The 53,624-nt window shown below is 42.3% G+C and overlaps 4 protein-coding genes across 4 annotated transcripts; 1 reads left to right on the top strand and 3 right to left on the bottom strand.

Annotated features, from left to right (window-relative positions):
• The first annotated feature begins 2,295 nt into the window (after window positions 1-2,295).
• Window positions 2,296-4,328, top strand: LOC147333565 (ladderlectin-like). Its single transcript, XM_086286413.1, has 7 exons — window positions 2,296-2,412; window positions 2,504-2,581; window positions 2,679-2,729; window positions 2,963-3,072; window positions 3,177-3,311; window positions 3,591-3,702; window positions 3,994-4,328. Exons 2-7 carry the CDS (start codon window positions 2,506-2,508, stop codon window positions 4,062-4,064), a joined length of 555 nt encoding a protein of 184 aa, XP_086142539.1. The 5' UTR covers window positions 2,296-2,412; window positions 2,504-2,505; the 3' UTR covers window positions 4,065-4,328.
• A 6,320-nt stretch (window positions 4,329-10,648) lies between these two features.
• LOC147333564 (uncharacterized) lies at window positions 10,649-25,094 on the bottom strand. Its single transcript, XM_086286433.1, has 7 exons — window positions 25,023-25,094; window positions 17,688-17,852; window positions 17,383-17,424; window positions 13,002-13,256; window positions 12,678-12,914; window positions 12,382-12,594; window positions 10,649-12,304 (listed from the first exon to the last, which is right to left on the bottom strand). Exons 2-7 carry the CDS (start codon window positions 17,770-17,772, stop codon window positions 12,228-12,230), a joined length of 909 nt encoding a protein of 302 aa, XP_086142559.1. The 5' UTR covers window positions 17,773-17,852; window positions 25,023-25,094; the 3' UTR covers window positions 10,649-12,227.
• Window positions 25,095-28,762: 3,668 nt separating this feature from the next.
• LOC147333563 (uncharacterized) lies at window positions 28,763-33,573 on the bottom strand. Its single transcript, XM_086285808.1, has 7 exons — window positions 33,543-33,573; window positions 30,580-30,621; window positions 30,158-30,427; window positions 29,729-29,971; window positions 29,451-29,645; window positions 28,922-29,007; window positions 28,763-28,804 (listed from the first exon to the last, which is right to left on the bottom strand). Exons 1-7 carry the CDS (start codon window positions 33,571-33,573, stop codon window positions 28,763-28,765), a joined length of 909 nt encoding a protein of 302 aa, XP_086141934.1.
• Window positions 33,574-44,433: 10,860 nt separating this feature from the next.
• Window positions 44,434-53,298, bottom strand: LOC147333562 (uncharacterized). The gene is made up of 9 exons (XM_086286386.1): window positions 52,986-53,298; window positions 47,812-47,853; window positions 47,416-47,682; window positions 47,108-47,341; window positions 46,791-47,012; window positions 46,394-46,462; window positions 46,208-46,237; window positions 46,083-46,124; window positions 44,434-45,218 (listed from the first exon to the last, which is right to left on the bottom strand). The coding sequence occupies exons 1-9, from the start codon at window positions 53,038-53,040 to the stop codon at window positions 44,992-44,994; spliced, it is 1,188 nt and encodes a 395-aa protein (XP_086142512.1). The 5' UTR covers window positions 53,041-53,298; the 3' UTR covers window positions 44,434-44,991.
• Window positions 53,299-53,624: the final 326 nt, after the last annotated feature.

Raw genomic sequence — 53,624 nt, 5'->3', positions numbered from 1 at the left:
ATTCAGTCATCTTTTCACAGGTGGGGATGAGGTGAGAGAAACAAAGAGCTTTTAGAAATAACAGTCAACAAACACATTATTGGGATGAAGTCCTTTCAGCCTCTGTGCGACACACAGACAACCTCCCACAGACACAGACACACACAGACAACCTCCCACAGGCACACACAGACAACCTCCCACAGGCACAGACACACACAGACAACCTCCCACAGGCACAGACACACACAGACAGACTGTAGACAGATGAAACGAACATATATTGATGAACTCAGGATGACCTACTAGCCTTGTGTACATGTGAGAGCTTCAGGTATATAGAATTACTGAAGGCTGTTGTTGAGTGTTAGTAAAAGGCGTACATGTGACAGGCGTGTACTCTCTGACGTGAAATGTTTCTGAGGCCAAGGTAAGGCCAAGCTGGGCAGCCAAGACCAAGAAATGGACCAAACACACCAGAATTGTTATATGTAGCAACGAGCAGCACTTTGCATGTTGAAGGACACGTGTATCAGCAGGGGTGGCTTACCCAAGAACACGAGCCACTCTTCTGTGGTCCTCCTGTGGTTCTGGGCACACCGCTCCTCCTGGCTGCCTGACCCACGTCTTCTCCTTTCACCTTGAATCATGTTCGCTGAAGCCAGAACTTTTCTATGTCTCACAAAAAAACAAGTCACCTGTTCAACAGCCTTTATGTTTATCAGTAGGCTGGCTTTATTGTGCTCATTAATGCTGCAATAAGGACATAGTTAAAGCCTTGTATTCTTACTTGTATTGTTCCAACAGTTGTGCTGGGTCAGGGGTGTCAAACTCAATCGCACAGGGGGCCAAAGGTCAAGGCCCGCTTTAGGTCTCGGGCCACACAAGATAAACATTTATTGAACACTAAAACAATGTTTTTAAACATATATATGAATTTAAAAAAGACAGGAATATTATTAAATAAACTTAAAAAAATAAACTTTAAATATTTTGCTCTCCATAAAAATATATCCTGTCAAAATTACACAAGTTAGAAATATGAACATGCTGCCAGAAACCCAGAAAAATAAATGAGAGCAAACACAAGGTTGGAGCCGCATGTAGACGAGCTGGGCGCTGCTGCAGGAGTGCAGCTAATAAACTGTGTGGGACGTTCAGTGTCTTTCCCTGAGTGCATCATTACACTGCAGCTGCATCTGCATCTGCACAGGTGTAGCTCAGCAAAGTGCGCTGATTTGGTTCAACATTACTGCAACAGGGAAAGTGAGGCAGGCTGCACTAGTGCATTAGTGACAGCTTCACTGCGTCACACCATGATGGGATAGATGGTCTCAGAGGGTCAGAAAAGTTGGATTTGATGGGCTTTCGCCTGCAGTCTGAACGTAGCCTAAGACTACTAAATGAAAACACGTGGCTCAGTAGCACAAAAGACCACTAAAGCTAGGAAACAGTTATTTCAAAAGCTTGTGCTTTACTAACTATAAGAAGCTAACATTTTTAATAGCTCACCTGAGAGCCTGCATCATGCACAGTGGCTGTGTCTTCAACACTGTAGCCCACACCGTTTACTGCATGTCACTGACTGGTAATCTGAAAGTGTGTGTGTTGTCCAACTGAACCATATCCTTTTGGTTTTTTATTTGGCAATATTGAGTTTGAAAATCATCAAGATGACATTTGTCATAATCTGGAGGTACTTAATGAACCGCAGACGCACAAAGATGCTTCTGTCGCTGTTTTACAGAGGTTTTTGGTTTCCAAGCAGTTTTCAGCCGAGTCCTCTGGGCTGCTGTTAAAGCTCCATGCTTGAGTTAGGACTTGGGTTTTGTGTTCTTCTACAAAAAGGTTTGAGAGACCATTTTATTTCCTTTTCTTTTCTTTCTTTGCACACTTGAAATGTATATAGTTGGTGTACTAATAGATCATCTAATGACTTTTATTTTACATGGAAGTCATTCTAAACTGTCCTTTTCTGTCTCATTTTCCAATTGGCTGTTCACCAAATCACTGTTCAGGTTGCTCCCCAATTTCAGGGGTGTCCCCAGTCATTACTGGGAAGAACAAAGGAACACACTGTTGGCATGTTTTATTTCATCTAGTGTGGATAATGATGAGTAAAAGACAGCTACCTTCACCATGCAAAACAACAGTGTGACACAAAGATGAGGTTATGTATCTCTGTGTTGACCATCAGTCAATATGACAAATTAAACAGCAGTGACATTTTATCTGGGTGGAGGTAAAAACCATTGTTATAAAGCGAAATGCCAGCAAGCATGGAGCTAAAATAAATAACAGTGTATTTTAGTCTGTTTGTTCTTGGTTTTGAGTGAAGGTACAGAAACAGTATATAAGTGCTGGTGTTCGGTTCAGCACCTGCACACTTGAAGGCTGAAGTTACAAGCTGACACTGATAACAGGGAAGATAAGGTATTATATCAAATGCTTGCTGGGAAGTGTCAGATTATTGTCTATCTTTTCTTTTATAAACGACCTACTTTGAATTTTCTGATTTGTACAGAGATGCTAAACATCACCATGAAGCTGCTGACTGTGTCTACACTTCTCTGCGCAATGGTGGCTGTGGGCACTGCTGCTGGTGAGTATTCCAGTATACTGAGCATCATCTATACATCTTATGCATGAATATATTAAACTGAAAATTATAATGAAAATCAACATTTGCTGTTGTCTAGCACTTCCAGATGAAGTGGCCAGTAATGGGACAGAGGCATCAATTTCAGCAGGTCAGTGGACTTTTCAGGTTTGAAACCAAAACTAATCACATTTTTATCATCAGTACATCAGCTTTCCTACGTCAGCTTTCATAAATTTGTTTTCATGTGTGATGGACAAGTACATTTATAGCTTAAAAAAGTTCATCTTTAACACTCAGATAAAAACACATTTTTCATGAATTTTTATTTTAAAAACTTTTCCGACACAGTAAAGTAGCTCAATATTCTTTGATTGTCTTCAGGAGAACATCATGTTGAGAAGAGAGCAGCATCTTGTCCAAGCGGCTGGACTCAGTATGGGAATCGATGCTTTCTCTACGATAACCGTCAAATGACTTGGGCTCAGGCGCAGGTAAAAGCACTGATGTGAATTTATCATTTATCCTTTGTGCAATCTTAACTCTTTCTGTTTACGTTGTCATTTCTATGAACTCAGTCTGTTGATTTCCATTGTAGCGAATCTGCCAGTCCTTGAATGCAAACCTGGCATCTGTAAACAGCAACGACGAGTACCAGTTCATTCGAGCCGTCATATCTAGTGCCTCTCGTGAAAGTGGACTAACATGGGTTGGTGGCTCAGATGGTCAACAGGTATATCACTTATCATTATTCAGAGGACCCTCCCCCATTAGCAAGCACGTGGTGACAGTGGGGAAGAAAAACAATTTTTAACAGGAAGAAACCTGAGGCAGAACCAGGCTCAGGGATTAGTTCCCACCTGCAGTAGATATGGAGGTCTTTAAGATGGGATCTGATTATTCAAGACTTTAAAATTCCTTCTTCATATTATTGTATCTACATGCACATTTAGAACTTGGAACTGTAGCTTATTTGTGAACATATTCTTGCCTACGTTTTTCTGTTTTCTAGGAGAATTACTGGTTTTGGATTGATGGAACCTATTTCACATTTACGCAGTGGTGTCACGGAGAACCTAACAACGTTGGGGGAAACGAGCATTGCTTAATGGTGAATTCTTCAGGTAAACCTAAAAGCACAATGTAAGAGCACTATAAATGTTAAAGAAAAAAGGAAACAATACCCAGAATCCCCCAAATAATCTTTATGCATTTAATGTGACAAACAGTGATGAGTGAAAAAATGTCAGCAGTACATTTTTCCATCATATTAATTATTTACATAGTGTTTTGATGCAATACTAAACACATGTATGTGTCAGGTGCTGTTGTTATACAGAACAACATATTTAGATCAGTGATCATTTCTCCATGTGATTGTGATTTCAGTTCATGCTGATTTTGTGTACTTACAGGAAGCAAGTGTTGGAATGATGGGAGATGTGACAGCCAATACCCATTTATTTGTGTCAGGGCCATCTGCTGATTCCTGGGCTCTCGTGAAGGCGTGGCCTACCTGACGACAGAGCAAATCCTCTAATATATCACAATAAGAATCTGGTTCTGATTTGATTTACTTCTTTTCTTTTACTGTAGTGCTGCATAAGGAATGAAGCGACAAGTGACATAAACTGGAGTTGCTCTTTTAACAGGAGCAGACTGCATGTGTACTTGAAAGAATGCTTTTAGCAAAACGTTGTTTCCCAGAATGAATTGTTGTTTCTCATCTTCTTCATCATTAAAATCTTAAGCATTGAATCAAAATGGTCTGTGCATTTAAATGCTTCATGCTTATCAGTGTGCTCTTAAATATCACATACATCCTCACTGTAAAATCTAACTAGTTCTCTGAGCTTAAAAAACGTATGCAAACGCATTGCCTAGAAAACAAAGAGACACTAACAACGCCTGATGACTAAATTAGGACGACTTAATCATTGTGAGTACAAAGTACTACAGATGACTTCATTTTTTCTGAGTGAGCAATACTAATGGTTTATCCACTGAAAAAGATTTGAAATCTAACAAAATAAAAATATATATAAATTTTGTGTTAGCTTACTATTTTAAATTTTGCTAATGTTTTATCATCCTTGAACTTGAGATTTATAGTAGAACACTTAAAGACTATAATTATGGCTAAAAAATAACTATCAGCATTTCTTCTAATGCAGTTAAACTCAGTCCAACGGTGATTTTCAAATGCAAGAAAGTATATCAGTAAACATCTTGGACACTGTTCTGCTAAATATCAAACAAGCATATTCCTACTATTGTGTCTTGTGCTGTTTAATAATTCTTAAACAATTATTAAATTGGTATTTGTATATTTTTTTGTTACACAATTTAAAACTTTTAAAAACGTATAATAAAGTATTTCTCAACCTCATGCACTAGCTCACGCTGCCTATACACTGCAGAATGCTAAAGAAAAAAAACTTGTATGAACAGCACACAAGAGTGAAAACAGATATAAGATGCCTAGAAAAATCATATAAATGAAACATGTATGTTTTGGATACTTATGTGAAAGTAATGAGAAAGTGGCCACTTTCATGAGTAAATCATGTAAGCCTGATATGATTCACTATATGAAGCAGGCCACATCTTATGCAGGTCTTTTATAAGTTTTTCCTATTTCTTTTCCATATGGGCAGAAACACAGTCAGCCCAATATTTATGTACTAAAACCAACTATGGTCAGTTGACAGCTTAAGTTATAATTATTTAATTTTTCCACAGAGCCATATCCACCCCTGCTTGTGCCACTCAAGAATGCGAGTTTGATTGATGACCCTAGCCTTGACCTTACCGGAAGTACTCCGGAAGTGACTAATCGATTCCAGGGCTGTGCCCCAATTAAGAGACCGCACGCTTGAAGTACGCGCACTACGCGTACTATGTACGGTGCGTACTATAAGTACGAGAAGTGCGGAAGTGAGAGGCGTGCTGTTCAGGTGGCCTAGCAACCATGATACTAACTGCGAGAAACGTTAACCTCTTCGACATGTGAACAAAGAGAAACTTGTAAATAACTCATTAAAGAATAAAGTTACGTTGAAACCAAGCACACCATTGTTGTTCTTGTGACATTACCAATAAGTTTGATGTGTCACATGGCCCTCTTCCTATTGAAAAAACAAAAGTTGTATCCAAGATGGCCGACTTCTAAACGGCTACCATGGTCACCACCCATCTTGAGGAGTTTGCCCCCTCACATATACTAATGTGCCATAAACAGGACTTTAATATCACCAACCATTCCCATGTTATTACAGTGTATCCATATAAATGGCCCACCCTGTATATTGTGTTCAGTACACGTCACTACAGTGGGATTTCGGAAATATAAATATACAGACAACAGGCTCTTCCGCGGCAATCTCTTGTCGTCAATAAGCAACGTTTAGGGAGCTCTATAGTATTCAATGAGAGGACCCTGCACGTCAGTTCTCGACGCGAGGGGTACCCTGCGCGTCGATAAGTGAAGCAGAGGGAGCCTGACCATGCGTCACACGTTTGACGAGTTGGGAGTGAGAACGTGTTGCTCTGGCACAGCTACAAGCCATGTGAGCTCGTAGCCCCTCCCACTAGGATGTACTACCACAGTCGACCGTCGTAAAGCAGCCGCAAATCAATAGCAATACAAAAACCCTCAAAATCATTGAAGAACATTTTTTAACCGAACACCCAATACAGATATATACATATATACTGAATATCACACAATATCAGATCACCAAATTAACACTGGGTTACATTAACATTTTACCACAACTTCACCAGATGTAGCTAAAAAAAACTAGCCATTGAAAGAGGTGAAGAGAGAAAGATGACAGCTTGGTCAGCACTAGTTGCCTCTATAATGTATGCAAATACATGCAGGTCGGAATCTCCGCCCCTTAAGCGCACCCCCGGACAGTGCCAGCAGATTGAAACTGAAAAACAAAAAATGTGATACAAAAAATGTAGTTTCAATTGATTGTTTTTTCACTATCATTTTTTTTTAACTTTCAATACAAGAATACATTTATTTCAGTTACAATATTGTTTTTCAGTTTCATTTTAAGGTGGCATCGTTCTAACCCCATACGGATTCTGACTGAGAGACACTGTGTTCGGCCACCATGTGCTGAGATCAGTGAGCACATACTACACATACAGTTAGTTTTAGTTTGTTTTCCACTTTATTGTTGAGTAACTGAATTTCTCTAAATTGTTTTGATTTATAATTGTCACATTTGCAATAACTTTACTTTGTTGGATTGTAAGTTTTAATGTTTTCATATATTATTTGGAAAAGTGTTTTACAATACGTTGCATTAATGCATAGTTTGTATGAGAGAGATGTTTTATTTTTTGTCATTTATGTCAAATATGACGTCATCAAACTTCTAAGTTGTGAATTACAGCTAGAACAGCATAATTAATATTTGAGTTGCTGACCCTGTCTGTTGACAGGTCTGGTTTATTGTACACTGGATTGTTCCTGAGGTGCGAGCCTTCCCACCTGGACTTTGAAAGACTGAGATTCGCTTCTTTCTTGATGATCTGCTGCACTTTGCGTTGTGGTAGGACTGTATCACTCACACTTTCACACACAGCTGGTTATAACACCACTGACTGACATTCTCTCACCCCTATTTTCTTTCACACCCTGGGAGTTTTTGGACTTTACCCCTTGGACATGTTTTATTTGGGACTTTAAATGATAAGCTGTTGTGTAGAACATTCTCCACATGTGAAAGGTGTGTGAGATTTTCATCTGAATGAACACTGAATTTGTGTAATCTGCTTTCTATAACAGTTAAGGAGTCAGGTTACTAGGGTGTCCCAACATTGAGATCAAAAGTTACTATTTTTATGTGTTTTCCTTTGCTTTCATTTGTTGTTCTTTTCTACAATTGTAAATCGCCTTTAACCTGTGGTTGTCAAACTCATGCTTTATTTCACTAAAGCCGATTTGTTCTTTTGAGTTACATTCTTGTCTCTGTGTCTCATTAAAACACACCCCTGTGCTTCTATAGTCGAACCTATTGGCCCATTAATATATTCTTTAATTAATAATAATTAATATTGTTTTTTCCTGTTACTGTGTTACACAACCATGTCCAGGTACAGTACACAATGTTCCTGCTTAAACGGAGCTGAACCGGTGCTTAAAGAATGGAGAACACAAAATTGGTCCAAAAACCTCTCATGTTCAGCTGTTTTTTGTAAAAAGATAACAATGTTAGCCTTTTCTGCAGCTATGGGGCATATATGATATCACTCTTGGCTGGAAGCAGTGCTTAACCAATGGAAAAAACACCAACTTTGTCCAAAAACCTCTCATGTTCAGCTGTTTTCCACTTCTTTCCACACTTCTTTGGTCATTTTAGCCTTTTTGGCCAGGGTGAAGGGAGCATCTGCCATCAAACAAGAAGACAGCCGCATGTAGCTATGATGGTGTTTGCTAGTTCACCTTACATGCATTAATGTAATAACGTGGTTAGCCTACTCAACGTAAATTACACACGAACAACATTAAGCTACTCACGCAGAGAAGAACGGCTGCTGCTGCATCATCATCCTCATCATTTCTGCTACACTGGCAGGGCTAGGGGCCAGGACTCTCCTCTTCGGGTTTTTGGGGGATGTTGCTCCGGGTCAGATAACAGGCACCACACCCGCAGTAGATGTGCTCGGTGTGAGGTCTCACAGCAAGCTATCAAATACGGCGCAATTCTCGGCTTTTAAAAAAACGCTATGCGTCGCCAGGTGTTTCATCGGATTCGAGGTGTTACCTCCTTTGACAGTATCACAGTATCAGCTTAAAGCACTTGTTGATGCTGAGTTTGCATCTTTTGCTGTGAAGTACAGCCAGACTTTGACCACTTCGCCTTTTTAATCTGTAGCTCTGCTCTAAAAGAACGTACGTACCTGGGCCCGCCTACTATCCTTGGAAAGGTAAAATGATTGGCTAGAATCCAAAGTGTATCACATCTCAGGAAAAAAAAGCACCGAAATGTGCGCTGCTTTTCGGTCTGGTTACTACCGTTTATGTCACCGGATACCGTTACCCATCCCTACATATAACAGACAATCAACACAGGACGACATAAAGTGCAATGTGCAAAGACAGAATAAAATGATATTGTGTGTGTGTGTGTGTGTGTGTGTGTGTGTGTGTGTGTGTGTGTGTGTGTGTGTGTGTGTGTGAGAGAGATCACAGCAGCAGGTTCATGGCCTCACAGGCAGCTCACGGGCAGGATGGAAGCAGTTTGTGCATGAGAAGCAGAAGTCCCAGTTCGTCACTTCAGGTTTGACTGAGCTGTTTCCAGAAGAGCTAAAATAGACGTCCAGCTGCTGAGATCAGTTCCACTCTGTTGAGTTTCTTTGTGACTGTTTCCTGCCGGTATCATTACAGGTCATTTTAGAGTTTTTGGAGTGAAGCAGCTGCAGCGTCCTGATGGTTCCTCCTTTTATCGTTGCTGTTAAAGCAGAAATAACCAGATTATAAAGGAATCTCACTCATGTTTCTGCACTCTCATCCAAAGACGGTTCGGTGCTTGGACCATGTTTGTTTATTTATTACAGGTTAATGTTCAGTCTCATGTCTCTGAGGTGTATCTTCTTTGCTGATGACACAACTTTATTGTAGTCAGGAACATTTACAGCAGCTTCTGGATCCCATGGAACGTGAACTGGTGACTGTTAGTAAACTGCTTTGATTGTAACACATGCTATTCACCTCTCTCTTCACTTAGGAAAAAATGTTTAATATTAGGAAATCACTCATTAAATAGTCACCAAAAAATATAATAAATGAAGTTTCACAGCAATATTTGTGACCCGAGACAAACATCAGCTGGATCATTTTACGTTGAAAAACTTGAAAAAACATGATAAAGTTGCTGTAGTTTTAGGACACTGACATAGTCGTGTCGTCAGACTCCTGAACACTCAGAGACTGGGCTGACACACACACACAGACACACACACACACACACACACACACACACACACACACACACACACACACACACACCAAGTTACTTTTCAAAATACTTAGCATTTTGCACATTTCCATTGCACTGTGTTGTCTTGTTTATTTGCAATTTTTGCACATTGCACTTTACGTAGTCGTGTGTTTGTCTGTTATATGTCATGTGTAGCACCAGGGTCTCAGAGGAAAGCTGTCTCATTTTACTCTGTACTGTACCACTGCACATGGTTGAAATCACAATAAAGCCACTTGACTTGTATATCTGTACATTGTCCGTACTACATCTGTATATTTGCTTTTTGTATAGCAATATAAACATCTGTATACTTAGCTTATTTGTACATACTCTGTTCATAACCGTTCCCACCTTTCACACTATCCTTATCTGCATATAATCTGCTCTTATTGCACTTACTGTTCTTGCACATCTGATTAGATGCAAACAATATTTCAGTCTCTGTTTATACATTTGTAATGACAATAAAGTTGAATCCTAATCCTAAAGTCAACAAATTCATCATTTATTCAATTCAATGCAATGAAATTTAAGGATTTATTAGATGATAATATTAAAAGACATAGAAGACAGTTACCAGGTAACATCCAGAAGCTGTTTGAAACGAGGGATAAAGGAGGGCTCGAGTGACCCGACAGAGATAAGCAGAGGAGAATGGATGGATTTAGTGTTTGAAGCAGAGGTTTTGTTGGTTTGGTCTCTTTCTAACGTGTTTATTGGGAAGACAAACAGATGCCTGACTGACATGTGCACTGTGAGTGTATTAATAAAAACTCACAGAAGGCTGAAGTCACCACACAGAGCAGACTGTGTGAAACAAATCAACAGTGTCCAAATAAAGTGAATGATTAAACTCTGAATGGAACATTTAAATGAAAAAAAAAAACTTTACAAAAGAGGAAGTGATGTCACAGACGTCACAGAGCAGTGTGATGTTGACTCATGTCATTACATGCTGACCTTTGATGACTTTTGTTTAGCTCCTGTGCCGTTAAAACCATTAACTATGAAATAATCACCAGAAAAAAAAGTTTTTTTATTGAATGTTTATTGAACCTTCTGACGAAACATAAAAAACAGAACTTAAAAAATGTAACATTCATTTGCATATGTGAGTTTTAATTTGTATCACATTTACTACATCCAGCAGGTTATTATGTAAAATGTAAAATGACGATGTAGAAGTGTGAAAAACTCACGCATCAAATATGAGACACTTGGAGTTAAAGTTATTATTTTGCTTTTCTTCAATCTGCTATTTGCTGACATGTTCAAATAATTTGTTGGTTAGTAAAGAAACAAGTTGATAAATAATGAAGTGAGATTAGGACACAGTTTGGTGCTTTCTGTCATCAAACAGGACTGAGGAGGAAAACCAGCTCAGAGAGTTTGAAGGTTCTTCAATGACACAGTAGAAGAAGAGCTGTGAGGCCACAGTAAAGTTTCAGAACTGAACTAACTCTGTCAGAGCTTCCACAAACACTGATCAACACACTTATTAAACCTCCTGTCATCTAACCCTCGTTTTTGCTGAGTTCTCCCTGTTTTACCTTTTGGAACCTGAATCTGTTTTTTATAAATCCAAATTTGAGCCGACACACTGGACATCTCAACAAAACTCAAAAACACAAAGTTCCTCTTCAGGGATGAAAGTAAAAAACTGTCATTTGGAATCTTAATGGAATACAATCTGGTTTAATTTTATCGTTTTATCCATGGAACTGAAAATTCATGGATCTGAGCGTTGAAATATCATTTTTTTAAAGAGGTCGTGCACACTGCTGGATTGACTGTATTTAGTCAGCCGTGGCAGAAACCTGGGATTGGTAATAAATATGATAATCTCCTAAAACTACATGGCTTTTTTCTCCTGCTGATTAAAATAAAACCTTAACAAAGCTGAAGAACTCAAAGTGCATCAACCGTTTCTTTCACCATCATTCTGTAAAACGCCGGCGAACGCTCCCAGTGTTTGATACCATATATCCCAGTGTTTCCCTACCACTGTGGCGCAGCACATAGGTGTGCCCTGAGAAATGATCAGGTGTGCCGTGGACGATTATCTGGTTCCACCTGATTAGTCCTCGAAGTAATCGAGTAACGGGTGGAACAATTACATTCTCTTCCACTAGAGGGCAGTACAACTACCAGCTCTATTTAAATGAGTTGCCAACTGGCAGTAAAACAATCGGACCTGGTTCTGGAGAAAACTCAGATGCAGATGAAGGTCCTAGCAGGAGTAGTGGTCAGAAGAAAGTACAACAGGTACACTGGGGACAAACCGAGCCAATACCACTGTACCTGGTGTGCAGGGAAAAACTATCAATATACTTTCTGTGATATTTTTGTTTGGTGGTGTGATTTTTCCAATGTGAAATATGTGCCGTGGCTCCCAAAGGTTGGGAACCAGTGGTAAATAAATGAAATGCAGTAAATAACTTGAGAGAGGTGCACAGAGATTTCAATGTTTGAAGATGCTAACAATGTCAAACAAAGCTTTCATCCAATAATTCAGTAATTCATCAGTAGTTTGAGCGTTATTGATCGATCAGTGAACAGATCAGGTTCTGATTGAGAAACTCAGAGTGAGGACTTCAGAGTTTTCAGCTTTAGAAACATTTAATTCTATCAGAGGATCCATCCGCTCAAACATAATGCTCAGTGGTGTCATCATGCTCGTCAACATCCAATGGCATCTCCATGGAGACATCATGTTTGTTACCTGTGGGCAGAGTGGAGAAATCAGGACAGTGCTGACGTGATCAAAGTGTTTCTGTGAGTATCTGCCTGAGTTTGTACCTGAGCTCCTGCTGCAGCAGATGGACAGGAGCAGGATGGTGCAGATGCAGGACGGGCAGAAGGCCAACAGGTGGCAGATGACTCTGATCCAAGACACAGAGGGAGAAGAAGGGGAGGAAGAGTTGGTGAGAGGAGGAAGAGTGGACAGAGAAGAACTGGCCTCAGAAACTGGAGGTGGAGGGACGGACTTTCTGAGAGTATTTATAGGAGACCCTGCAGGAGACATGATGAAACAGGTTAATGAGTCAGCTCAGCAGGTCAGGTCTTTAAACACGGAGTTATGTCAGTGTTCTGACCTCGGACCCTCAGAAAGCTCTGAGGAGATGATCCAAATGTGTTAGAAGCGCACCAGTAGAGACCTTCATCAGAGTGCCTGACATTAGGGATAACGTGTTCTGCTTTAGACCCAAGGAGACGTCCATTCATGAAGAAAAAAGATGGAACTGTTTCACCACTCTTCTTCTTGCATTGCAGAGTAACATCACTTCCTGGTCTCACAGGAAGTGCAGGGATCTCCAGGATCACACCTTTTTCTGATTAGCAGGTAAACAGAGACAGACTTCCACCATCAGATTGGAGTCACACAGAGACAGAGACACAGCTGGAACATCTCACTGTACCTGAAACACTGATGGACACTTCATCGCTCTGCTGTCCAGATGAGCTTTCACACCAGAAGGTTCCACCGTAGGACGAGTTACGATCCAAAACGCACAAACTTCCACTCATCTCAGCTGCTCCACAGTCCTCAGTGGGTCCTCCGCTGGTCATCTTCACTGTCCATCCATCAGCTGTCTGTCCATCATCAACACACCTCAGAGACACTGAAGATCCACTGAAGACCTGCTGAAGGTTTGGACTGACAGACAGAGACACTGGAGGACAGACAGACAGATAATCACCACCAAAGAGGAGAGGACCAGTGTCACGATGATCATCAAACTTCACACCGACCTGCATCAAAACCAGAATCCAAATGTGCAGCCAGCTCACATGGGCATGGTTGCCATGGTAATTTGAATTTGACAGGATGCAGACCAATTAACTCTTTACTTGGCATGACTGACTACAACTGATAGGTGGGGGATGGCAACTATGGAGATGCCAGGGGAAAAAGAAGAAACCCAAAGAGTAGGTTCATGGATGTCTTGAAGGAGGACGTGCAGAGGGTTGGTGTGACCGAGGAGGATGTTGTGATAGGATGAGATGGAGGCAGATGACCTCCTGTGGAACCAGCTAAAGCAGCAGCCAATAGAAGACGAAGAGGACGACACATGAAGAAGACTGCCACTTATTTCAAAGTTCTCATCCAGAAATTTGGCTTGCCCTCTAAGGAACATCCTTGAAACCTGGGAGACCTACAAAACGTTTACCCTGAATTTCAGGGAGAGGTGGACCACCATCATATCCCTTTATAAATAAGGATAACAAAGAATCCACTTAAGGAAAAACTTTTATTTCTATCTTCTTTGTCTATTTAGTTGGCAAAACTGAATTTCTGTTGAGGTGATGTTGTTTTCACATACTGCTGTTTAGTATTTGGTTTGTTCTGAATAAATATCCATGTAGCTGCCATCACCAGTGTGTGAATGTAATGGGTGGATGACTGGATATGTAAAGCGCTTTGGGGTCCTTAGGGACTAGTAAAGCGCTATATAAATACAGGCCATTTACCATCCATTTATTTCACAGTGAACCAATGAGGATGCTTACACCAGCTGTCAGTGATCAAAAAACCAGGGCACATCATGGACAGGTTGGCAGTCCATAACAGAGACATCACTGTCAGTTAATCTAACAAGACTCAAACTCTTGACCTTCGTGGTGTTTGGTGATGATGCCAAACCTCCACCACCATGCCAACTGTCAGAATACCATTCTGCTTAGTGTGTGTATTAGTTAGAGTGTGTATTAGTTAGTGTGTGTATTAGTTAGTGCTGTATAAGGCAGGGTGCTGGAAAGGAGAGTCCGTCCACTAGTCGACCCATTGCTATGGATCATTAGATCCTCATAAAACCGTTACAAGACCTTGGTCCTCATAGCTGGCAATAAGTGGAACTCGTTCCCAGTGGGTGTTGGACTCTGCCAGGGCTGCCCTTTGTCACAGATTCTGTTGGTTTGGGAATCTGACCAGGATGCCTCCAGAGCATCTCCTGGGTGTTCCTGGCATGTCCACATCTCACCCAGGAACACTTTACTACTGTTTCCATTGTTTCTCCTGCCACTTGGTGTGATTTTCTGAAAACATGAAATTTCATTTCATCTATATGCTGATGATTGCCAGCTTTATCTACCTTTCAATCACTCTGATAGCTCATCGATTGGACTCCTGCTTGATTGTCTTAGCAAAGTTAAATCATGGATTTAAATGTTTTACATTTTTATGAACAAACAGTGGAAGCAATTTTATTCAGTCCCAATCGTTCTTCTGGTATCCCAAATGTTCACTTTGCTGCTCTGAGCCCTCGCTTGAAGAGCTCTGTTACTAATCTTGGGGTAAAAATCGACACTGCACTTAGTTTTGATGGCCACATAAATGGGGCGGTGAAATCTTCATTCTATCACATCAGATCGAAGCTAAAGCCCTTTCTGTCCAGGCATGAACTTGGAAACTGTGATCCATGCTTTGTCACCTCACGCTTCGAATACTCCAACTCCCTTTTAATGGGGGTTGGCCAAGCCACTCTGTCACGCCTGCAACTGGTGCAGCACGGTTTTTACCTCATTTAGTTCAAAATATAGTGAGAAATGTACCAACACACATACAGTATGGCTCAGTTAACCAGAGATGGAACTAAAGTGTGTCAATAAAAATAACCTCTGTGGCCATTAATGTTTCGACAGTTAGTATTAAAGACTATAAATCTTTAAATCATCAATTATAACTGTCAAAAATGTGTATGTGTCATCAGCATAAGAGTGGAAGAGCTTTGTTTAAGAACTTTTAAAGACCATTAAAAATCAGTACAATCAGTACGTAGTTTTGAGGCACAGGCAGATTTTAAAGGACCACACATGCCTCTGACACATCGTCAGATATTCGTATTCTGAGTTTGAGTCAAAGCTAAATGTAAATAAAATAACTTAATTTTTTCTTTTGCAATTATTGTGCAAATGTATTCTAAATCAGCAAAGAATCAGTCTGCAGGAAATTGTTCTCTGACAGCCACACCTTGGAGAAAACTCATTTCCGTCGTTTGCATCCACAATCTTATTCTTTCGGTCAAAGTCAGAGTTTGTGAGAATGGGTGAGGGTAGGGATGCAGATCGACTGATAAATCAACGGCTCTCTCTTCACCATGACGGACCGGCATCTGTCAGCATCTGCATCACTGCAGTCGCACTAATTCATGCAGGAAAGTTTCTTTATTTTTGTGTCTGAGAATTTTATGTTTAATGTACAGTACGATTCAGTCACTATGTGTCTTTTGCAATGTGATATTTTTATTAAGTATCTTGAAAAGTATTTGATATATGAAGTTAAAAATCCTTATTTAAGGTCCGTGTTATGTGACAGGGAATGACTGACCGTGCCTGCGTAAACTTATTAACAAAATGTTTGCTTATTTTAATCATCTCTGTCTTAACACTGTTGATATTTATAAATTTGGACTTTTTCCTACAAACCATTTATTATACGTACGTCATAATACAAAAAGTAAAAGCCAGGATGTTTTATGCTTAACGCTTATTACCAAAAATATCAGATTATATTGTGAATAAGGCTGGATGTGTTGTTCTTTAATGCATCTGTGAACCATCCTGATACGTGGAAACAAGGGTGATGACAGACGGATATTTACTCTGGTAAATTATCCACAAAATCTACAACTTACTGTAAGTCTGTGACTACAGGGTCAATGAGGGACCTCTTCAAAGGGCTTTCCTTAAGATTAAGACTGGCGAACAGTTTATTTTAAAGACTTTAAGCAGTAAAAATGTATTAATGGAAAAAGTACAGCTGGTGGAGAACATTATGCATAAGGCCATTCACAACCAATGAAAAAGGCCATATTTAAAAAGATTTATAACTTATATGAAGAATTAGAATTTTACGGCACTTCCAAAAGAATGAATAACTCCGTAAAAATGAGTAATGTTGGAAACATGTAACTGCTCTGTATTACATGTAACTGCTCTGTATTACATGTAACTGTTGTGATATTTTGATACCACGGTAGCATTTACAGGATATTGTTTTATTGTGATATTATACAGAAAAGAGTTACTCAATAAGGCCCATTTACTAGTTGTTTTTCTCTTTCTCTCTGACCCAAGAATTGATGTGTAAGACTCACAAGCTGGTACCCCAAGGTCGAAAACACCACAGAGACGAGACCACTTCCTTACTCCCATCCTCCCTTCTTTATCTCTTAGAAAAAGGCTCGTTAAAGGCCAGGTGGTTTGTTTCAGAATTCACTAATGAAAGAACTCTGTATTCTATGTCTAGGAGTGTATTTTGCTGGGATGATCATAAATTGTAGCTGAACTGATAAACTACACAAAGGATACTTCTTTGCTCACAAGGCAGGAAGACGTTTCCTTATTTGGTCTGTACCGGTTTGAACTGAGAACCTGCTGACACACGAACCTTTTTTTCCTCTATATAAGCTGTTATGTACTAAATAAACCTTTGAGTCGATTGGGAAGGCAACCTAAAGCAGTCTCTGTTTTCTTGTTCTCCCAAGCTGCTCCCGAGCTCGTACTAACACGCTGAATGGCATACCTGAGTGTTACTTTAAATAATTAGGAATCTTAGAAGGAAAGGACAGAACTCTGCTTATCGCTCGTGCCTTGGAGGGAAAACCGGGATGGACATTTTTTCCTTCAGTAACTGCTCTGTATTACATGTAACTGAGTGGGATTACTGCTGTTAGACAAACATTTAGTATTGGCTCAGTTTATATGAAACGCACTCTGTTCTGTCACAGAGATCTGAATACTGGGAATGACTGCAGACTGTCTCCTGAAATCATAAATATAAACTTAGAAAAGACTCACCTGCAGAAACAGTCGGTGCAGACAGCAGCAGCACACACACACCTGCAACAGGAGGGCAGAGGTCACTGAGGGTCAGAGGTCAATGAAAGCTCAGTTCAGAAATGATGCTGTTTTAGGATTTTTATGTTCCTCGACTGAAGGAAAACCAGAACCAAGAACCTCATCCCGACTCTGAGCAGAACAGGTACTGAGCTCATGTGCCTGCAGATACTCAGGTGATACATCAGTGGAAGTGTCCCTGATGCACTCATGCAGACGTGCTGTCTGAGCGCGTGTTGGATGAAGCTGTAAGGATGTTCACTCACCCCGGAGCAGACAGACGGACGCAGTCTTCATGTCTGAGTGACTGAGAGTCTGAAGCCTGAGCAGCAGAGATGCTTTCAGCTTCATCACTTCCCTGTTACACACTCAACACTTCCCTCTGCTCCACGCTTTCACTACTCGTCTGACTGAGCTCAGTCAGAACGCACCTGCACAAAATCAGGCATCAAGTGAAGAATCCCTCTGTTACACCAACATCACAAGTTCATTATTAAATGATCTTTTTTCCATGTAATCCTGCATCTTAATCATAACAAGTGACCTCCTCCTGGTGTGTGAGTACAGATCCTGTCTGCCAAACAGAGACATTATTCAACGTTATTGACACAGGACCAAATCACAACAACAGTCGCCTCAAGGTGCTTTATATTGTAAGGTAGCTCCTACAGTAATACATACAGAGAAAACCCAACAATCATATGACCCCCTATGAGCAGCACTTTGGTGACAGTGGGAACAAAAAACTCCATTTTAACAGGAAGAAACCTCCAGCAGAACCAGGTTCGGGGAGGGGCGGCCACGACCGGTTGGGGTGAGATCACACTTTAAAGTGTCACTAGTCCATCATAAATCATGCTGACAGCGTCACAGATCTGAAGAGAAACCTACAAAACAGCAGCATGTGGCCTCACCTGTGCTTCATCATAGTCACAGTCAGAGACAGGATCACTGAATCAGCAGAAATGTCTGGAAACTCACCTTAATCCTGAACCTTTCCACCTTTAACGCCACCATCGCCCTGAACTGGGCTGGAATATTAACGGGGATAAAATAAAAACCTACAATAACCTGGTTGCATTCAGGTGAAGGTGTTTCTCAAACTCTGTAGAAGCACCTTCAGATTTTTGCCCATGTTGTTTGCAGGAACATTGCAGCTCTATGAGCGCCCTCGCCTCTGTCAGTGCGCCCCAGGGCAGCTGTGGCTACAATGTAGCTGCCATCGCCAGTGTGTGAATGTGTGTGTGAATGGGTGGATGACTGAATGTAGTGTAAAGCGCTTCGGGGTCCTATGGACTAGACAAGCGCTATACAAATGCAGGCCATTTACCATTTACCTCATCAGGTCACCCCACAGGTTTCAGATGGATCATCTAAAACTTTCACCTTCTTCTGGTGTTTCCTGCTTTTGTTTATGTGGATGTCTGCTCTGGGTCACTGTTGGACTGACAGGTTAGCTGAAGGTGTTCAGATATTCATTGTGGATTTAAATATATGCCCATTTGCTCTGCAGCGTCAGATTTTGGTCCTGCTCAGTGCTGCGACTCTCAGCTTGTATTTTTATCCTGCACGTCTCTACATGATGCTCCTGAAACTGTTTCTGTTTCTTTTCCTGCTTCATCTTTTTCCTTAAAAGGTGTCGGGATGGCGAGCTGTGACTGATGATGGGAAGTGATGAACTTTCAGTCTGTGTTGGTCGGGTCTGATTTAGAGGCGGGTGGATTGATCCAGATATAAATTGTAGTCGATCAATGCTTTGTTTCTGTGTTCAATATGTAGCCCACAGAATTGTGTTGCTTTTGTTTGTGATGGGGGGAACATGAAGTATGTAAAATGTGAGTGTTTGTGTGCTGAGTCTCTTTTGTTTACAGCCTGTAACACATTTAGGCAGGAAGCTGGTATGTTTGACTGTGTTACTCATTACTGTGGAAAGTCACAGTCACAGTGGGTTAGTGGTCATTAAATGTTTCACACCGATTTAAACCCAGTGGGGGTATCCCCCCCCCCCCCCCCCTCAAAGAGGTACAAAAGGACCCCCTGATGGTCCTTTTGTCTTAACTTAATCATCACATCGGCTCCTCTGACGACCTGTTTGCTGCTGCCTGCTGCTGAAAGGCAGTGGGGAGAGGGGACACTCGGGCAGGGCATTTATCGCAGCATATAATGTGTTTCCTGGATACTCTGCTGCTTTTTCAGCATTCAAAGATTGATGGCACCGTGTCAGAGCTGGCTATGAATTTCAGACGGATCAGGCCTTAACAGAAAAGTTATCAATCGTTCTTTTAATCTTTTCTCATTACCCACAGCTACATCCACTCTCTCAGGCCTAGGCTGCTCACTAGGGCTGGGTATCATCACTGATTTCTATAATCCACAGCTGTGTGCAGATCAACAATGGATCATATATCGAGTGCAGGAGAGAGTATGAGCGTGCAGCGTTTAAAGCGTGGAAGTACTGACCTTACTTTGAGTTTGATTCCATAAAAAGTGACAAAAACATTAGTGTCCGCTGTGCGTGGGAAGAAAACTTCTTTTTACAGCGAAAAAACCCCTAAACTTCCGAGCAAGCACCGAGTACAGTGGGGCAAAAAAGTATTTAGTCAGCCACCGATTGTGCAAGTTCCCCCACTTAAAATGATGACAGAGGTCAGTAATTTGCACCAGAGGTACACTTCAACTGTGAGAGACAGAATGTGAAAAAAAAATCCATGAATCCACATGGTAGGATTTGTAAAGAATTTATTGGTAAATCAGGGTGGAAAATAAGTATTTGGTCACCTCAAACAAGGAAAATCTCTGGCTCTCACAGACCTGTAACGTCTTCTGTAAGACGCTTTTCTGTCCCCCACTCGTTACCTGTATGAATGGCACCTGTTTGAACTCATCATCTGTATAAAAGACACCTGTCCACAGCCTCAAACAGTCAGACTCCAAACTCCGCCATGGCCAAGACCAAAGAGCTTTCGAAGGACACCAGGAAAAGTATTGTAGACCTGCACCAGACTGGGAAGAGTGAATCTACAATAGGCAAGCAGCTTGGTGTGAAAAAATCAACTGTGGGAGCAATCATCAGAAAATGGAAGACATACAAGACCACTGATAATCTCCCTCGATCTGGGGCTCCACGCAAGATCTCATCCCGTGGGGTCAAAATGATCATGAGAACGGTGAGCAAAGATCCCAGAACCACACGGGGGGACCTGGTGAATGACCTGCAGAGAGCTGGGACCAAAGTAACAAAGGTCACCATCAGTAACACACTACAACGGCAGGGAATCAAATCCCGCAGTGCCAGACGTGTTCCGCTGCTGAAGCCAGTGCATGTCCAGGCCCGTCTGAAGTTTGCCAGAGAGCACATGGATGATACAGCAGAGGATTGGGAGAATGTCATGTGGTCAGATGAAACCAAAGTAGAACTTTTTGGTATAAACTCAACTCGTCGTGTTTGGAGGAAGAAGAATACTGAGTTGCATCCCAAGAACACCATACCTACTGTGAAGCATGGGGGTGGAAACATCATGCTATGGGGCTGTTTTTCTGCCAAGGGGACAGGACGACTGATCCGTGTTAAGGACAGAATGAATGGGGCCATGTATCGTGAGATTTTGAGCCAAAACCTCCTTCCATCAGTGAGAACTTTGAAGATGAAACGAGGCTGGGTCTTCCAACATGACAATGATCCAAAACACACCGCCCGGGCAACAAAGGAGTGGCTCCGTAAGAAGCATTTGAAAGTCCTGGAGTGGCCTAGCCAGTCTCCAGACGTCAACCCCATAGAAAATCTGTGGCGGGAGTTGAAAGTCCGTGTTGCTCGGCGACAGCCCCAAAACATCACTGCTCTCGAGAAGATCTGCATGGAGGAATGGGCCAAAATACCAGCTACTGTGTGTGCAAACCTGGTAAAGACCTATAGTAAACGTTTGACCTCTGTTATTGCCAACAAAGGTTATGTTACAAAGCATTGAGTTGTATTTTTGTTATTGACCAAATACTTATTTTCCACCCTGATTTACGAATAAATTCTTTACAAATCCTACCATGTGGATTCATGGATTTTTTTTTCACATTCTGTCTCTCACAGTTGAAGTGTACCTCTGGTGCAAATTACTGACCTCTGTCATCATTTTAGGTGGGGGAACTTGCACAATCGGTGGCTGACTAAATACTTTTTTGCCCCACTGTAGCTACGACGTAATGGGAAACTCACAGAGAAACTCGCGGATTCTTCCACTGACCGCGGCACACCTGCACCAGGGTAAACCTCCGCCTACCCAACTCCTGCTTTACAGGTGAAAATAGAGCAACAGGACCGCTGAGTCTTTGACTTTATTTATTTTCTGCTGTGTTTTACTTGCATCTATTTGAAAGACTGAGTGTAAACACAAAAAATATTTTATTTTATGTGCTGGAATGTGCAGAAAATAGGTTTAAATGTTAAACTAATTTCTTCCAGTCAGAGAATGTTGCATATAATTTTATTTTTGCTTGATGCATAAAGTTAAAAGATTAAAACTAATAAAACAAGTTAAAAAGAGACTTTTCCATTTGATTACATTTTGTATGATGGATTATGCAGAAAAAGTAGAATTGGGCTGAAAGATCTATTTATCACCTGTTCAGGTTGTAAATTGTGTTTTTAAAAAGTAACTAAGTAACTAAGTAATTAATTACTTTCGAAAATAAGTAATCAGTAAAGTAACTTTTTTGGGGAAGTGATCAGTAATTAGTTACTGATTACTTTTTTCAAGTAACTTGACCAACACTGGTAATAAGTGAATGAATAATGCAGAAAACAAAGTTTTGAGACTGGAAACATTTGACCTTAGAACTGAAGAAGCTTCTTGGATGAGAGGTGAAACGTCTTCAAGCGACTTAAAGAAGTCCAGACGCTTTTCTTTCCAAGCTCCTTAGACTACGATGACCTGGATGACTGAGAACCTTCACAGACACATGGTTTGTTTTGGTTCCTAGCGAGTGCTGATCAGGTATTACAGGCGGCAGCATGGTGTAATGGTTTTTTGTTTAACTCCAGCTGAGGGATATAAATTGCTGATCGTTTCACCTGTGCACATTGTTTTAATCAGTTTTAAACTTGTGTTTTTCTCCTTATGGTCACTTCAGGCCTCCACACAGAAATAGATTCTGGTTTTGATGTCAGGACTAATTTAGTGGTGTATCATGACATCTGACCAACAGTTTAAGTCATTTAAGTTTAAATTAGTTTGACCACAGATTGTCATTTGATGCTTTTTAGGGCCCAGAACTGTTCTTTGACTTTTTTTCTAAAATTATTTTAGCACAAATTGTGATTAGAAAACGTTTCAGGTTAGTTTGTGTATTCATCCAAAGAACTGCTGTGTGAACTTTAATAGCTGTTTAAAAGTCAAACACAGCAACAGGCGGTGATGACATTACAACTACAACATAAGTCCAAAGACACAGAAGTTACAAAGCTACACAAACAGAATTAGTGTAACAGTCAGAGAGCCGATCGCTTAATGTGGGCGTTTCATTAAAGACAAAACAGCAGATGATCTGAAGGACAAAGAGTTCCTGAGAAGGACACAAACAGCAGAGCTGATCTTATCACGACTCCCACGTACAGCTCAGTCCTACCAAGGTGGAAAATGCTTTCACGTTTTCTGTTTGACTGCACACGACAAGTTATTTTTAATCCTGCTTCAGCCTCAGCAGCTCTGAGAGGTGAGCGCAGAGACAAACAGACAGACACTTTGTGTTTGTACGCACAAACATGACCACAGCTGTGAGATCGCCAGACTGTCAACATTTACTGACACAGTGAGATGCTTCAGCTGAGGCTTTGTGGTCTGCTGAAATCGGCTCTCGCGAGGACGTGCATCCAGGCCAGAGGTGCCTCAGCATCCGCCACCTGAAAGAGCCACTTCCGTAAACAAAGCCAAACCTTATAAACAGTACCTTTGCACAAAGACTGAAACTAACACCACTGAAGGAGCAACGGGCTGTGAGGCCAGTTTATGATCATTAATATGCAAACTGTCTCGACCAATGATTAAAGACCAGCTAAGACTGAAGAAGTCACTTGGATGAGTGATGAAACGTTTCTCCCACTGTGTCCACATGAACAGAATCAACCTGTTTGGATACATACAGAAGGCAATTACATCTCCCAAAAACCTAAGTCTGGGTAAAATCTCCTTTTTAATGCTGCTGATATATTTGAGGCTCTGCTGCAGAATGACGTCAGAGTCTGTTTCAGTGAGTCACCATGAACCAGTCAGGCATAAGTTTATGACTACTGACACCTAACACTGATTATCTCTACATCATGGGACCTGTTAGTGTCATGGTCGGACGGCCCCCGCCAGCAGCGTGTCCCCCTGTTACTTCCTGTCCTTCAGCTCCACAGTCTGGGATGATCAACTCACCTGTGGGTAACTGCATGATCAGCTGCTCTCTACTTAAGTTGGAGGAGGACACTAGTTGGACGCCTGATTGTAAACAGGAAACAGTTGGTGGAAAAACCTTTTCTCCATCTGTGATTTGTGTGGACTCATTATTTTTCCTTTACATTAATAAGATGACTTTAGCTTTAGCTTTGTTCGGTTTAGTCTTGACTTTAGTTCTTTCCAGTGTCTCTTGAGTTTATCTGTGTTTCTAGTACTTGGTGTGTTGTTTGATGTAAGGTCTCTCTCTGTGTCTGTGACACTTTTATTTAACTGTGTTCATCGTAGACTGAACTTTATGCTGCTGTAACACAAACATTTCCCCTGTGTTATCAATAAAGTATCTGTCTCTGATAAGCTTTCAAATTGAGGAGATCAAGTATAAAAATATGACCTACCCACCTGTCAGGTACCTGCCACATGTTAATCAGCCATGATGGTTCTGTTTAAACAGGTGCTGACTGGGTAACGTGTCACACACTGAGCCAGCACACAGGAACAAGGAGGCTGTGATGGTGCTTTTCTGATTAAGTTCATCTGTCTCTTTATAATTCTGTGACGCAGACACGATCTCACTCAGGTCCCTGAGATCTGATCATGTGTTCATCACAGCTCCACCTGTCACTGCACAATCACCTCCATCACTGATGTCTGTGCTCACACTCTGCTGCCACCTAGTGTCTGTGTGTGGGTGTTACAGCCGCCTGTCCTCACAGCTGGCTGTAACAATAATAATAAAAGCCTTTAAACATGTAATGAATGATCTAATTATAACCCCTCAAACTATTCTAATCATAGATCGGTCTGTGACCTCCGTGCTGTCCTTCAAACACATGAAACTTTATTAACACAGCAGCTGTTTCCTCTCGCACTCACTCTGCTGCTTTATCTGCCTCACATTCACTCTGCGCTCTGTAATACTGCTGCTATATGAGTTTAATTATATGCTGTATTGTGTTGATGCTCTCATTTTGTGTTGTAATTTAATTCTGTTCGTTTTATATTTATTTGTATTATTTTATTTACACTTTATTGTGTTGCTATTTCCAGCATATCAGGTTGCAGTTTTTAAATAAAGTTTTATAAATAAGAAAACTTTATAAATAGAGTTTGCTGTGACTTTTGGCTAACAGTACTTTATTAGTATTAATGTAGGTGTGATTGGATGATGCTCACCAGCTGTGACGACCAGCCTCCTCTGACACCACACCTAAGCTGCTACTCCACCCCTCCCATTCTGCAGAGCCACAAACCACACCCCACCACAAACAGGTGACCATAAAGTGTGACGTTGTTAAGGAGTGTTGCCATGGTCACCAGTGGACTGCTGCCCCCTTTTGGAACTTTGCTTTAAACTCCCCCCGTGTGTCTGATTTAAGGTATCGTCTGTGACACATTTGTACTGCCGGTGTCACAGTAGGGTCTTTCATGCACACTCAGCAGCTGTGTTTATGTTTATTAGCACTTGTAGGAGCAGAGCTATAGATGCAGACTTCATGTTGATGATTAGACGTCAGTCTGATCAGCAGAGACGCCCTCAGAGTCACGCTAACATCCCTGTTACCATATCCAACCATCAAGAAGACTCTGTACAACGAGGTCTTAGTGGTCCCGTGAAGGCCACACATCTCGTCATGGTCTCATCAAGTCCACACCTCCTTTTAGTCTTCTTTCTATTGGTTGGTGTTTTGGGGGCTTTGTACTCACTGGTCACTGGTCTGTGATTGTTTCCACCAGGTCCTCAGCTGGTCTCATTAGCAGTGAGTTCATATTAATCAGTTTTCTTGGAGATTGTTCCTGATAAGCAGCATGTGCTCTGTCGTACAGTAGTTTGTTTCTTCAGGATTGAGCCTGTGTCGTCTGTTCTGGGACAAAATGTGCTCTTTGTTCATCATGAGCTGAATCCAAACATGACAGTTAAAACAGTTCATTGGTTGAATGACCTTTTACACGTGTGCACATGGTTTGGATGAGGTTTATTCATAGATTGCAAATTTCTGTTTTCTCAGTCTATTTGATTTAATTCTGTTTTATTTAAAAATCCCAAAATCATAACAACACTTGGCTAAAAATGCTAAAATTACAGGTGATAATATTTCACATCAAATATTACAATGGCAGGTCGAGCAGGGTTGTTCCAGCTCAGCTCACACAAAAATATCATCTTTTACCTGGAAAATGATGTCATGTACAGCTTATAGTATCATCACTTTCATGTCAATGAATAAAATGTGTTTCATTTCTTAAAAGAACAAAAGATTATCAGATGTGATGAACAGTTTGGGAAGTGTAAACTTATAAGTATTCGCTCTTCCTTCTTTTCTTTGGTTTGGTCACAGAGCTCTGTCAGTGTCCATCTTTGGGTTTCTTCTACTGGACTTCTCGGTGTTGTTGTTTGAGTAGGTCTGGTTTTGAGCTTGTTAGAGGTGTTTCTGGGCTGTGTCTACACACTGAATGTTATTTTGTTGTTTCTGGGCTGTGTCTACACACTGAATGTTATTTTGTTGTTTCTGGGCTGTGTCTACACACTGAATGTTATTTTGTTGTTTCTGGGCTGTGTCTACACACTGAATGTTATTTTGTTGTTTCTGGGCTGTGTCTACACACTGAATGTTATTTTGTTGTTTCTGGGCTGTGTCTACGCGCTGGAGTAAAGGTTTTTGTGTTGCTTCGCTGCAGTCTTGTGTCTACTCGTTGCTACTCTGCTACAGTCCACGTCCACAGTTTTCAACATATAATGTTCAAATTTTCTGTCATGGTACAGGTCAAAGGTCATAGCAAATATAAAAAATCAGTAGAAACTTTGTATATTTATCTTCAAACTTCACAACAATACACCAGGGCTTTGTCAAACGCTAGCTTGGCTAAACATTTGACCTTGACCTTCAAGGTCAAAGTTGACCTTGTAAAATGTGTTAATAAACCATATTGAGTAGTCTATCATGAAGGCCATGGAGAGAACTGAATCACAGATTTCGGGGAATCACAGTCCATGAGCTCCAGACTGAGTCACTGACTGCATGTGATTTTCATTAGCATTAAAAATAATCCTCATATTTTAAATGATCTTAGTTTGTCCCGTGACCTTTGACCCTCTGCCTGTGTAAACCGTGTGTTTCTGTGTAGTTGGAGCTGGACACACTGATGTGTGAATGTGTTTAGAAGCTTCAGAGCTGTGATGTTCAGTCGTGATGAACTCTGATGGATTTAGATGATCAGCATCTGCAGTTGGTGATTATCTGATATTCATCGTATTTTACAGCCATATCTGTAAATCCAAACAGTCTTTGAATCCACTTCATGAGGAGATGATGGTTTGTTTGTTTTGTTGATGTTGTCAGTGCTGACATCAGCTCAATCATAAAACTGTGGACTCCTTCATGATCATCTGGTTGACCCATGATCCTCACATTCTCCTCCTGCAGGAGTTAAAGTTTATTATTAACTCCTCACTGAGGTTGTGTGAGGCAGGAGTCCAACATGCATCAGCACTGCCAAAATGATCATCATAATTATTATGATCACAATTTGGGAAGGATGAAGGTCCATCAGGGCCAGGGTGTCCTCAGCTTCCTGTTCAGAGACAAACATGATGTCAGCTCCTCACAGCAGCCCGTCTGATCTTAATGACCTTACAGTACCATAAGTAAAATGTGTTCACAGTAGATCACACACTCACAGTTAAAAATCACAAACTGCTCCTCAATAAAACCAGAAGTATCAATAAAATAATAATATGCAACCATGAATTAATTAAAAGCTTGTCTGTACAGAAATGCCTTCAGCTGCTTTTTAAAGACACTCAGTGGATTCAGCGTAAACACAGCGGGGGAGACGACCTTGGTGCCGCTGCCTGAAAAGCACAATCCACTGGTGTTTTGAACCGAGTACTGCAGCAGCAGCAAGACCTCTCTGCATCATATCTGTTATTAACCTCTGTCTCTCTTCCACAGCATGTCTTTATCCTGTCTTCCTTCTCTCACCCCAACCAATCACAGCAGATGGCCCCGCCCCTCCCTGAGCCTGGTTCTGCTGGAGGTTTCTTCCTGTTAAAAGGGAGTTTTTCCTTCCCACTGTCGCCAAAGTGCTGCTCATAGGGGGTCATATGATTGTTGGGTTTTCCTCTGTACGTATTATTCTAGGGTCCACCTTACAGTATGAAGCACCTTGAGCTGATTGTTGTTGTGTTTTATTGTATAAATAAAATTGAATTGAAAACTTTACATTTGTGTGTAAATGTTACCTGCTCTCAGTGATGAATACACAACACCTGGATCAGCTGACTGCTCTGCAACACACACAGAAGGTGAAGTTTCCTGCAGTGAAACAGATCAAGCCTCTTTTCTCTTCTTCCACATCAGTTACTTAGCAAGTGATTAACTCATAGCTCTGTGGCCTTTCCCCACAGCAACCTGACACCAGAGCAGAAATCACCTTCAGCCTCTCAGACTCTTGAACCCCTCCCACCCCAGATGTGAACTGTTTGTGACACCACCCTGACATAAGCGCCATCAGAACAGTTTCTTTCTCCCAGTCGTCGTAACCCTTAAGTCTCTCATCGATCCTCATTCTGTGATGTTAAACCTGTTAAACTGTGACTCGCCTCTTGCCAACAGTCCACTTTCTCATACCGACCCCCTTCAGGTCTTGGCTCAGCTGCTGGACTCCCATCCAGATGTTTGTGTTCTATGTACAGTGTCTTGAAAAAGTATTTATACCCCTTCATCCTGTAAAGTGTGGTGTGAATCTGTGTTCAGCCCCATTAATCTGACTACATTTTGTATTTCCTACCTTCTTCCCTGATCTGCTCTGTTTTTCTCTCCGCTGTGCTGCACATTTATTGTTATGAAAAAAAAACCTGATCTAACAAAATTAACAAAATTCATTTTCTTCATTGGTACCTGCAGTGAGAATCCTCACGTCAGAGTAGACAACATGTGTATCAGCTTGATGTGTATCTGGAAAATACAAACACACACACTCAGGTCATGTTACAACTACAAGCAGAGGAAACACAAACAGATGATGTTTCAAATCTGTAATCGGCTGCAGTCTGCACAGAACCTCAAACATACTGACTCATGCTGAGCCACACTGACGGATTCTGGTTCACCTGTAACGAAGTAGATGTTCTGGCAGTTTGGTGGTCTGGAGCGTTCAGCTGTGTGTTAACACAATACCAACAATAAAGACAGCAGTGATTTTAGAGATACATTTGTTAACATTGTGGGAAGGTTCTTGAAGCCATTTCCAGACAAAGGTAACTGACCCCGAGGTCAACGCAGACAGCCTTCAGAGGAAACAACAGAAACCCTCAACCTCAAGCCTCTTTCCATCATTTCAGTCAGATGTTTCCAAACCTCAGTGTGATCACACTTCAGAAATATGACTGCATAGGAAATAAGTCTGGTCGCTCAGCTAGCCTGCCTGTAGTCCAGCTGTTTCACCCACTGAAACATCTGAAGCTTTATCAAACCAAAAGTTCTCTTAAAGGAGCAGCTGAGAGCAACCAACATAGAAACATCTGGCCTCAGACTGCAGCAGCTGGGCTCCTTGTTGTGATAAAAAATAAAACATATGAAGTCAATGTGACAGAGTTCGTACCATTTGCTTCATTTTGCTTTTTGCAGTGGAAAAGAAGTGGAACTAGAACCAAGAGCAGAACCAGAAGAACCACAGGAACCAGGCCTGCTATGAGTGCAGTGAGAAAGGAGGTGAGACCCTGAGGAGGTGATGAAGCAGTGTCAGCAGAAGAGTTCACAGGAGGAGTGGAGTCTGAGCTCCTGTGCTGAGGAGGATCTGCAGGAGAGATGATGCAGACGGTTCAATCATTTTATCAGCAGGTCATGTCTGTAAACAGGAAGTGATGTCACTGTTCTGACCTCTGACCCTCAGAAAGCTCTGAGGAGACGGTCCAAATGCTTCAGTAGCACAAGAGTAGAGACCTTCATCAGACTGTTTGACCCTTCTGATGACGAGCTCTGCTGCTGTTCCAGGTCCAACATGACGTCCATTAAAGGAGAAATAAGCAGCAGCTGTGTCACCGCTCCTCTCTCTGCAACGCAGAGTGACATCACTTCCTGTCCACACAGGAAGTGCAGGAATCTCCAGGATCACAACTTTATCTGACAACAGAAACACAAACAGAGCAGAGTCAAGAGCTCCTCTCAGACGAGCTGCTTCCTGTCTGAATGACCACCTCGCTGTCTTCCACAGTGACAGTCTTACACTCTCAGCTCACTGACAGACATGTATCCAACATCTGGAAACATCTGCACAGAGACACAGCTGCAACATCTCTCTGTCTGTACCTGAAACACTGATGGACACTTCATCGCTCTGCTGTCCAGATGAGTTCTCACAGAAGTAACTTCCATCAGAGGAGACGGAGTGATCCAGAACACAGGAGGAACCATGAACCCTCCCAAAGCCTGCAGCTGCTCCACAGTCCTCAGTGAGTCCTCCTCTGGTCCTCTTCACTGTCCATCCATCAGCTGTCTGTCCATCATCAACACAACTCAGAGACACTGAAGAAGATCCTCTGAAGACCTGCTGAAGGTTTGGACTGACAGACAGAGACACTGGAGGACACACACACACACACACACACACACACACACACACACACACACACACACACACACACACACACACACACACACACACACACACAGTAAGTGTATTTGTGTTCTTGTTGGAGTCTCACTGATTGTTTTCACTTCCATCAACTCACCTGCAGAAACAGTCGGTGCAGACAGCAGCAGCACACACACACCTGTAACAGGAGGTCAGAGGTCACTGAGGGTCAGAGGTCACTAAAGGTCAGAGGTCATTGGTTATTAGGGACAAGTTACCCCTGGAAGGGTCTTCCAAGGGAATTTGGTATTTGCATGAGCCGTTCTTCTTTCAGGCTCAGAAATGTTGGATGTGAGCTTTTTGTGCAGTTTCTATTTTTATATCAAGAGAATAATTTAGCTTTCAAACTACAGCAGTTAGTCTTCTCACTTCCCAAAGAAAAAAAAAACTTATTCTGATGACACTTCTGTGAACAGTGTCTGTGCTGATGTTAAGAGGATGTTTGGAGCTCCGCCTTTCACCTGACCTTTCACACCATGTGCCTTGGGACTCGATGACTATCTTCTGTAACTGTAGATACCGGTCTGATACTTCCTGGCTGAGCTGCTGTAATTACTAAATGTTTAAACTGTGAAATAATTTCACTTCCCACATAGCACACAGGTCTGGGCCAGATCTGGTGTCAAGCTGGCACTGCTGGCTGACGTCTGGCATGGTAAGTCATCCAGATATGGGCCAGGCCTGACATAGATGGCACTGTTTATGACACTGCCAGAGGCATGCCGCATCTAGCTCGATTATGGTTTGGTTTATGTGACCCAGGCTCATAGAAAACAGGTCTGGCCCAGATCCGGCATCAAGCTGGCACTTCTGAATGACTGGTGTCATGGCAGGGTGTATGTCAACCAGATGTGGGCCAGGTCTGACAATGATGGCACTGTTTATGTACCTATTTTCCTATTTTAGTTAGAAGACCCTAGAGTTGGATGTTTCAGACCACTTTTGGTCTCGTCTTGGTCTTGACAGACTTTGGTCTTGGTCTTGCTGTCTCGGTCTTGCTTTCTCAGATCGACATAGTGTTCGGGAGATTTGGAGTCAACCATCGGTGGAGCAGGGGGGTGGGGCAGAAGCCCGGGGTCTTTTGGAGTGTAATTTGTTTCATGGTTAGATGCCTGACTGACAACTGTATAAAACAAAAACTACACACAATATTCGAAGCATATAGTGTACAGTTGTAAATTCCCCCTTATTTTGGTATGATCCGAGCTCAGGCACTAGGCGACTGAGAGCGAGGGGGGAGAAGCTGTTGCCTGCGAGTTTGCTGCAGAGAGAGGAGAGCTTAAGTTTGACCAGGTATCAAAGCAAATCATTCGTACTGAACTAATAATGTAAATATGACGGTGTATCACGAATATTGATATCAAACTGATCACTTGGTTGCGTTACTTGCTCTTCGGGTGAATCAACAAATGGATAAATAAAAAGCCGAACAGCAACGCTGATTTTTTTGAGTCTTAGCTTACATTTCATATTTTCAGTTGTTTCCCTCCACGGCTAAACAAACTCTCTAAATCGGTTTCAGTCATGTACTGATGAACACAACAATGGACATAAGGAGCTTCTTTCAAAGAAAAAACTCAGGTAGATGTTATTTTATATATTATGCTTTGGATGTTGTTCAGTATATTTCTATGCAAAACCAGAGGAATTTCAACACACAGCAGTATATTCACAGTTTAAACCAGATATTTACACTTTATGGAGAAAACATAAAAACTTTTTTTTTACTTTTAAACATCAATTTAGATTAAACTTTTGTTTTAGATAAATAAATGTTGAAATATCTTTCGAATTAGTTAAATGCCAGAATAAAGAGAGACAGAGCTGTCTATCACTTTGATCAAATGTAGGAGTACATGTACACTAAGTTTATTGTTAATTAATAAGAAACTCCAGATGATTCCATTCTGAGCTGAAGAAGCTTCTGATTGGTTAGTAGAGTCCATGTGAGTAAACTGGTGGCACAGCTGTGGATGCATATAAGGCAAAACACAGAGCCTGTTTCTGTGACATGGGAACATCAAGAGATGTCAACCAAAACACCAGGAAGAGAACTGTGGAGCTCCATAAGTGTGGCTCAAGTTTGAATACAATTTGGTGCCATTTGCAATTAAGAAATACAGACAGTTTCTCTCTTTACTCTTAAAGTTAACAAATGTGTTTTTATATTTATCAATCTAAAAAATAAACATTTAGTCTGATTTGATGTTTGACAATTAAAAAAAGTGTTTTTATCTGAAGAGTGTGTAAATATCTGGTTTCAACTGTATATTTGATGATGTTGGTGTTTGGCTTGATTGTCAGCACACTTGGCCACCAGTGTGTCTGCAACTGGCCTTGTGCTGGCCCATGTGTGGGCCACCTCTGGCAAACCTGATCTGGGCCACCAAATTCGTTGTGGTATGTGGGCCATGTGTTAACTGACCACAGGAAATCACATGATAGGGTGGGGCTAGGTTTCACAATGAGCTCACCTGAAACCTTGGCTGATTGTGACCTACACCCGTTTTCACACCTTGGCTCATGTGATTAGGATCAATAGGGGGTCCATGTCCCTCTTGGGGATACAGTCCCATAGGGCTTAAATCTGGCACTCTCCACCATTTGACCCAAGAACTGAAGAAGCTGCTTGGATGAAACACCTTAAAGGAACTTAAAGAAGTCCAGACGCTCTTTCCAAGCTCCTTAGACAACATTTAGAATAAAAAAATTCACAAACCAACGTGTTTCAACAGTATGACCCTGTTACAGTACTAGCCTCGTGTTCACTGAGCTCTTTAGAAAGGTCCATTCTTTCATTGATGTTTCTAAAAGCAGTCTGCATGGGAACTGCTGGATTTTATACACCTGTGGTCATAAGATTAAAAACACCTGATTTCAGTTATTATTAGCTCTGGCCCAATCATTGGTATTTTCTAATGAATACCATCTCTAATTGATGCAGTTAAGTCTGATGATAGTCTGGTGTCCTCTATTTCTAATGTAAATGTGTTTTTTCCTCTGCGAGTGTGTGTTGAAGCTCAGATCGTGAATCAATGAGTAGATAAACATTTGACTCACCAAGGAGCAGAGAGGCAGACGGGGTCTTCATGGTGACTGAATGCTTTAAGTCTGAGCAGCGTAGACGTCTTCGGCTTCACAACTTCCCTGTTAACACTTTCACTGCCTGAGAAAACGCTCCACTGATGAGAAGCACACCCACACAGCGCCTGGTTAAGTTTCGATAACTTTTTGCCTTAATAAATGAAATTCTCATTTTAAAAATTGCATTGGTTATTTACTCAGGTTGTATTTGTCTAATATGATATTTGTGCCTTGGTTATGAGGGTGCTGATGATAGCAGTTACTCTAATCCTGGAGACGATGCTTCAGAAAGACGTGTCTGATGTGTCTGTGTCTCTGTAGAGCCTGAAACATGCTCATTGCTCAGGTTCATTCCAGCACTTTCAGCAATCTCCCTCCAGGATTCTGCCATCTGTGAGTCTTTATACTGTGATTATTATTCCTCATCCTTGAAGTTATTCTCTCACTCATCCATTAAAACAGAGTCGGCTGTATGGAACAGACCAATCACAAAACTTGAAGATTGTGTCAACACAACGACGTAGGTTTACCTCAAGTTACAGCGCAGAAAACAGGACGTCTCTTAGAGAACTGTGTGGTTAGCATGTAGCTGTGCTATAGAGAAGAAGCAGAGGTAGAACTCCAATGAGTCTTTGCAGATCGAAGGAGAGCCATTAGTTTTTATTATTTAACTTTTGATGCCACAGGTAGTCCTGCTGAGACTCAGTGTCTCATTTTTAAAACAGACCTGGTTCAGCTGAACGCTGGTGTTGTAGTTTGAGTGCAGCTGTTTAGCATCTCTCGTTGGCTCGTGACCACAGGGTGAGGTGGAGATACAGACTGACTGGCAGAGTGATAATGTTGCTTTCACTCTGTCATTACTTAAGTTTAATACGACAATTTTAAAAAAGCTCATTATCTGCTGTTTCCAAACGTTTTCTACATTTTACACCTAAAAACATGGCTTAGAAGATCTTTAATCATAAATTCTAATCTTATGCCTTCTCACCCACCTCTAGTCACTTCATACCCCCAGAGCCCACATTTGACCTTTTATGGGCCCAGAATAATTGTTTGACTTTTATGAAATATTTCTAGTAGGAATTGTGATTAATGGGATTCAGGTTGGTTGATGTGTTCAACCAAAGCACCAGTGTCAGAAGTTTCATAGCTTTTCTTTGAAGGTCATCAGGCCGTGCAACAATGCGTTTGCAGGATGTGATCGATGGTTCAGTTCAGTTTAACGTGGGCGTTTCATTAAAGACAAAAACAACAGAAGATGATTTGAAGGGCAAACAGAGAAGAACAAAGACAGCAGCACAGAGCTGAGCTGATCTTATCAAGACTGTCACGTACTGTGTGACAACAGCTCATCCCACCGAGGCGTGTACCTGCTTTCATAACGTACGCTTAAACATGCATGTTGATGATGCTTTAGCCTCAGCAGAAGTGACCGCAGAGACAGAGACTGAGATCTCTGACTCTGTGTACTGGAAACATGAACCACAGCGAATACTGACAGACTGAAAGATTTAGCTCAGAGCGCTGTGGTCTGCTAACATTATCACAGCACACTGAGATAATTCAACCACTGTTAGCTCTTCTTATTAAAGTCTGTAAAGAAACAAGTTTATCAGGTCTGAACTTCAAACAGTTGATTATTCATTATCTTCAACCATGCACATGTCTTTGAGGATGTGCTCCATGAGTCACTGATGAGCTCCTTTATTTTCTTTGCTTTAAAGTCACAGGGCCCCCCCCATCTCCCAGAAGGGGGCTAACAGAGCCAGTAGACACCTGAGCACCCAGCCCCAAACACCAAGAACCACCAATCTAAGTTGTGCAATAATCCAACTGAAGGGGGGGTTGGAAGGTTACATTTTAGACACTATGGCTGTACCGGTGTCTTCATCCTTCGCAGTCTACGTGGGCCATGTCCTTGGAAGACCGAGAAGGTCGGAAGTGCAAGGCTTGTGAAAGGGGTGGGTGTGAACATTAAACTTGTTGCTGCCTTTCATAGTGTGTAACTTGAAGGCCCTGAGTACTTTCTCCCACACTGGAAACACTGGGATGATCACATTATTTGAACATTACCTAATAAGACTGATTCAGCACAGACAGTTATGTTAAACTTTCCTAGCAGTCCTTCACAAACAGGGAACAGTCTGTCTATTCTCTCCATCTGTCAGCTGCTGCTGGCTCTTCCTCCTCCTCTTCCTCACACACTGCTGAGTTTGTCCTGGTGGATCATCAGGGCTGCAAAGCCTCACAGATGATGTGCAGCAGTGGCTCCCTCAGTCTGTCCTCACTCTGGACACTTGCAGTCGTCACACATGGAAATCAAATGTGTGATAAGCTGCAGGATTCAGACACAAGTGTAACTTATAAACACATGTTCATACTTTTATTCCACAATCAGAGAGAAAGAAACAGAGAGAGAGTGCAGGACAGACAGACAGGTGACAGTCTCAGGTGTACACACTGCTACAAAACAGCACAGAGAAGCAGGATTTAGTGTTTGTGTTATTACGAGTGTAAACAAGAAGAGTTCCAGATGGTGCAGTGGACACATGTGTGACTGCTGTGATTAAAGCATCTTTCTTTCAGCTTAACGAGTGAACCGTCAGCTCGTTCAAACACACGTTAAAGTCCGTTTGGCTCGACACCACCGAACAGAGGCAGCAATATAACATAGCTCACATTAACAGTGCAGTGAATCCTGTTTGTGCCGTGATATTCAGGACTGCAAACCGAGCAGCATCACTGACTTTCAGCTTGTTGTGTTTGTGGATATATGACTGACTTTAATTATCCACAGAATCATCACATCTCTGTAAGATTAAGGTCGACTATTATTAAAACAAAGTAACCGCTGAAAGTACAAACATCACTAATGTCACATCACATGTGGCCAACAGTAATGTTTTAATGTTCTTCATTATTAAACATTCGCACATAAATAAGTGACATAATATTCAGTACTTACTTTTCCAAGTTTACTCTTTGGCCGCCCTCATCCGCCGTTTTTTTTTTTTCTTCGACAAAATTATCCACACCCATCGCCGCGCTATGCATTCTGGGATATGTTGGGCCACGAAGTCTACACCGCCACATCCTTAAAATTCAGGGAAATGAAGGACACATTTGAGGGCCGCATTTCGAGCAGCCTTTGAATTGGGACAGCCTTTTTCGCGTTGCAGTGACGTAATCGGCCTTAAAATGCGGCCTTTAAGGCTGCAGACCCTGAATTGGGATACAACCCATGATGCCACTGGGAAAAGTAAAACTCAGCCCACTGAACATGGAAAAACCAGACTCTTCAAAATAAAATAAAACAAAATAAAACAGGAAACATGGAAAGACGTTGACGTAATAACACAAGCTTGACAATAGGATGTGGAACACAGACATGAAGCACATGACAGGCTGAGGAGATTAAAGCACGGGCGTAACCAAACAGAGGACAAGACAGACTTACACAGAAGACAGGAAAGACTAATAAACCAGGAGACATAGAAGAAAACAGACTAAAACAACTTTGTCATTGTCTGGGTGAGTCTGGGGTTTTTCCACTCTGCTGGGCTCCACCTTCGGGTGGAGACTCCAATCAGCCTTCACACTTGACTGCAATCAAGTCACCGGCATTTAAGACCAGCACTGACGACAACCGTCTGTCAGACAATCCACACCAGTTGGTGGTGGTAATGCACCATGTTGGTGTTTGCCAGTAAAACAATATGAAGAAGAAGAAGCCTTCTGTCAGATCTTCAGCTAACTGTGCCAGGCTGCTGGTTTTCTGCTAGCAGGTTATACTCTCTTCATCGTGGCACGTAGTGATGGGTAGATGAGGCCTCGTGAAGCGTTTCAGCACATTCCCCAAACTGTATCGACACTGTGTCGACAGTGTTGCTCCATACTGACACCTGCTGGACCTTAAATACCATTGCAGGCAACTTACTTCTCACAACAGACACTGATTCAATGACCTACTCATACTTGTATACACTGTAAGGTATTGTACTTTCTGTGGAATCATTTTATATCTTTTACATTTCAAATATTAGGGACATCTTTAAAACATATTGTGAACGACATTAAGTGAAAATTAAAATGAAAGTATTGTGAATGTAATATCATTAACATGCACGTTATACTTATTTCGTGCCCACGAAGTAGTATTTTGTGGCCACAATTTATTTATTTTTTGGACCATGTCATCAGAGGGGCTCCGTAGGCTTTCACCTGGTGTCTGTGACTAAACTGTTGACTTTCTTCTAACGAGCTGGTCTGTGTTACGTTATTTGAGGTTATGAATGTTATCTGACTGGAGGGATAACTCACAGACTTACACATACTAATGTTACTGGAGAAATGAGAAACACATTATTACATTATGAACACATGTGAATTCAGTCATCTCCATTTTCTGAACACTTTGTAGAATACATTTAATGAAGCAGTTCATAAACAACCCCTAATTTTTATAAAGTGCCATGTGTTTAAAGAACCAAGATTCATACGAGCTTTTATTTGCAACGTTTAAAAAAACGAGCATTACATTCAAACCAGGGCAGATTCAAAAACCAGAAAGCTGGGAAGAGTTGTTATTTCTCCCTCTGTCGTGGTCTCTCATTTGTTAATGTAGACGTATTAATGACATCATCGTTTATTGTTGGGAAACGCCGCCTGTCAGTGTTTCCTGTCCAACAGGGAGGAGACTGCAGGCGCCTCCTTCAGCAGAGTAACGGAGCTGTGTGGGAGCTGTCGGTGGCAGCAGGTAGTAACTCATACTGTGCATCTGTTTCACTCTCAGCTGTTAATCTCAGACAGCGTTTCCATATGAAACACATCTGTTTGTGTTTCATGTACAACTTGTGTGTCTCCCAGGAGCTGCTGTGCATGTTCGTTTATAGTGAACTAAACTGATCACAGTCAGAGTTTAAACACGTGGAGTCACACAGACATGATATAAACTCATATAGTCACATGATCACAGGAACTCACCTGCCCGTGCAGGTATGAATGTATGAACCTGGTTTTATTCTTGGCTCTGATCCTCATCCTAGTTCCAGCTGATCGATCACAGATCAGAGAACCGATCAGTCTGTTTGTAGGATATTGATCAGCTGGCACAGCTGGGACAGACTCCAGCATCAAACCCACCGACCCATGTGAGTGTCTGACTGCCCTCTGTGTCCTCAGGGGCACAGGAACCTCTGACTGCTGAAGAAACAGTCTGAGGAGGAGGAGCTGGTGATGAAGAGCAGCCTGTGTATATACAGTATCTGTTGTTATTCAGCCCTGAGGAAGATGAAGATGCAGCCTTGGTTTGGCCTTCCTCTGCTAACAGCTAACAGCTAACTAACCTCAGCCAGATGTTCTGCAGCTGTTTGTCTAACATTAGAAGTTTATAATGATGATGATCGTGTTTCTGCTGTTTCTGCTGATGTAGTGAAAATGCTTCATTTGAGTTAAAGTTCAAAGCTGCTGACTATCAGGAAGCATCAGAGAAGATCAGACAAACATCATGAAACACCCCTCTGACCTCAGAGCTCCAATCAGAGCAGGAAGGACCCGTGATGAACTAACTTAGATAAACATGGACTATGAATGCAGAGCTGGTTTGGAGCTGTGGAGACTTACTGAGGAGTAAAGTGGACATGAAGGAGTCACAGAGGGAGGAGGAGGTGAACAGTGATGTTTGTTAGACAGGATCAGACTGAAGAGGGAACATAAGAAGAGTTTCATGCTGGATTTGAACAGGACAGGAAGATAAGCTCCGCCCAGCAGCTGAGTCCTCTCTGCTCACACTGGTGTTGGACTGCAACATCAGGGAGTCTGCTTCCACATCTGGTTTCCACAGCTGGAGGAAGCTGTCCCACGAGCACGCCTACGCCCCTCTGTCATTACTGAAGTAGTGATGGTGTTTAATCAGTGTGAGACTGTTTCACTGGTCCAAGCAGAGATTTACATAAATGAGCTTTTATGAGTTCTTATATTATCTGATCAGGCCGTTTGCTCCTGTTAAAGAGAAATGTGCATCGAACGTTGTGGGTATTCATGAGTCTAACAGTTTAAACCTGTGTGTGACGTTGTGTCCTTGAACGGCCCTGACAGACGGCTGTAGTCCATAATATTAATGTTTCCTGCTGACTGAAATAAGCAGCTGAGCTCTGTGAGGGCAGAGCTGCTGCTAACAGGTGAGTCTGTTACCTGGACTGGACTGAGTGAGCTGCTGTGTCACAGCTTTATCAGTGACACACTCAGCATGTGTGTGTGTGATATGTCACAGTGCTTGAAACACACATGAAAATATATTAAAAGTTGATTCTTTGTTCTTTTGGTTTGTGGAACAAAAATCAGCAACGAAGAAACGCGAGCGTAAAACTTGGTGTAGAAGTGCAACAAACGTAAGCCGGCTCATCTGATGGTGTGACGCTTGAAAAGGATTTGCGCACCTACATCATTATTTACGGTTTAAATTGTGCTGCCTTCAGGTGCACCTGGTAAATTCAGGAATCTCTACTCCAAACCACAGCAGGTTGTTTTAGAGGCTTTTCTGGGTTAATGTTGGTTTGTTGGCAGAAACATGTCTGTGATCGCTGTGTTGTTCTTTTTGATGCAGGATTTCATGTAACTCGGTGCTAAAATCATAACAATGAAGTTGAACAGTTCTAGTGCTCATGCGGCAGCTAGCATGCGGCAGCTAGCATGCAGCAGCTAGCATGCAGCAGCTAGCATGCAGCAGCTAGCATGCAGCCTGTTTCAGTTGCTCCTGCTTTTACTCTTTACTCTAATTTTTTCTTACTTCTTTCTTTGTCCTTTACTGAGTGTGTCCATCTGTTTAAAAGCTTTCTTTTCAAACATGTGGATGGAGAGAGTTTTTGTTCTGCTGTTGCTTTCACTGAGGAATGGGAGCGCAGCACAGCAGCTACACACCAGAGATCAGCTGAGCCGCCTGATGCTGGTGTTACAGATTAACTGGTGTCTCAGATTAACTGGAGACGGTCAAACAGATGTGTGACAGACTTTAAGGAGCTGCTGCCAACAAACCAGCAAATAAACACTGAATATTTCATGTGTGACATTTGTGAGGTGGCCTTAAACACAGTCCGTCAGTCTTTTTGCTCTTGAACAGTGAAATATTAAAAACTGTCTGGAGTTTATTTGGTGATGTTCTCGTGCACGAGGCGAAAACAGCAAACAAACGTCACAGTAAATCTTTCCAGCTGATGTTAGGCATCCTCCACCTGCTGAATCCACTTCAGCCTCTTCCTGCTCATGTTCCTGTTTAGAGGCACAGTCGGCCTGTAAATGGAGAAAACTGAACACAGGAATATTTGGATTTGCTTCTTTTTCTCTGTTCATGTTCAACTTGTCTGATTCAAGCTGGGAATATTTATTAGAAACAAAGTGAATAATATTATTTTATTATCACGTTGATGCAGCACATGGTTCAGTTAGCTTTGTATAAACACGTGTTAGAAATGTTCTTCAATCACCTCTTTTTACTCTCATTTCACAGCCAGTACTTTTTACTTTTACTTGAGTAAAATGTTGAATTAGTACTTGGAGTATTTTTAACAGTAGTACTTCTACTTAAGTACAGAATGAAGTTCTCAGTCTGCTGTGCATCTTTAGTCACTGAGTAAATGGTAAATGGCCTGTATATTCACACTTCACACTCTTTTAAGTAAAAGAATAAACTATTTAAGTTGGGTTTCACTTGGCTTTGGAATATAAAACAAAACTGCTTGTACATAGATGTGGTGGATGAAACAGCAAACAAACATCCAGTTGCCCATCAGCACGTTGATGCTGATAGAACAGACCTGAAAGCTATACAGTGGGGTTTAGCAAAGGTGGAAGTTGAAGAAAGTGTGACTCCAGTACCTTAGAGTTTTCAGTTTACAACTAAATATTTCTAGGCCAGTGGAACACAGCTCCACTCCTGCAGTTAGATAGAGACTGGTCTCAATCAACATACAGCTTTCAGTCTGCAATTTAAAATGAGGTCATTAAAAAATACTTTAGTAGATATTGGTTATAATTATCCATCACAACATTTAGAATTTAAATTTTAACCATTTTTAGGGTATAACTGGCTGTTTTTGACTACTTTTGATTTTACCTCCACGTCTCACCTTTAAAAGTGTTTATCTCGCCTTGTTTGGTCTCATTATTCTCAGCACAACCTCACATGTTTGAATTTACTGTTATCTTTTCCATTTTAACATACTGATCTAAATTCAGACAAAAACATAAAATCAGAGGAGAGAAAAGTTCTTTTTGTCACTGTAAAAACGAATCAGTTTTATAGCTTGAAATGCAAACATAAATTGTAAATGAAATTTTAAAAACCTATGCACAAGTTGTGCAAAGAACAACGTTACATGCAGATATTTACCTGAAATTGCAGCAAATGTGTTTTTTTAAATAACCATTTCAAACTATTTACAGAACAATACAGGTGTTCTGCATTAAATAAGAAGGCACACAAATGATTTGTACCATTAAAATTGATTCCTGTCCACTATAAGACAGAGGAGAGCAGGACACCTCCTGCAGGTCTGACAGCAGGAGGTGTATCACTCCTCCCGTTTCCCAGCTGGAGACGGCGTTCACTGTAATCTGCATTTGTGACGTTCATTAGTGCCCTCACTGACACACAACATACAACAACGAATACACTACACACTAATTACACAAGACAACACAACACACTAACACTCCACACTAAACATCACAAATCTCTCTGTCTCTCTCTTGCTCACTCTGTCTCGCTGCCCTCACTCCCGAAACGTTCCCCTCGCCCTACACAAACAAATGCGTGTGTTGCCATTTTTTAAAAAATTGGTCGAGATGTCTTGATGCATTCTCAATCATCCAGGAAAGTAAATCTCCAAAAGTTGATTCTGTTCATCTGGACGTAGCATTTTGTGGGAGAAACGTTTCGTCATCATCCAGGTGACTTCTTCAGCCTCAGCTGACTGCAGGTTTCAATCTTTTAACCAGTGCATTTGTATAATGACTGAAACCAGCCCACTGAGGGAACAATGGGCTGGGAGGTCAGTTCATCATTAATATGCATTTCTCATGACCACTGACCAAAACCCTCTGATCAAAGCCCACCTGTAGGTGTGAACAGACTGCAGAGTCCTGGCCTGACGAGGTGGCTCTTCTGTGTTGTGCTATCCTCTTAGCCAGAGGTTGTTCGATTTCCCCGATGTATAAATCCTGGCAATCCTCCTGCACTTAGCAGCGTACACTATGTTACTCTGTTTGTGTCGGGGACCCGATCCTTGGGGTGGAGCAGTTTTTGGCGCAGCGTGTTTTGGGGTTTAAAAGCCACAGAGACGCAGTGTTTAGAAAAGGTGTGTCTCAACTGCTCCGATACTCCTGACACGTACGGGATCACTCCAGGTTTTTGCTTAGGCAGAGGTTGTCCTTCTCTCCTGGATCGGCTGGAGCTTTCTTTAGGAGCCTTTCCAGCTTTGACATTTGAATCTGATGTGTCGGTCCACCGAGTTAATGTGAAATGTGGAACATCCTGAGATTTGATTTTCACCCAGGTGTCATCCACATACCTGAACCAATGACTTGGTGGTGTTCATGAATGAGCACAATGAACACACATGAACATAACAGCTTGTTTTTAACCAGAGCTGAGCTTATCTTTCCTGAAGACGTTCATTTCCACATAAACCGACGAATTAGAAAGACTCCTCAGTCCCAGCACTGTCTGATCAAACCGATCCTCTGTTGAGGAGACAACGCTGTTCCTCCATTGTGGTCACATCTGGAGGTCAAAGGTCAAAGCAGCTCTGCTGAAGGTCAAAGGTTAACTGAACCCTGAGTCTCCTGATGAGATCATGTTCTGTAGATGATGAGATGTTCACAGTGAGGAACATGTCTGTCTGCCTGCCTCTCTAACATGCTCTTTCTATGTCAGCCAATTAAAAAGGAGCTCATTTTATTAACGTGGTTCATTTTCTCAGTTTTAACAGTCGACGTTTTCTCTCTTCTAGTGTGAGTTAAATATGCTCAGTAGTTATTTACATATTTCAGCGTCCAGCACAGTTGGGTGGAGTCAGTCCTGCTGCTCTCTGGCTCAGGTCCTGCAGCCGTCGTTGTCTCTGGACAAACCTGGATCTGAGTGATGCATCTGACCTGTGAACTCTGACCCTTGTATGAAGAAGGAGGAAGCACAAATACAGTTAACCTCAATTAAATCTGAAGTTATTGCTCAGGATATCCCTCTGAGAGCTCCACAGCAGCTGGATCCACAGCAGCTGGATCCACAGCAGCTGGGTCCACAGCAGCTGGGTCCACAGCAGCTGGGTCCACAGGTTTAATCTGGTAGTTTTCCTGACCCGGCCCACCCAGGATCTGTGACTCCTCCCAGTCTCAGTGGTCAGGTGGATGCTGTGTAAACAGCACTGCACACTGACATGAACAGAGGAAGTGTTTGTATCTGTATCTGCTGAATACACTCAGTGATGGAGCCTCAGAGGTCACACAGGTCAGATCTACGGTCAACCTTTAGGGATCTCCTTACCTGGATCACTGAGCGTGCATCAGGACATTTTTCATGGAAACATGTATGATTTTGTGTTTATTTAGCAGTGACCATGCTATTGGGTAAGAGAATATCCTGAAGTATCAGTGGGAGGGTTTATAGGGGTGTGTTCATCGTCCAGACCTCAGTAACAAATTTAAAGACGATGAAGTTAGTTTTTCACCTCGTATGCTGAGGTAAACTTACTGACTTACACATCAGAGCTCCACGGCGTCACAATCGGCAACAACACATCATGTGGAGAGAAGAGGAGGAGCCAAATGTAGACAACTGAGGCGAGAGTGAGGTTGAACGAAGGAGAGTCATTTATTGAGGCTGGAAATGTTGACATACATAAAATGTGAAACCAGGACTGGACTCACTGACTAAACTGGGGAAAATAAAGCAAAAAACAAGGAAAACTGGAACATGAGACCAGGATGAACTAGACCATGACGTGAGAGACACAGGAAACAGGCAACCTGACAGAGGAAAACAGACACAACATAAGCACACAAGGGTCATTAGGGAGGGTGGACCTGACGACACACAGGAAGCAAAGCTACACACACTGAACACAGGACGTGGCACTGTCAAAGTAAAACAGGAAACACTAATTCACACAATATGACACAGGAGACGGGAGGGAAGAACTAGACGAACTTGGAAGACAACGGGAGGAGACGCACATGATGCACTGGGAGAATGTACAGAGGACACATGACTTAAGAGACATGCACAGAGGACAGACTTACACAGGAAACAGGGATGAAGCGATAAACTCAAACCTAACTAAGACATACTGACAGCAAACACTAGAACTTTTCTCCAACACAGCAAAAGAGGAACCAAGATACAGAAATACTGCAGATGCTGTCAGTCTGCAGCTCAGAAGGCATGCTCAGTGGTGACATCAGCAGTGACATCATCACCATCTTCAGCCAGTCCCTGACCTCCTCCATCACACTGGCTCATCTCCATGGAGACGGCTGGTTTGTTCGGTGTCTTCCTGCTGCAGCACATGGACAGCAGCAGACCAGTGGAGATGCAGTACGGACAGAAGACCACTAGATGGCAGACGAGTCTGAGCACAGACTCACAGGGAGGAGGAGGAGCTGAAAGAGGAGGACACAGAGAGGGGAGTCAGGAGGAGGACACAGAGGAGGTCAGGGTAGCCTGTTTTGTCTGATTTTAAGTCGTCTGTGCTCTGAGGATGTTGAGTGATGCTCAGTCATGTTGGAGGATCTGAGCTGAACCGTCTTCACCAAACTTTCAGAAGTCTCCTTTTTTCTTCCACCCTCAGGAGGTGGAAGTGTCCTCCTGCAGACAAGAAGTTTCCTTCCAGCCTCCTTAGACGTGTTAGCTAACCCTGAGTCTGATTTAGTTTTATAACTTCCTGTCGTCTGCAGTCCTCTGTGCTTGTTTCTCATGTTTGTAGCTGGTCTCAGAACCTCATACTGCAGTTTCAGACCCTGCTGCTAGAAACACATGACTCGTCATCATGGACAAATTTGCAGCCTGTGACTCTTGAAGATCCCACAAACTGCTGCAAAAAGTCCAGGCTCAAGAAAAAGAAGAGCGGCTGTGACTCCAGAAGCTGATGGAGCCTTTTAATGCGTTCAGAATCAGAACCAACATCCCAGTCAGACCCTGAACAAAGGAGCAGACCAGCTTTGTGCCATAACACACATCGTTTTCTCTAAAAAGGTCTCTCAGAAGTTCAGAATGACGTGGTGTCAAAAAGTCACAACGTTTAAAAGTTGTTCAAACAGCAGTGAAACATTAAAAACAGCAGCTCTTACTGTTAGCATGAAAACCTGAACAGAGAAGCTGAAGCTTTATTTATCAGCTGTCAACATTAAGTCAGATAAAGGAGAGAAGAAGAAGAAGAGGCTGACCGAGGATTGTTAGACATGATGATGGAGCAGCCACCACAGAGCACCTACATCACCTCAGAGTTCCTGTTACCTTCAACTCACCTGTAGAAACGGTCAGAGCAGACAGCAGCAGCACACACACACCTGCAACAGGACAGAGGTCACTAAAGGTCACCAAAGGTCAGAGGTCATGATGAGGACAGACAGGTGTAGGAACATCAGCTCACCTGCAGCAGTCAGCAGAAACAGGCCTGAAACTGAAGAACGCACTGATCAGAGATCAAATGGTCACATGACCAAAGAGAAGCATTCAGCCTGCAGTGATTGGCTGTTCCCACACATCAATAACCCACAGCGCCCTCCAGTGGTGGAAACACAGATAATACATGTGGAGAAGCATGAAGGAGACTCACAGCAGAGGCAGACGCTCCGTCTCAGACAGCCGTCACCTCCACAGCTCCACAGCTCTGCTCCCCGACCTCCTGCATCACACAGAGCAACATCAGCACAGGAGGAGTAATGGTGCACATCGAACTCATGTGATGGTTCGTGCTGACAGCGTGATGGTGTTTGTCAGACAGTAGGAAGTGCTGTGAACTTGTTGTTCCTGCAGACACATGAGTGGAAGGAAACCTGGGACCAGCTGAATGTGTGATGTGTAAACACAACTCCTCTGTTTTCAGACGCACAAACATTGTTGTTCCAACTCGTCCTGCAGCAGGTTTTAAAAGAGTTGACGGGAGCGCGGCTGCTCTCGTCAGCTTTAAGCGATAAAGGAACAAGACTTTTACTTCTGTGCAGGTTTATCACCTTTTAGTTTACTGCAGAGGAACAGGACTCCACCCAGAACCAGAACCAGGAGAACCACGGAGACCAGACCTGCTACAACTGGGACCAGGAGAGAGGGAGGAGGAGGAGGAGAAGTACAGGGAGGACATGTAAGAGCAGTTTTTACAGGAGGAGCAACGTTTGTGGAGGTGCTTGGAGGAGGAGGACAGTGAGGAGGGGGAGGATGGATGATTTTGGGAGGATCTGGAGGAGAGATGATGAAGATGGTTCAGTCAGTTTATTATCAGGTCACATTGTTACATCATTTTGTAGACAGGAAGTGATGTCAGTGTTCTGACCTCTGACCCTCAGAGAGCTCTGAGGAGACTTTGCACCCTGATCAGTAGAACAGTAGAGACCTTCATCAGCCTGCGTGATGTTAGTGATGTTGTGCTCTCGTTTATGACCAACAGAACTTCCTTTGGTGAAGAAATAAGCTGCGACTGTGGCACCAGTCCTCTGTCTGCAGCGCAGAGTGACATCACTTCCTGTCCTCACAGGAAGTGCAGGGATCTCCAGGATGACAGCTTTATCTGACCATCAGAGACAAACAGAGTTAATGAGAGCAGAGTCACACAGAGACAGAGACACAGCTGGAACATCTCACCTTTAGTGTCTGATTGGACACTGAGGGAGACGTTGTCACTCTGCTGTCCAGAGGAGTCCTCACACCAGAAGGTTTCACTGGGAGGACAAACAGCCACAACAGAGTAGGAACCAAGAAGCCTCCCAAAGTCTCCACAGTCCTCAGTGGGTCCTCCTCTGGTCCTCTTCACTGTCCATCCATCAGCTGTCTGTCCATCATCAACACAACTCAGAGACACTAAAGATCCTCTGAAGACCTGCTGAAGGTTTGGACTGACAGACAGAGACACTGGAGGACACACACACACACACACACACACACACACACACGCACACACACACACACACACACACACACACTAAGTGTATTTGTGTTCTTGTTGGAGTCTCACTGATTGTTTAACTTCCATCTCCTCACCTGCAGAAACAGTCGGTGCAGACAGCAGCAGCACACACACACCTGCAACAGGAGGTCAGAGGTCACTAAAGGTCAGAGGTCACAAGCAGGCAGAGTTTCCCAGCTTTGACTCTGAGCATCGTCACCATGTTTGGCTCCACACACTAAAGCACTTTTCTCCACACTCAACATGATCACAGCTAAATGTGGTTCCCAGCTCATCAGTGAGCTCCTCCACATGTGTGTGAGGCTCAGAGTCAGCCAGGGTTAAAATCCTGGCAGCACAAGCTAGAGCTCAGTTTACTCACAGAGCAGAGACGTGCAAAAGCACAGGAGAGTGGAAACTGTGGTTGAGATGTATTACCAGTATAACTGAGACACAGTCAGTGTGTGAAACAGAAAAGAGGACGTTCAAGTTCTTTCTCTTTTTATTTATCTCCCTTTGAACATGCATCACATTGTGTTATGTTGAAATGGAGCATCATGCATAAGAACAGTCTTACATGTGTGTTTACTGCTATGTTGCATCTACATCTACATCTGTGTATTTATGTTGATCCTCTGGACTTCAAGACATCGTCTCTGACACGACCTCTTTAAACTATAGTTTAATACACCTGGTTTACATGATCATTACACATACACGCACGCACGCACACACACACACACACACACACACCTATCCTTGTCTTTGGTACATCGTAGGGACACCTGACCAGAACATGTATCGTGGGAATCATCCTTCCTGGTGGTTATACAGCACTGAGAAAAATAAATAAACCAGGCTTTATGTCAGAAAGGACGTAAACCATGTTGTTACGTCAAATGATCAGACAGAGTTCCCACAGTAGGAACAGCATTTTGGGTTTGTTTCAAATTGTGCTCATAAATATTTTAAATCAGACTGCCTAGTAGTGAACTCAGTTTTAACCCTGTAAACCAAAATATCTGAAAACTCTGTTTGTGCATCCATAGATGAGAATGTGTGTAAAAATATGTACACAAGTTACAATGTTTTAATTAAGGTCAGATTACAGATAAAAAGCAAAAACTACGTGTAAAACTCTTCACTCAAGTTCCCTCGCTTGTTTTTCTTCCTTTCAGCTCATTGGTCAATGTCATGTCAATCACAAATTTAACAATCAGAGAACAGATGGGTTTCTATCTCTATTGTGTGTATGGCTCACACACACACACACACACACACACACACACACACACACACACACACACATACACACACACATACACACACACATACACACACACACACACACACGCACATACACACACACAGACACACACACACACACACACACACACACACACGCACATACACACACACATACACACACACACACACACACGCACATACACACACACACACACACACGCACATACACACACACACACACACACGCACATACACACACATACACACACACACACACACACACACACAGTTACCAAGACTACATGGAGTACCCTCAGAAGATCTACTAGATGATGTGAATGCAGGACCACACCTACTGCAACCAGCTCATCTACACCACGGCAGGAGAGATCAGTGAGATGCTACTAGCAGCAGTGGCCTCCATGGAGAAGGAGACTGGAGGCCAAGGTCAAAGTATCACAGAGGGAGGTTGAAGTGCTCTTGAGCAGCAGTTCTCCAGGGTTTATGATCAGCATTCAAGTTTTTTCTTTGGAAATATTTGGTTGTTTTCTCACTGGTTTCCAGTCGAGTGGAAGTCAGCAGGAAGTCACATGTAGTTAGTAGGATTAGCATCATATTGAGAACAGGGTGCTCTCTGTGGCCTGTGCTGAGCTCTTTAAGGTGGATGGAAGAGTCAGCACTGAAAATCCACCCACGCACAGACCTGTACCTACCCCCATCACTCCCAAGACACATGGTTTTAAAGGTGAGTGAAATGAGGCAGCGGTAATACAGAGATGCTATTTCCTGAGGAGTGTGCACTTTTTCACGTATTTACCTGAATATTCCTATTTTCCCTTAAAGGAAATCACCTCCAGGAAGACCTGTAGTCTTGTCTGTGAAACGGTGACATTTGTTCTAAAGACCAATCACATACATAACAGTGGCATAGTCAGGCTACCACACTGAATTTGGTCAAAGGACGCCATCATCTACCTCCTGCACCGAGCTCTGACTCACCTGGAGAAGCCTGGAAGCTCTGTGAGGATCATGTTCTTGGATTTCTCCAGTGCTTTCAACACCATCCAGCCACGACTTCTGAGAGACAAGCTGGAGATATCGGGAGTGGACCACCACATGTCCCAGTGGATACTGGTCTACCTCACAGGACGCCCACAGTATGTGAGGACACAGGGCTGTGTCTCTGACACGCTGGTCTGCAGTACGGGGGCCCCACAGGGAACTGTGCTGGCACCGTTCCTCTTCACCCTCTACACTGAGACCTCTCCATCAACTCCCCACGCTGCCACCTACAGAAGTTCTCTGACGACTCTGCCATAGTCGCCTCATCACAGGTGAGGACGACTCAGAGTACAGACAGAGCCACAACACTGATGCTCTTTACAGGAAGGGTCAGAGCAGACTCTACCTGCTGAGGCGGCTGAGGTCATGTGGAGTCCAGGGAGCGCTTTTAAAGACCTTCTATGACTCTGTGGTGACATCTGTCATTTTTTACAGTGTTGTATGTTGGAGCAGCAGTTTATCGGCAGCTGAGAGGAAGAGGCTGGGTAAACTCATCAGGAAGGCCAGCTCTGTTCTGGGATGCACCCTGGACCCAGTGCAGGTGGTGGGAGACAGAAGGACTCTGGCCAAAATAACATCTCTGATGGACAGAGTCTCCCAGCCCATGCATGTAAATGCTGCTGAACTGCAGAGCTGCTTCAGTGACAGACTGCTGCATCCTCGATGCATGAAGGAGCGTTTCTGCAGGTCCTTCCTCCCTGCAGCTGTCAGACTGTACAACCAGAACTGCTCCCAACAAACATAGATGTTTACATCTGCACTGTAACTGCAATAAGTTAATTAACCGATTCACACTGCAACCTGGTTTGTCTCTTATCTGTATTTAATTTTATTTTATTTAATAAAATACAGGCCATTTACCATTTACCATTTACTCAGTTTTTGGTAACCATTGTCCTTCATGTAAATATGTAAAAATTGTGTATGTTTCTGTCCTGTCTTGTGTACTGTTTGTTTGTATATGTGTCTTTCTTGTTAAACCCTAATTTCCCTTGTGGGACAATTAAAGGATTATTCTATTCTATTCCTTTTTAATGAAACTATTTTATGGTTTAATCACCAAGTGTTGTGTTTTATACACCGTTTCATGTACACAGTGTCCTAGACCACTGAAATCAGTATTTTAAAATGCTCTTCCTGCTTGTTTAACCATAATTATTAGCGTGTAGTCACTCTGGTGTACTGGCGAATTATTAATGTGTATAAAAGTCCAAAGTTTTTATTTAAATTCATGACCTGATGGCATGGTTTTTGTAAACTGTTATTAAACGATGGTAAACATTAAGTAGACTGAACTCAATTTTCATCAGCTTGTTATTAGATCTCAGGTTACGTAAGTTACCAGTACTTTTTATTCAAAGAGCTGATCAGTTTATTTGAGTTGTCTTAAATTAGAAAAACTCAGTAAGCTGGAAGTTTTGACTATATGGTTTGAAAATGCCACGTCACCACCGTCCTCCTCCTCTCACAGATCAGTCCGCGTGTTCATGGTGCCGCCATTTTTTTCTGGAATATGTTGAGCAAAGCTGGAGAAGCTTCAGCTCAAGAGATCATTGTTGGCATTGCTGTGGATCTTTACCTGATACACTGACTCAGTGAGTAAATCTTTACTCTTATTCAAACTGGTTTTGTGCCTTCTCTCAGTTTAGCACCAGGTTTATGAACTTGCTAGCTAGCTAGTGTTAGCCTAGTGTTGCTGCTGCCTCTGGGCTCATGTTACTTAAAAATTAAGCCACAGCTTTAAAAACATTATATAAAATCTCTCAGTGAAGTTTTCTGTTGATTGTTTGAAATAGAAACGTGAGCAGATACCAGATAAGAGCCCAGCTGTTAGGGGCGGAGCTTGTTTTCAACCCACTTTTACAACATATGAACTGCATCTTCTTAACCTCTGTATTTATTTTAATTCTTTGTGGCAGCTTTTCACATCACATCAAACTCTTACAAGTCTAGAAGAGCAGCTGTTGGACAGAAAGACATCAGCTGAGTGGGAAGGATTTTGGTTACAGTTTACTTCCCACAATATATTAGTAGCTGTCACATTTATATTAATCAGGCTGAACTTTAATCATACTTTACATCAAACTGCTTTACTTGCTGCTTCCTTTATGCTTTAGTTTCCTGTCTTCTATTATTAGACCTGAGACGTGACTGCTCTGTGCTGTTGCTGATGACTCCAGTTAATCCTACAAGACATGCTGTGTAAGTAAATACAAACAACGACAGTTTGGCCTGCATTCATTCAAAGATCATATCCCACAGACTTAGTTTAGAGGGTCCACACTGTCTGCACTGTATATAGTGAAGTCTGCAACTTTTTGAACAGTGACATTTGTTTTGTGGCCAAATTATTCTGCAGATCACCAGAATAAAGTTGTGGAAAGCCTAAACTAATAATAATAAACTAATAATAAGAATAATTAAATCTGAGACGTTGTTTCATTGTAACATTATAACAGTGATGACAGCATAACTGTTGTTGTTCAGCAGAACAGTGTCCAGGATGTTGGCTGATATATTGTTTTACATTTCAAAATAAAAGTTTAAACACCATTACAAGAAGTGTTGTTAATTATTCTCTTTGGATCACATTTGCTTACAGTGTTATGTTAATATAAGTTACTACAAGTTGTTTTTTGATGTAGCAGAACTTCATGTTTGTCAGTGGGTGAACAATCAGTGTTACACAGTCAGAATCATCAAGTTATTCTTAGAACTCTACACTTAATGAATAAGTTGTCCTAATATAGTCATCTTAAGCTTTACTCAGTTTTTTTGAGGCAACAAGTTTTATTAGTGTTTTTTAGTTCTGGGAGCTGATGAGATTTCACAGTGTGGATTTAGTGTCTGTGTCTCTGTCCTGCATCACAGTTCCCCACATTCCCAGCTGTGTGTAGCAGAGGTTCCCTTCAGTTTAATGCTGATGAATAAATGAGCAGCAGCTCTGAGTTTGACTCACCGAGGAGCAGAGAGACACACGGAGTCTTCATGGTGTCTGGATGACGACTGAACATCAGTCTGAGCAGAGAGACGCCTTCAGCTTCATCACTTCCCCTTTAACAAGTTTAACACATGAAGTGTTTCACTGGCTGAGCTCCATGTGGCCACACTGTGTGGTTGGTGAGGGCGGGGCTTACTTTACTGCGCCGCAGCCTGTAGTTATCATGTACCAAGCTAAAGTTCATCATTGTCCCAGCACACACACCACTCAGGAAAAGGACAAAGCCCACCATCAGAACCATTAACACCTTTTCTGAGGAAGCTCAGCTGCAGGGCTGTTTTGCGCACAGAGTGTATCTGAACAGGATGACCTAGAGACTCACACAACCGCAGTGCTGGGTTACATCAAACACTGCATGGACACTGTCACCACGGAAAAGCGTGTGCGACAAACCGTAAACCCTGGATGACAAGTAAGCTTCAGGCATGTCAAAGGCACACAACTCTACACGGTGGGCCATTTATATGGATCCACCGTAATAACATGGGAATGGTTGGTGATATTAAAGTCCTGTTTGTGGCACATTAGTATATGTGAGGGGGCAAACTCCTCAAGATGGGTGGTGACCATGGTGGCCATTTAGAAGTCGGCCATCTT

This window comes from Aulonocara sp. 'chitande type north' Nkhata Bay, linkage group LG3 (assembly GCF_057382095.1).
Source record: "Aulonocara sp. 'chitande type north' Nkhata Bay isolate Kocher_YH1m ecotype deep benthic linkage group LG3, A_spYH_male_GT1.1, whole genome shotgun sequence".
NCBI lineage: Eukaryota > Metazoa > Chordata > Actinopteri > Cichliformes > Cichlidae > Aulonocara > Aulonocara sp. 'chitande type north' Nkhata Bay.
Note: the sequence above shows the minus strand (reverse complement) of the source record. Positions and strands in the feature narration are given on the sequence as shown.

Coding starts and splice junctions, on each gene's coding strand:
- LOC147333565 (XM_086286413.1), top strand. CDS start 2,506: ATGCTAAACATCACCATGAAGCTGCTGACTGTGTCTACACTTCTCTGC. Junction 3,073..3,176: donor TGACTTGGGCTCAGGCGCAG/GTAAAAGCACTG, acceptor TTTCCATTGTAG/CGAATCTGCCAGTCCTTGAA. Junction 3,312..3,590: donor GTGGCTCAGATGGTCAACAG/GTATATCACTTA, acceptor TCTGTTTTCTAG/GAGAATTACTGGTTTTGGAT.
- LOC147333562 (XM_086286386.1), bottom strand. CDS start 53,040: ATGTTCAGTCGTCATCCAGACACCATGAAGACTCCGTGTGTCTCTCTG. Junction 47,854..52,985: donor GTGTGTCTCTCTGCTCCTCG/GTGAGTCAAACT, acceptor CTCCTGTTGCAG/GTGTGTGTGTGCTGCTGCTG. Junction 45,219..46,082: donor TGCTCTGACCGTTTCTACAG/GTGAGTTGAAGG, acceptor CTCCTCTTTCAG/CTCCTCCTCCTCCCTGTGAG.
- LOC147333563 (XM_086285808.1), bottom strand. CDS start 33,573: ATGAAGACCCCGTCTGCCTCTCTGCTCCTTG. Junction 30,622..33,542: donor GTCTGCCTCTCTGCTCCTTG/GTGAGTCAAATG, acceptor CTCCTGTTACAG/GTGTGTGTGTGCTGCTGCTG. Junction 30,428..30,579: donor TGCACCGACTGTTTCTGCAG/GTGAGTTGATGG, acceptor TGTGTCCTCCAG/TGTCTCTGTCTGTCAGTCCA.
- LOC147333564 (XM_086286433.1), bottom strand. CDS start 17,772: ATGAAGCTGAAAGCATCTCTGCTGCTCAGGCTTCAGACTCTCAGTCAC. Junction 17,425..17,687: donor GTCCGTCTGTCTGCTCCGGG/GTGAGTGAACAT, acceptor CTCCTGTTGCAG/GTGTGTGTGTGCTGCTGCTG. Junction 13,257..17,382: donor TGCACCGACTGTTTCTGCAG/GTGAGTCTTTTC, acceptor TCTGTCCTCCAG/TGTCTCTGTCTGTCAGTCCA.